This window comes from Hyla sarda, chromosome 5 (genome assembly GCF_029499605.1).
Source record: "Hyla sarda isolate aHylSar1 chromosome 5, aHylSar1.hap1, whole genome shotgun sequence".
NCBI lineage: Eukaryota > Metazoa > Chordata > Amphibia > Anura > Hylidae > Hyla > Hyla sarda.
In genome coordinates, this window is record NC_079193.1 from 239,134,015 (window position 1) to 239,206,103 (window position 72,089).

Here is a 72,089-nt window from a genome sequence, read left to right on the forward strand (position 1 = left end):
CAACTCCCAGCATGCCCACACAGCCAAAGGCTGTCTGGGCATGCTGGGAGTTGTAGTTTTGCAACATCTGGAGGGTCACAGTTTGGAGACCACTGTGTAGTGGTCTCTAAACTGTGGTCCTCCAGAAGTTGCAAAACTACAACTTTCAGCATGCACTGACTGTCTGGGCATGCTGGGAGTTGTAGTTTTGCAACATGTGAAGTGTCACAGTTTGGAGCCCTCCAGATGTTGCAAAAATATAATTCCCAGCATGGCCAGACAGTCAGGGATTCGGGACGTGTAGTTCTGCAATATCTGGCCCTTCAGATGTTGCAGAACTACAACTCCCAGCATGCCTAGACCGTCTGGGCATGCTTGGAGTTGTAGTTTTGCAACATCTGGAGGGCTACAGTTTGGAGACCACTACTTAGCGGTCTCCAAACTGTTCTTCCCCAGTTGTTGCATAACTACAACTCCTAGCATTTTCACAATAGGAAAAAGGCCACCAAAATCTGTAACCCCATTTCTTCTGAGTATATAAATACCCCATATGTGGATGTAAAGTGCTCTGCGGGCGAACTACAATGCTCAGAACAGAAGGGGGCTTTTTGAGAGAGAATTAGGCTGGAATTGAAGGCTATGTGTGTTTACAAAGCCCCCATGGTGCCAGAACAGTGGACCCCCTCCACATGTGACCCCCATTTTGGAAACTACACCCATCAGGGAATGTAACAAGAGGGGCAGTGAGCATTTACACTCCACAGGTGTCTGACAGATTTTTTGAACAGTCGTCCGTAAAAATGAAAAATGTAATTTTTCACTTGCACAGCCCACTGCTCCAAAGATCTGTCAAATGCCAATGGGGTGTAAGTGCTCACTGCACCCCTTATTAAATTCTGTGAGGGGTGTAGTTTCCAAAATGGGGTCACATGTGAGGGGGGTCCACTGTTCTGTCACCATGGGGGCTTTGTAAACACACATGGCTTCCATTCCATTCCAACCTGACTTCCATTCCAACCAAATTCTCTCACCAAAAGCCCAATGGCGCTCCTTCTCTTCTGAGCATTGTAGTTTTCCCGCAGGGCCCTTTACATCGACATATGGGGCATTTCCATACTCTTTTCTCCTATTACCCCTTGTGATAATGAAAAATTTGGGGTAACACAAGCATTTTATTGAAAATTTTTTATTTTTTATTTCTACGTCCCAATTTTACGAAAGTTCGTCAATCACCTGTGGGGTGTTAAGGTTAACTCTACCCCTTGTTACATTCCTTAAGGGGTGCACTCGTCGAGCACTTCACATACACATATGAGATATTTCCTTACTCGAGAGAAATTGGGTTACAAATTTTGGGGACTTTTTCTCCTATTACGACTTGTAAAAATGTAAAAACTGGGTCTACAAGAACATGCGTGTATAAAAAATTGGAATTCCTGTGAAACACCTAAAGGGTTAACACACTTACTGAATGTCATTTTGAATACTTTGAGGGGTGAAGTTTTTATAATGGGGTCTTTTATGGGGGATTTCTAACATGAAGGCCCTTCAAATCCACTTCAAATCTGAACTGGTCCGTGAAAAATTCCAATTTTGAAAATGTTGTGAAAAAATAGAAAATAGTTGCTGAACTTTGAATCCCTCTGATGTCTTCCAAAAGTAAAAACATGTCAACTTTATGATGCAAACATAAAGTAGACATATTGTATATGGGAATCAATATATAATTTATTTGGAATGTCTATTTTCCTTACAAGCAGAGAGTTTCAAAGTTAGAAAAATGCTAAATTTTCAATTTTTTTATCAAATTTTGGAATTTTTCACCAAGAAATTATGCAAGTATCGGCAAAAATTTACCACTAACATAAAGTAGAATATGTCACGAAAAAACAATCTTGGAATCGGAATGAAAAGTAAAAGCATCCCAGAGTTATTAATGCTTAAAGTGAAAGTGGTCAGAATTGCAAAAAATGCTCCCGTCCTTAGGGTTATGATGGGCTCTGTCCCCAAGGTTAAGATACAACTAAGTAACAGTGTTATATTACATCTGTGGATGTTGTACAGGAATTTTTGTCCAGACTATAGGAGTGCAAATAATCTGTCGAACAATGGTTGTAGATAGTTATCTGCATCTTTTCCAACTATAAATTCAAAAACAATGATCGGCTTTCTATAGCTCTATAACCTCTGGAGCTAGTACTATGATTTAGTTAATTGTTAAATTTTATCAGTGCCTTTAAGTGGACCACTGCAATTTAATAGGACCACTGGAATTTTATATTTACTATATATTTAATCTTCTGTTTATGTATTGGGGTTAAGGTATGTGTGCATAGGCATAAACCTTGCCCAAATGCAGTGCAGTGCTGTGACTTTCTCTCAGTCATAATTGTCACAGGGGGCTGCCCTAAAGCTTTCATTGATTTTAATAGGAACTTTGGTGCTGAGTAGTGTGGAAAGAAGGGACATGTTGCTTGCCGTACGGTTTACTCTCTCCTATTTCAGTCAACTTCCATTAACTTAAGTGGGAGAATTTGTAAAACTGCATAGTTTTTGATGCAGCTACATGTTGCTAATGTTGCGGGGACATAGTGCAGTGTGGTTTTGCACGGATGCAATGATCACGACTTGACAGCCATCCTGTCCGATATCAGAGGGTAAAATTCTGAGATGTGAGAAGGGTGGAAGAGGGTGGAAGTAGAGCGTTATACAATTTATGTGTTATACAATTATGCTCCCAAAGAACCCCCTTAAAATATGTTTAATTTAAAAAAGAAAGTAAAAAAAAAAAAAAAAAACGTAGAAAAAAATGCTTGACCGACCATCGGGCAAACTGGACATTTGCCTGCCTCAGCACAATGTTTTTTGTTTAGTTTTTTAAGTTTTCGGCTATGGCCAAACTCTCCCTGCTAGGCCCTGGTTTGGCCCCGTAGAATGGAACCTAACCCTGGACCGACACCAAGTCCAATTAGCAGGGACACTGCTGCTTTAACAGCAGCAATGGCTTCTGGGAGCAGACATGCCACACACAGGCATGCACGTCTGCTACAAGATAATGATATGTTCCTGTCCTGGCTGATCTGGTCAACAAGAGGAGAGCTCTGTGGATGTAGAGAGGAGCCTGGAACAGGACTTTGGGGTCTGTGGGGAGGGAAGCAGTGGAGCCTGGAGAGGACTTACGGGTCTGGGGGATCAGAGGAGTCTATAGCAGGACATAGGGGTCTGGGAGGAGACAGAGGAGACTGGAGAGGACTTAGGGGTCTGGGAGGAGACAGAGGAGACTGGAGAGGACTTAGGGGTCTGGGAGGCTGAGGAGACTAGAGAGAACTTAGGGGACTGGGGGGCAAAGGAGTCTGTAGGAGAACATAGGGGTCTTTGGAGGGGGACAGAAGAGAACTTAGAAACTTGTAAATTCTGCAGTGATGATGGGTGAAACTGTACCCCAATCTATGGCTCTCCAGCTGTTGCAAAACTACAACTACCATGGTATTCTCAAAAGAAAATCAACAATGGAATGTACAACAACAACCCAAAAAATACACATAAAAACATCAAGACAGAGGGCATAAATAAAAATATATGGTGGGGGAGTATGAAGATGATATTGAAATATGATCATATTTTGATATAATCTCCATGTCCCCCCACCATATATTTTTATTAGGTCTTCTGTCTTGATGTTTTCATGGGTATTTATGGGTTGTTGTTGTTGTACATAGCACATGCGATCAAGATATGGATTTATATATAAAATCACTGTTTCTATTGTTGGCTTTCCTTATGGAATGCAATTAATGTATCAGACCTAATTTCTATTAATTGTTGATGTTTTCATCCCTATTCTTCTTGGTTGTGTGTACAGCTCCAGGCTCTTTAGACATGATGGGAGTTGTAGCTTTGCTGCAATAGCTGGAGAGCAATTTGAACCCAGATGATTGGTGGGGGCATTTTTTGGGCAAAAATACTACAGACACATGTTAGCTGGTAGCCAATAGGAAAGTGTGAAATACCATACCCACACGTGACATTTTTAGACCTCACGGATAGTTTTCCAAAATCACAACAACATGCTGAGGGTATGGTATTTTTTCTAAAAAACATTTTTCCTCCCATAGACCCCCTCCCTCAATTTTTCAATAGACATGAGGAGTCACATGAACAACTTACAATGAAAGAAATGCAGCGGATAAAACACCAATAAATTGAATATTTGTGATAAAAATACCACAAAAACTGACAAACAGTTTTTAGGGCACCACATAAAAGTTTTCGATTCCCAAACTAAAAGCAGTTTCACTACTTTCAATACTTTCTCTATAACAAATCGCCCTAGGGCAAATATTATCCATTTTAACTTCCCTAATAAAACTTACATTTTATTTCACTGTCTAAAACTATCATGGGGTAACCTCACCAAGAAATAGTTTTTATAAATTATAGAGCCCCCCAAGGTGGGATAATCTGACCGTTATTTATGTGTAGGACTGAATTTTCTAGTCACAAGCCAGTATAATCTAGAAGATTGCTGGCAAGAAAAGCCCACTTAGGTATATCTGGTCTGCCCTTTATATTGTTTAATTTTAACTTTTTAATCTAGGGAAGATATATGTATTTCCTAGATAGGTTTACATTCCCTTATGTCCAAACCAGCAGCACAAGTTGGATATTTTTGCCCCTGTGAAACTAGTAGGACAGACGTAAATGTATTAATATAAATGACATACTAAGAAATAATAGCACATTAAAGGGGTTCTCCAGTGCTTAGACATCTTATCCCCTATACAAAAGATAGGGGATAAGATGCCTGATCACGGGAGTCCCGCCGGTGGTGACCCCCGTGATCTTGCACGCGGCACCCCTTTTGTAATCAGTCCCCGGAGCGTGTTAGCTCCGGGTCTGATTACTGTCGATCACGGGGCCGGCGGCATGTGACGTCACGCCTCCGCCCCCGTGTGACAGCTGTCATGCCCCCTCCCGTAGGCTTGCATTGAGGGGCGGAGCGTGACGTCACACGGGGGCGGAGGCGTGACGTCACACGCCGTCGGCCCTGTGGTCGCTGGTAATCAGACCCGGAGCTGATTGCAAATGGGGTGCCGTGTGCAAGATCACGGGGGTCCCCAGCAGTGGGACTCCCGTGATCAGGCATCTTATCCCCTATCCTTTGGATAGGGGATAAGATGTCTAAGCACTGGAGTACCCCTTTAAGGCCTTGATACAGGAAACCCCCATTAGAACAGTGTGTTTTTTTCTGTGCTGTCAGGCAGTGGGGAAGGCTAGCAGTTCCTTCACCTAAGAACTGCTTATATTTATTTTTTATCATCTGGGGGTTTACTTACCTGCAAAGATCCCTGCTGTGATTCTCCTCTGTGCATGCCACATCCGGGGTTGCTATCTAGCCTGTTGTTTTGCCTGCTCTCTCTGCCCCCTGCCAAGCCAGCAGCCCAAGCTGGCTGCTGCCATCTTGTGCGGAGCGGAAGTGCTTTACAGCTTACTTTGACCATTTTGTTCAGTGGGAAGAAGGGGGTGGGGATGGGGGGTTAGTTTAGCTTCCTCTTATGGTGCCAGATTCAGCTGTTTAAACCCTTTGATGCATGTATGCTGCTTCTTTGCCAGCGACCTTTGTTTGTCTTGCTTAGTTTTCATTGCAGTTTGCTTTTGCAGCTTGCTGTTTTGCTATTACCTTGTGTCTTTTGGGGCAGAGCTCATTCTACTCAAGTTGTTTTCACTTCCATTACTGAGAGCAGGCTCATTCCTTTGGAACAGATTTTTGGGATGGATTCTTGGAGCTTGCATCCTACATTTATCAGCCACTACAGGCTTGATTCTTGGGATTCTGACCTCTGCTCAGCTGGAAGACCCTGCCAAATAGGACTGCTTCTTGCTAAGTCCTCACTTGTGTTGCTGGTTAGGGCAGAAATCAAGTGTTAATTTCTAATGATAATTAGTCTTCCCTTAGTCCTAACAGCAGCACACACATTTTCCTCCCTTCTATTATTTTTGTCTCTTATTTTACTTTTGATTGCACTACTTTATAGGAGGATCTTCTGAGTTAATTGTTTAATTTAATTTTTATATGCCAGTTATCCCAATACATTTTTCACCTGTCCTAATAGTGTCAGAGAGGCAGAAATAACCCACTTGTGCAGAAATTGATACAAACTAATGCTTCACTTTCTGTGGATTTACCAAAAACATCTGATGGAAGTTTATTCCAACATCTACTACTCTTTCAGTAAAATAACATTTTCTCTAATAAACTAAGATTGTGTCCCCTTGTTCTTGTGTTTAGCTTCTTATTAGAATCACTTCCCTGTTGAACCTTATTTAACCCCTTCCCGACCTATGACATACCTGTACGTCATGAGTGGGAAGGTGTTCCCGACCCATGACGTACCAGGAACGTCATGAACATTTTTGCCGCTACTCGCGGCATCCCACAGTGCCCAGTAAGATGGTGGCTATCACTGATAGCCAGCCATCTTACCATGCGACCATGGGGGGTTTCATCCGCCACCCCCCCCCCCCCCCAGCGATCGCTGCTATCAGCTAGTCAAATCTGACTAGCTGATAGCAGCGTTTCGCTATGAGAATACTTCACGGGGATTCGGGACACACACACCGCTGCTGGTCTCCAATCTGTGCTCTTCCAGATGTTGCAAAACTACAAATCTCAGCATGCTCAGTCTGTCCAGGCATGCTGGGAGTTGTAGTTCTGTAACATCTGGAAGAGCACAGATTGGAGACCATTATACAGTGGTCTCCAAACTGTGGACCTCCAGATGTTGCAAAACTACAACTCCCAGCATACCAGACTGCCCAAGCATGCTGGAAGTTGTAGTTCGGCAACATCTGATCCTTCAGATATTGCCGAACTACAACTTCCAGCATGCCTGGGCAGTCTGGGCATACTGGGAGCTGTAGTTTTGCAACAACTGGAGGCACACTAGTTGGGAAACATTGTCCGTTTCCTACCTCAGGGCCTCCAGCTGTTGCAATTGTTGCAAAACTATAACTCCTAGTATGGACTGACAGACCATGCATGCTGGGAGTTGTAGTTTTGCAACAGCTGAAGGCACACTGGTTTGGAAACACTAAGTTTGGTTGCAAAACACTTGAAAGTTTATTACTTAACTTAGTGTTTCCAAACCAGTGTGCCTCCAGCTGTTGCAAAACGACAACTCCCAGCATGCACGGACAGCCAAAGGGCATGCTCGGAGTTTGCAACAGCTGGATTTTTGCCCCCTCCCCCCAATGTGAATGTACAGGGTACACTCACATGGGCGGAGGTTTACAGTGAGTGCTGCAAGTTTGAGATGGCGCAAATTTTGCGCTGCAGCTCAAACTCCCAGCGGCAAACTTGCTGTGAACCTCTGCCCATGTGACTGTACCCTAAAAACACTACACTACACTACACTACACTTACACTAACCTAAAATAAAAAGTAAAAAACACTACATATACACATACCCCTACACAGCCCCCCTCCCCAATAAAAATGAAAAAACAACAACTCCCAGTATTGCCGAACAGCCATTGACTGTCCAGGCATGCTGGGAGTTTTGCAACAGCTGGAGGCACCCTGTTTGGGAATCATTGGCATAGAATACCCCTATGTAACCCGTATGCAAATCCCTAATTTAAGCCTCAAATGCGCATGGTGCTCTCTCACTTTGGAGCCCTGTCGTATTTCAGGGCAACAGTTTTGGGACACATATGGGGTATCTCCGTACTCGAGAGAAATTGCCTTACAAATTTTGGGGGGCTTTTTCTTCTTTAACCCCTATGAAAAGGTGAAGTTGGGGTCTACACCAGCATGTTAGTGTATAAAAATTAAATTTTTTACACTAACATGCTGGTGTTGCCCTACACTTTTCATTTTCACAAGAGGTAAAAGGGAAAAAAGACCCTCAAAATTTGTAATGTAATTTCTCCCGAGTACGGAGATACCCCATATGTGGGCGCAAAGTGCTCTGGGAGTGCACAACAAGGCCCAGGAGGGAGAGTGCACGATGTACATTTGAGGTGATTTGCAGAGGGGTGGCTGATTGTTACAGCAGTTCTGACATAAACGCAAAAAAATATGTGACCCCATTTTGGAAACTACACCCCTCATGGAATTTAATAAGGGGTGCAAAATACTATTTTTCATTTGCACAGTCCAATGTTTCAAATATCTGTCAAACGCCAGTGGGGTGTAAATGCTCACTGCACCACCTTATTAAATTCCATGAAGGGTGTAGTTTCCAAAATGGGGTCACATGTGGGGAGGTCCACTGTTCTGGCACCATAGAGGCTTCCTAAATGGGACATGCCCCCCAAAAACCCTTTCAGAAAAACTCACTCTCCAAAATCCCATTGTCGCTCCTTCGCTTCTGAGCCCTCTACTGCGCCCGCCGAACACTTTACATACACATATGAGGTATTTCCTTACTCGAGAGAAATTGGGTTACAAATTTTAGGGTGATTTCTCTCCTTTTACCCCTTGTAAAAATTCAAAAATTGGGTCTACAAGAACATGCGAGTGTAAAAAATGAAGATTTAGAATTTTCTCCTTCACTTTGCTGCTATTCCTGTGAAACACCTAAAGGGTTAAAACACTTACTGAATGTCATTTTGAATACTTTGGGGGGTGCAGTTTTGATAATGGGGGTAATTTATGTGGTATTTCTAATATGAAGACCCTTAAAATCCACTTCCAACCTGAACTGGTCCCTGAAAAAGTCTTGAGAAAAATTGGAAAATTGTTGCTGAACTTTGAAGCCCTCTGGTGTCTTCCAAAAGTAAAAACTTGTCAATTTTTTTGATGCAAACATAAAGTAGACATATTGTATATGTGAATCAATATGTAATTTATTTGAAATATCCATTTTCCTTACAAGCAGTGAGCTTCAAAGTTAGAAAAAAGCTAAATTTTCAAAATTTTCATGAAATTTTTTGATTTCTTACCAAGAAAGGATGCAAATATCAGTGAAATTTTACCAATAACATAAAGTAGAATATGTCACGAAAAAACAATCTCGGAATCAGAATGATAAGTAAAAGCATCCCAGAGTTATTAATGTTTAAAGTAACAGTGGTCAGATGTTCAAAAAATGCCCAGGTCCTGAAGGTGAAAATGGGCTGTGTCATGAAGGGGTTGACCCATTAACCCCTTAAGGACCAAGGATATACCGGTACGTCCTTGGTCCTGCTCTTCTGATATAACGCTGGGTTACACAGTAACCCCGCGTCATATCACGGCGGGCCCGGCGTCATAGTGAAGCCGGGACCCGCCTCTAATAGCGCCCAGCGCCGATCGCGGCATCGCACGCTATTAACCCTTTAGCCGCACGCTCAGAGCTGAGCCGCACGGCTAAAAGTGAAAGTGAAAGTTCCCGGCTAGCTCAGTCGGGCTGTTCGGGATAGCCGCGGCTAATCGCGGCATCTCGAACAGCTGACAGGACAGCGGGAGGGCCCCTACCTGCCTCCTCGCTGTCCGATCGCCGAATGACTGCTCAGTGCCTGAGATCCAGGCATGAGCAGTCATGCGGCAGAATCGTTGATCACTGGTTTCTAATGAGAAACCAGTGATCAGCATAGAAGATCAGTGTGTGCAGTGCTATAGGTCCCTATGGGACCTATAACACTGCAAAAAAAAAAAGTGAAAAAAAAAGTGAATAAAGATCATTTAACTCCTCCCCTATTAAAAGTTTGAATCACCCCCCTTTTCCAATAAAAAAAAAAAAACACAGTGTAAATAAAAATATACATATATGGTATCACCGCGTGTGGAAATGTCCGAATTATAAAAATATATAATTAATTAAACCGCTCGGTCAATGGCGTGCGCGCAAAAAAATTCCAAAGTACAAAATAGTGCATTTTTGGTCACTTTTTATATCATTTAAAAATGAATAAAAAGCGATCAATAAGTCCTATCAATGCAAAAATGGTACCGTTGAAAACTTCAGATCACAGCCCAAAAAATTAGTCCTCATACCGCCCTATACACGGAAAAATAAAAAAGTTATAGGGGTCGAAGATGACAATTTTAAACGTATTAATTTTCCTGCATGTAGTTATGATTTTTTCCAGAAGTCCGACAAAATCAAACCTATATAAGTAGGGTATCATTTTAATCGTATGGACCAACAGAATAAAGATAAGGTGTCATTTTTACCGAAAAATCTACTACGTAGAAACGGAAGCCCCCAAAAGTTACAAAACAGCGTTTTTTTTTCAATTTTGTCGCACAATGATTTTTTTTACTCATAAGTACTGAAAGGATTAAGATTTTTTAATGGAAGTAATTTACAAATCTGTTTAACATTCTGGAGCCAGTTGATATATAAAAAAAAGTTTTTTTTCCTGGATAATCCCTTTAATGTATTTCAGGCATGTCCTCTATTCCCTCCATGCTACATTGTTGACAAACGCTGGTGTTAGAAAATATGCATGCCAGAAACAAACAGTGTATGAAGGAGGCCTACAACTCCAGCTGTCTCATGATAAAAGCTTTTAGTAATACTTTTAGATTGACCTTAAAGGGGTAGTCCAGTGGTGAAAAACTTATCCCCTATCCTAAGGATAGGGGATAAGTTTGAGATCGCGGGGGGTCCGACCGCTGGGGCCCCCTACGATCTCTCTGTACAGGGCCCCGACTCTCGGCCCAGATAGCGGGTGTCGACCCTCGCACGAAGTGGTGGCCAACACGCCCCCTAAATACAACTCAATGGCAGAGCCGGAGATTGCCGAAGGCAGCGCTTCGGCTCTGCCATAGAGTTGTATTGAGGGGGCGTGTCGGCCGCCGCCTCGTGCGGAGGTCAACACGCCCCTTAACGCGGGCTGTTGGGGCTCCGTACAGGAGATTGCAGGGGGCCCCAGCGGTCGGACCCCCCGCGATCTGCAACTTATGCCCTATCCTTAGGATAGGGGATAAGTTGCTCACCACTGAGTCACCACTGGACTACTCCTTTAATGGATCTGGAGATATTTTAAGTGAAATAAATACTTGCTCACTTTTAAAGAATTGCTTTATGACACAGTATTCACCAATGTGATATTTTCACAAGTAACATAGCAGAGAATATTGTTCACCAGCTTTTCCCTTTTAAGACAATCTTGAAGCATGAGTTATTGTTATTTCTAGCATACATTTATTCAGATATACATTCACACTGTGGGTGGCCACTTATGATCATGCATCTGTTACTAAAAAGCTGTTCATATTGTTACAAAATGTCTCTTTTTGACAGTGTACATGTGATAATCACACTTCCCCTTCACTAGTGAAATGTCCTAACTGTGATCATTCTATGGTAGTCAGTTTACGTGGTAATGTAACTAAAGTTCATTGAACCACAAGTTAAACTTGGCAATAATATTTATTTGAGGACAGTCTTATTTAAGTTAAAATGAAAGGAAAATGGCCATGGATGTAAACTGCAATACTAATACAAGGAAAAAAAGACATCCTCAAAGTTTAACATGTGTAACACTGACACCTTGTCCCTGTCAGTTTATAATGTCTTCCTGTAGACACCTGCTCACTTATCTCTGTCATGTTCCGACTTGGACCTCTGCATCTCTTCAGTCTTCTGCTTCTGCTGCCTTAAATGGGCAATGTCATTAAAACAAATTTTGGTATTGCCCATCTTATGGTAAATAAAAAAAATCTTTGTAATGTATTTAGAAAAAAAAATGTTTCTATGTTTTATTTGCCACTAGGTGTCTCTCTACTTCTCAAGAGCACATTTCCCCCCATCTCTTGCACTTTGGACTCCTGCTGGCCTGGCAGAAGTCCAAAATCAGGAAATGCAGTCTGGTGTGCTGAGGGGGGGGGGGGGGTGCACCCTTAGCCAATCCTAGCTCATCTCACACTGAACTGCTCTGGCCTGTGTGTAGCAGAGTGAGGGAGGAAGTTCTCCCCTGTATGGCTTCAGATGATGTCACGCCTGCTGGGGAACGCCCCTTCCTAGTCTGTGAATCTGACAGAAAACAGAGCAATATCAAGGTACAAAACTAAAACATAATAAAAATAAAGGCAGGGGGGTTCTCATGATGGGGGCAGTGAACTGGGAGGATTGTAAAATTTAACACGATTATGACAGGTACTCTTTAATAGTTGTCTGTGCTGCATGCATGCTTTTTCAAACATTTAAATGGGTACTCCAGAGGAAAAAAACAAAATTCAAATCAATTGGTGCTAGAAAGTTAAACAGATTTATAAATAACTTTTATTAAAAATATTAGGCCTTCCAGTACTTATAAGCTGCTGTATATTATAGAGGAAGTTGTGTAGTTCATTCCAGTCTGACTATAGTGCTCTCTGCTGCCACTTCTGTCCTTGTTAGGAACTGTCCAGAGCAGGAACAAATCCCCATAGTGAACCTTTTCTGCTCCAGACAGTTCCTGACATGGACAGAGGTGGCAGCAAAGAGCACTGTAGTCAGACTGGAAAGAACTACACAACCTCCTCTGGAGCATACATCAACTGATAAGAACTGTATGGATTAAGATTTTTATATAATAGTCATTTTGAAATCTATATAACTTTCTGGCACCAGTTGATTTGAAAACATTTTTTTCCTCCGGCATACCCCTTAAAGGGCCAGCATCTGTTCTCCAGCAAATTGCCACAGATCATACCCTTATAAAAGCAGCCACACCCCATCTACCTGTGCCTGAGCAATAGGATCAATACAATCCTAGTTTAGGTGTTCATGTCTGTTTGTGATACTCCATGTTAAAGCTCTGCTTGCCATCCTGAATCAGCTTTATGTATAATATTGCCATGCTACTACCCTGCCTTGACCTTGATCCTATCTGACCTTACTTCGGCCTGATCCCTCAGTACCTCACACCTTTGTGTTTACTGCTGGGTCAGTCGCCACCCACACTGAGTCCCCTTGGGGGCAACTTGATATTCCCTTCCCGAGCAGCGCCATCCATATCCACGGACAAGGTTAACATGTAAAAACCTAGGGACTACTACACCCTCAGGAGTGGCCCAAAGCCAAACTGATTGGGTGGCACAGTGGGTCCACACCTAATGCCTGTTACAGTAGGCTATTGGGCTGAAACTGTGTTTTTTAATAAAATAAAGACATAGTGTCACATTCAGGGTAAGGAGTTGTGAAACCCTGACACAAGTCCCAACCACTGTCCCTACCTACTTGGAAGATCCACCCTAAACAGCAGCCCCCAACTGTGCAATGGTCCCTTCGCTACACAAAGTACAAGAATAGTTAAGAATAGACAAACAGTCCATATAAGCAATAAGGTACCAATAGAGCAAGCAAAATGTTAACCAGTAACAAGACAAGAGCGCGAAGCCTAAAGGGCAGCAAAGGTACAGAACATCAGGCAAAGGGATAGTCGGGCCACAGGCAATGGTCAGATATAACAGATTAGATCAGTCAAAGGTATAGATATAACGCTAGTGCAAGGAAATGTTAGGCTGCCGGGACAATTAGTCAGCACAGCGCAATCACTTATCGGTCCCCTAGCCCCTTAACGATGAGCGCCGTAAATGTAAGTGTCACTCCGCGCACAGCACCGTATATTTACAGCACTGCGTTTCTTGATCACCGCGTCTCCGGACACGGTGATTGGTACGGGATGACTGCTGATATCTATCAGCAGCCATCCCGGCATATTGCCTAGGGGGGTCCTGAGACCCCCCCTTGTCGGCGATCGCTGTGATTCGCCGGTCAATTCTGACCAGCGAATCACGGCTTTTCCGGGCTGATCGGGTCTCTAATGAGTGGATAGCCCGGAAAAAAGGGATGATCAGAGCTGTCAGAGACAGAACCGATCATCCTAAAGGATAGGAGCGAGGTGGCAGGGGTGCCACCTCCTCCTATCCCCTGTGATTGGCCAATCAGGCTGATCAGCGAATGGCGGGGCAGGGGAGGGGGTCGACAAAATTGAGATCCCCGCTCTTCCCACTCTGGAAGTCCGGGCAGAGCGGGGCAAAGATGGCGGCGGCGTTACCGGCTGCAGACAGCGGGGGACCGGTGGCGGGGAGGACCGGCGGCAGACAGCAGGGGACCAGCAGCGGGGAGGACCGGCGGCAGCAGAATGCAGGAGTGAAAATCTGGTAAGTTATCTTCACTGTTGCATTGTAGTTTCACAACTACAACTCCCAGCATGCCCAGATAGGGAAAGGCTGTCTGGGCTTGCTGGGAGTTGTAGTTTTGCAACATCTGGAGGGCTACAGTTTGGAGACCACTGTATAGTGGTCTCCAAACTGTGCACTTCCAGATGTTGCAAAACTACAACTCCCAGCATGCCAAGACTGTCCAGGCATGCTGAGCATTGTAGTTTGGCAATATCTGAATATCCTTCGGCTCTCCGGGCATGCTGGGAGTTGTAGTTTTGCAACAGCTGGAGGCACACTGGTTGGGAAACACTGTCTGTTTCCTAACTCAGTGTTTCCCAACCTGTGTGCCTCCAGCTGTTGCAAAACTACAACTCCCAGCATGCATTGACAGACCATGCATGCTGGGAGTTGTAGTTTTGCAACAGTTGGAGATACACTGGTGCGGAAACACTGCGGTAGTCTGTTACCTAACTTAGTGTTTCCCAACCAGTTTGCCTCCAGCTGTTGCATAACTACAACTCCCAGCATGCGTGGTCTGTCAGTGCATGCTGGGAGTTGTAGTTTTGCAGCAGCTGGAAGTTTGCCCCCCCCATGTGAATGTACAGGGTACATTCACAAGGGCAGGCTTACAGCGAGTTTCCCGCTTTAAGTTTGAGCTGCAGCAAATTTTCTGCCACAGCTCAAACTCCCAGTGGGAAACTCACTGTGAACCCGCCAGTGCGAATGTACCCTAAAAACACTACACTACACTACACAAAATAAAGGGTAAAACACTACATATACACCCCTACACTGCCCCCCCCACCCCACCCCCCAATAAAAATTAAAAACATCTCACACGGCAGTGTTTCCAAAACGGAGCCTCCAGCTCTTGCAAAATAACTCCCAGTATTGCCGGACAGCCATTGACTGTTCAGGCTTGCTGGAAGTTTTGCAACAGCTGGAGGCACCCTGTTTGGGGAACACTGCCGTATCCGTCCCTATGCAAATCCCTAATTTAGGCCTCAAATACACATGGCGCACTCTCAATTCAGAGCCCTGTCGTATTTCAAGGCAACTGTTTAGGGCCACATATGGGGTATTTCCATACTCAGGAGAAATTGCCTAACAAATTTTGGGGGGATTTTTTTTCCTCTTATCCCATATGAAAAGGTAAAGTTGGGGTCTACACAAGCATATAAGTGTAAAAAAATCAAACATTTTACACTAATATGCTGGTGTTGCCCCATACTTTTCATTTTTACAAGAGGTAAATGAAAAAAAAAGACCCCCAAAATGTGTAATGTAATTTCTCCTGAGTACAGAAATACCCCATATGTGGATGTAAAGTGCTCTGCGGGCACACAACATGGCTCAGAAGTGAGAGCACACTAATTGAGGTCTAAATTGGTGATTTGCACAGGGGTGGCTGATAGCTTCAGCAATTCTGACATAAACGCAAAAAAAAAATTCTTTTTGGAAACTTCCCCCCTCACGGAACGTAACAAGAGATATAGTGATCCTTAACACCCCACAGGTGTTTGACAAATTTTCGGCAAAATTTGATGTGAAAATGAAAAATCTGATTTTATTTTCCCAAAAATGCTGTTGTTACCCCAAAGTTTTTATTTTCACAAGGGGTAATAGGAGAAAAATTTGTAACACCATTTTTTCTGAGTATGGAAATTACACCCCTCATGTAATGTAATAAGTAGTGTTGAGCGGCATAGGCCATATTCGAATTCGCGAATATTCGCGAATATATGGACGAATATTCGTCATATATTCGCGAATATTCGCATATTCGTTATATTCTCGTTTTATTTTCGCATATGCGAATATTCGCGTATGCGAAAATTAGCATATGTGAATATTAGCAAATACAAAATTAGCATACGCGCAAATTCGCATATGCGAAAATTAGCATATGCGAATTTTCTCATATGCGAATTTTCGCACGCCAGTCTCACACAGTAGTATTAGAGCCTTCTTTACACCACACGAGCTGGAAGCAGAGAGGGATGATCACTGTGATGTGTACTGTGAAGAAAAAAAAAAAAGAAAAAAAAAAAAAACGAATATTCGTAATTACGAATATATAGCGCTATATTCGCGAAATTCGCGAATTCGCGAATATGCGATATTCGCGAATAATATTCGAATTGCGAATATTCGCGAGCAACACTAGTAATAAGGGGTACAGTGAGCATTTATGCCTCACAGGTGTCTGACAGGTTTTTGGAACAGTGGTCCGTGAAAATGAAAATTGTAATTTTTCATTTGCACAGCCCACTGTTCCAAAGATCTGTCAATCGCCAGTTACCATGGGGGCTTTATCTGTCTGTATATTTGGCCATTATATAGCATTGGTTTATGATATTTCCTCCTGTGGACATCAAAGTAAATTATATAGCTTACATTCTTAGTTCCGCTTTATGTCATTTTTTAATCAGATAGGTTAGCTATAGTCTAAAAGGCTTTAAACAATCAGATTTAATGTACACTAGTATGGGGACATCAGGTGACATGATTGACCTTTCTTTTCCTTTCCACTTTGTTAACGGTTGCTGTAGGTAAGAAATGGCAACAAAAATGAATTTTGTCAGCACTACATGTATATGTGTATGACAGATGTAAAAAAACTTTCATTTTTTTTTAATCCCTTTCCTGTCTAATATAAATGTATAACCTTTCTTCTTCAGGCTCAGAGAGAGCTCTTTGGATTTGCTTATGATAATACCATCTATTCTAACAAGACTCGTGTAGACCAAACAAAAGAGATCTACTAAGAAAAATCCACCAGAATTCTTGAGTGTGCACTAGTGTTGAGCGGCATAGGCCATATTCGAATTCGCGAATATTCGCGAATATATGGACGAATATTCGTCATATATTCGCGAATATTCGCATATTCGTTATATTTTCGTTTTATTTTCGCATATGCGAACTTTCGCGTATGCGAAAATTATCATATGTGAAAATTAACATATAGGAAATTCGCATACTCGAAAGTTCGCATATGTGAAAATTAGCATACGCGAATTTTCGCATATGCGAATTTTCGCACGCCAGTCTCACACAGTAGTATTAGAGCCTTCTTTACACCACACAAGCTGGAAGCAGAGAGGGGTGATCACTGTGATGTGTACTGTGAAGAAAAAAAAAAAAAAAAAAATGAAAATTCGTAATTACGAATATATAGCGCTATATTCGCGAAATTCGCGAATTCGCGAATATGCGATATTCGCGAATAATATTCGAATTGCGAATATTCGCGAGCAACACTAGTGTGCACCAAAAACTGGCATCCATGACATGTGCCCCAAAAATGTGTTGTATGTGTAGCATAAAAACTGCCAGATTTATTAAGTGCTTGCACCATTATTTTAGTACAAAATGTTGGTGTAAAGTAAGACAAGCCAACTATGAGTTGGTATAAGGCTGTTTTCTGATGAGTGTGATACGGGCACATTTATGTATCCATATAATGACCTAACTGCAAACATCCCTATGATGATACTTATAATCGCAGTGTGAAGACTAAAAGTGCTAAAGTGACCAGGACTAGTGACCCAATACCTAAAAGTCATGAGAAATCTAGAGGGATCTTTAGTTATTGTCTGATCAGATTCCATGTTTTCTCTATTGTGTATTCAATACTAAGAAAGACCCTGGAAAGGGTCAAAATGTCCCTGTTACACTTTCTCTGATGGAATAAATTTGTGGTCATGTTTTTCACTATCATGGAGTGCTGAATTGGTCTTTGAATGTGTATATATATATATATATATATATATATATATATATATATATATGTGAACATACTCATTAATAGAGATGTCACGAATTGTTTCCCGGCGAACAGTTCCCGGCGAATTTCGCATGTTCGCGTTTGCATCGCCGGGCGAACATATGTTAAGTTCGATCAGCCCCCTATACTTTAACATTGCAGTAAACTTTGACCCTGTGAGTCAGAGTCAGCAGACACATTACAGCCAATCAGCATGTCTCTCCCTTCTAGACCCTCCTACCTCTTGCACGGCTGCCATTTTACCCTCATTCAGCATGCTGGAGGCTTAGGAAGTGGAGGGTTAGAGAAGCTGCTCCTGCTGTATAGGGAAAGCTATAGCTAGGTTGCTGCTAGGTGGTGTATTCAGGGTCCAGTTTACACCTAAAGCACTAGTGTAACATCTGCTTTAAGGAACGCACCCAAAAAAGCCCTTTTTAGGGCTGAAAGATATCAGTCCTGGTTGGGAGGGAACCGCTGGTTAAAAGGGGTACTCCAGAATCAAACTTAAGTTCCTTCAAGTAACTATATACTACAGTATTCAAAGGGCTGAAATATATCAGTCCGTGTGTTTTGCAACAGCTGGAGGCACCCTGGTTGGGGACCACTGCATAAAAGGGTAACTCCGCTGGCAAGCTTTTTTTCTTTAAGGCAACTTACTACTACAGTATTCAAAGGGCTGAAATATATCAGTCCGTATGTCTTGCAACAGCTGGAGGCACCCTGGTGGGGGACCACTGCATAAAAGGGGAACTCCGCTGGCAAGCTTTTTTTTCTTTAAAGCAACTAACTACTACAGTATTCAAAGGGCTGAAATATATCAGTCCGTGTGTTTTGCAACAGCTGGAGGCACCCTGGTTAGGGACCACTGCTTAAAAGGGGAACTCTGCTGGCAAGTTTTTTTGCTCATTGTCCCACTAGTGCAAATCACATTAGGTGTGACAGTTGTGCAAATTAAATTACCTTTTTTGGCTGTTAAATAAAATCAGTCGTAACTGTTAGTTCACATCACAGTTGCCCTTTTCGCGGCCTGCAGGGCAAATTGTGTCACCCTAGTGAAAATCACATTAGGTGTGACACTTGTGCAAATTTAACAAAAAAAATGACAGGCAGAGGAAGGCCACCCCGCAGGGGCCATCGTGGTGTTGGGATTTCCTTTGGCCCTAGAATGGCCAGTCTTCAGAGGCCACGTACCCTGAACCGCCAAAGTTCTGAGGACTTAGTTGACTGGCTATCACAAGACACCCAATCTTGAACCTTGACGCACCGTCCTTCTCCTCCTCTAGCTTAGCTTCGGGCACCTCTCATGCTACCACTTGCCCGCCTGCCGCCACCACCAACACTAGCACCACAGCAGCTTTACTTGATCGGTCAGAGGAGTTATTTACACATCAGTTTGAAGACATGAGTGATGCACAACCATTATTGCGAGAGGATGTAGTTAACAGAGATATGTCTCAGTCAGGCAGCATTACACACATGGACGTACAGTGTGATGATGATGTTGTACCCGCTGCTGCTTCCTTTCTTGAGGTGTCAGATAGCGGTGAAGGTGTTGATGAGGATGATGTGTCCGTGGATGCCACGTGGGTGCCCGCTAGAAGAGAAGAAGAGGGAGAAAGTTCAGATGGGGAGACAGAGAGGAGGAGAAGACGAGTTGGAAGCAGGGGGAGGTCGTTGCAAGGAGCTAGTGGCACAGTCAGATAGCATGCATCGGCACCCGGGGTCAGCCAGACGGGACGCCAAACAACGCATGCTGTTGCCACTACCAGAATGCCGTCATCGCAGAGCTCAGCAGTGTGGCATTTTTTTTGTGTGTCTGCCTCTGACAACAGCGAGGCCATTTGCAACCTGTGCCAGAAGAAACTGAGTCGTGGGAAGTCCAACACCCACCTAGGCACAACTGCTTTGCGAAGGCACACGATGTCACATCACAAACGCCTATGGGATCAACACGTCAGTACAAGCAGCACACAAAGTCAAAGCCGCCATCCTCCTCCTGGTCCAGAATCTTCTGTCAAGGAGATGTTTGAGCGCGAGAAGACAATGTCTCAAAGTCACCCCCTAGCCCGGCATCTGACAGCTGGCTTGTCGGAACTGCTAGCTCGCCAGCTTTTACCATACAAGCTGGTGGAGTCTGAGGCCTTTAAAAAATTTGTAGCCATTGGGACACCGCAGTGGAAGGTACCTGGCCAAATTTTTTTTGCACAAAAGGCAATCCCCAACCTTTACTCCATTGTGCAAAAGGAAATTATGGCATGTCTGGCACACAGTGTAGGGGCAAGGGTCCATCTAACCACTGATACCTGGTCTGCAAAGCATGGTCAGGGCAGGTATATCACGTACACTGTGCATTGGGTAAACCTGGTGACGGCTGCCAAGCATGGAATGTGTGGCTCTGCAGAGGAGTTGGTGACACCACCACGACTTGCAGGCAGGCCTGCTGCCACCTCCTCTACTCCTCCTACTCCATCCTCTTCCATAACATCCTCGGCCGAGTCCCCTTCCACTGCTGCATCTTGCTCCACATCACCGGCACCCCCCCAGCTCCCCAGGTGCTATTCACGCCATCTTGGGGTTGACTTGCCTCAAAGCGGAGAGTCACACCGCACCAGCGCTCCTGTCGGCCCTGAACGCACAGGTGGACCAGTGGCTGACTCCACACCAATTGGAGATCGGCAAGGTGGTTTGTGACAACGGAACAACACATTTGTTGGCGGCATTGAGGTTGGGCAAGTTGACACATGTGCCGTACATGGCACATGTGTGCAATCTGATTGTACAATGCTTTGTGCTCAAGTACCCAGGCTTACAGGATGTCCTGAAGCAGTCCAAGAAGGTGTGTGGCCATTTCAGGCGTTCCTACACGGCCATGGCGCACTTGTCAGATATCCAGCGGCGAAACAACATGCCAGTGAGGCGCTTGATTTGCGAAAGCCCGACACGTTTGAATTCAACATTCCTAATGTTTGACCGCCTGCTCCGACAAGAAAAAGCCGTCAACGAATATTTGTATGATCGGGGTGCTAGAACATCATCTGTGAAGCTGGAATTTTTTTTGCCACGTTACTGGAGGCTCATGCGCAATGTCTGTAGGCTCATGCGTCCTTTGAGGAGGTGACAAACCTGATCAGTCACACCGAAGGCACCATCAGCGACATCATACCGTTTGTTTTCTTCCTGGAGCGTGCCCTGCGAAGAGTGCTGGATCAAGCAGTAGATGAGCATGAAGAGGCAGAGTTGTGGACACCATCACCACCAGAAACAGCCTTATCAGCATCGCTTGCTGGACCTGCAGCAATGCTGGAAGAGGATTGTGAGGAAGAGGAGTCAGAGGAGGAATGTGGCTTTGAAGAGGAGGAGGAAGACCAACCACAGCAGGCATCCCAGGGTGCTACTTGTCACCTATCTGGTTCCCGTGGTGTTGTACATGGCTGGGGGGAAGAAGATTATACCTTCCCTGACATCACTGAGGACGAGGAATGGGACATGAGTAGCTCGCCATCTGTCCTTGTGCAAATGGGGTCTTTCATTCTGTCGTGCCTGTTGAAGGACCCTCGTATAAAAAGGATGAAGGAAATCGACCTGTACTGGGTGTCCACGCTACTAGACCCCCGGTATAAACATAAAGTGCCTGACGTGTTACCGCATTACAGCAAGGCGGAAAGGATTCAGCAGGTCTAAAATAAATTAAGAAGTATGCTGTACACAGCATATAAGGGTCATGTCACAGCACAACAGGGATCTAACAGGGAAAGAGGTGAAAGTAATCCTCCTCCTCCCACAAACAAGCCGGCAAGGACAGAAAGCTGTACAGACATGCTGTTGATGGAGGACATGCGGAGCTTTTTAAGTCCTACGCATTGCCACAGCCCTTCATGGTCCACCATCAGAGAACAACTTGACTGACAGGTAGCAGACTACCTGGCCTTAACCGCAGATATCGACACTCTGAGGAGCGATGAACCCCTTGACTACTGGGTGTGCCGGCTTGACCTGTGGCCTGAGCTATCCCAATTTGCGCTCAAACTTCTGGCCTGTCCCGCTTCAAGTGTCCTGTCAGAAAGGACCTTCAGTGCAGCAGGAGGTATTGTCACTGAGAAGAGGAGTCACCTACGTCAAAAAAGTCTGGATTACCTCACCTTTCTTAAGATGAATGAGGGATGGATCCCAAAGGGACTGACACTGGGCGATACATTTGACTGAACAAGGCCTGATCAGATGACCTGCCTTGGCCTTAAAATGGTCGACATGCTGCTGTATTTCAACTCTGAATGCTGGATGACTTGCGTGACTTATCCACCACCAACTAGGGTTCAAGCCGCAATGATTTAGGGCACTTTCTGCCTGGCAAAACAAACAGAAAATTTTCAGGCCGCTGCTACAGCAGCGGCTGCGACAATACCAAATTTTCCAGCCAGGTGTGCATGCCTAATTTTTCTGGCCTCTGCTGCTGCACTTGTTATGGGGCTGCAATTTTTATGGCCGCTGCTACAGCTGCAACAATACCACATTTTCCTGCCAGGTGTACATGCCTAATTTTTCTGGCCTCTGCTGCTGCATTTGTTATGGTGCTGCAATTTTTCTGGCTGCTGCTACAGCTGTGGCTGCGACAATACCGAATTTTTCATCCATGTGTACATGCCTAATTTTTCTGGCCTCTGCTGCTGCACTTGTTATGGTGCTGCAATTTTTATGGCCGCTGCTACAGAAGCGGCTGCAACAATACAAAATTTTTCAGGCATGTGTACATGCCTAATTTTTCTGGTACTCTCTGCTGACATCTCTGTCCATTTTTGCAACCGTGGATATTAGATGTATGCTAAGGGTAGCATGGTGTCTCAGAGGTTAGCACTGCTGCCTTGCAGCACTGGGGCCTTGTGTCCAAATCCCACTATGTGCTGCCTAATATGGGGGAATCTTATGTGCTGCCTAAAGGGGGATCTAACTATGTGCTGCCTAAAGGGAGGCTCTAACTATGTGCTGCCTAATATGGGGGAATCTATGTGCTGTCTAAAGGGGGAATCTAACTATGTGATGCCTAAAGGGGGGCTCTATGAAGGGGCTAAAGCATGTTATTCCAAACCATTTAGGAATAATAGGTGATTTATGCCCTTTATGGATTAAAACCAGACTCTGCATCAACTATGTAATTTTCCATGGGAGTTTTGCCATGGATCCCACTCCGGCACGCCACAGTCCAGGTGTTAGTCCCCTTGAAACAACTTCTAAATCACTATTGTGGCCAGAAAGAGTCCCTGTGGGTTCTAAAATTCGCCTGCCCATTGAAGTCAATGGCGGTTCGCCCGGTTCGTCCGGTTCGCGAACCGAAAATTTTATGTTCGTGACATCACTACTCATTAACAGAATATAGCTATGGATGGATTTTTACCATATGATGAACAATGTAAATTTCCATTCCCCCCTGAAAGGGGTTAAATAAAATGAATCAGTAAGATATAAGTGTCACAAAATGATGTCATTAAAAATTACAACTTGTCCTGCAAAAATCAAGCCCTCATAGGGCTATTTCCATGGAAAAAAAAGTTATGGCACTTAAAAGGCGATGATGGAAAAATTGGAAAACAAAATTGCCAGGCTAATTTTCGTTTTTTGCACTTTCATTTTTTCCACCTCCCCTTCTAAAAATCCTAACGCTTTAAATTTTGCCCCTACAGACCAAAATAAGGGCTTGTTTTGTGCGCCACTAATCGTACTTTGTAATGACACCAATCATGTACTAACTAAATCTACTGCAAAACCCCAAAAAATACATTTGTGCAGTGTAATAAAAAACAAAACAAAAAAAATTTTTTTTTGTTAATTTTGGTGGCTTCTGTTTCTACACAGTGCAATTTTTTGGTAAAAATGACACCTTATCTTTATTATGTAGGTCCATACCGTCACAAGGATACCCAATTTTTGTAGGTTTTATTTTATTTTACTACTTAAAAAAATTCTAACTACATGCACCCAAATTAGTATGTTTAAAGTTGGCATCTTCTGACCCATATAACATTTAAATTTTTCCGCATACAAGGCTATATAAGGGCTCATTTTTTGCGACATGGTCTGTAGTTTTTATCGAAACTATTTTTATTCTAATGGGACTTTTTCCATTAGTTTTTATTGTATATGAAGTGACCAAAAATGCCAAATTTTTGACTTTTTTGGGGGACATTTTGGTATTTTTTTACGTGTACACCATCTACTGTGCGGTTTAGCTAACCTTATATTTTAATAGTTCTTCAGACATGTATGCATGCGGCGGTACCACATATGATTTTTATTTTTTATTACATTATTTATTTAAAAAAATGGGAAAAGGAGGATGATTTAAACTTTTAATAGGGAAGGGGTTAATTCAATTTTATTAACTTTTTTTTTAGCCCCCATAGGGGGCTATACCATGCAATCTTCTGATTGCAAATACTGATCAATGCTATGCCATAGCATAGTACCTGTATGCCCTTGGTCCTGGTGGGGTTAAGTGCTGGAAGGCATGCCTGGCAAAGGGGTTAGGCCTCACCTCCTTTATATAAAATAATAAAAAAACAAATATATCAAAGGCACAGTACACAATCTATAAGCACTTTAGAGGAAATCAACGTAACACAGTGCAAATACAATGCAAATAAAAGTGCTTTGTATTGTTATCTCCAGGCACCTCTTTCATTTGAAAAAGATATGAAAACATATAAAATACCAAACATATCCCACTGGTAGTGTCCTAGGAGAACACTATATTTCGATTTTGATGATCAATTTAGTTTTTTGTACAGCTCACAAGTACAAGTTCACATTTAAAGGGGTACTCCAGTGCTCCAGAGGCCGTGATCGGGACGTCACATCAAGCCGGTATGCCCCCTCCCATAGACCTGAGTGGAGGGGGTGTGGTGTGACAACCACTGCCGCAGGAACCCAGCAATTGTTTAGAACACTGGGTGCTGCGGGAGATTGCGGGGACCCCCATGATCAGACATCTTATCCCCCATTCTTTAGATAGGGGATAAGATGTCTAACAGCTGAATACCCCTTAAATTTTTCGCTTTTTTACATGTCTCTGGCATACAGGCTAATCTTTGCCCTTGGTCCCTCAGCATAATATGCACACATTGGCAGACCTTTTTTCAATGTATAGGAAATCATAATCTACTATGTTTTAAGTGGGACATGGTAAAATATGTCCCACATAGGTATTGAGATCAATGGAAAGTGTATTCCACTGTATACCCTGACTGCGTCATATGTGGAAGACCTCTGTCAAATGTATACATAAGAAAGCTTATAGTACTAAGCTATCCTATGCAGGGGATTGTAAATAAAACATTCAATGTAGTATACTATTTTTTATTTTTTTACAATGGGAGTCAGTAGCTGATGTACGCCATTGGAGTACTCCATGTATCTCCAATGTTGAAAAAATAAAAAACGTAACAAACAAAAAAAAAAAGACATGTGAACAGAGCCCTAACTACAACGAGCCCCGATACCCATCATACTGCAGAATTCTTTTTCTGGCAGTATTCACATAAAAAGATGATTCCAACAATGACTGGATGCATGCAGTGAGAGAGATAATCCGGGCTAATAGATATTGTTCATTCATTTGTAGATCCATATAAATTACATGTTTTTGTTTTCCAAAGTAAATTTAACAAAGTATTTAGTGTTGGGCAATGTTATTTGATGTGTTACCAGAAGATGAGTGCTGCTATAGCGAGAAGCATCTTATTCATCTTGTCATCTTTCTACTGCATGCCAGCACTTAATAGCACAGATAGACCAACCCTGCTGTGCTTCAGGCAATTCCTTTTAGAGAAGCGTATTTGACAGCTTCACCCATTAAATAACTTGACATGGCTTATGATTATGAATGTCCTGAAGTTGTACTTACTTTCTAATGCAGACATTTGCTTATCATATTAAGATAGTATTTAGGGTGCATTATCATTATCATGTCCTTCTTTCGTTTTGAGATTACATTATGATATAGAATGTGGTTTGTTGTAAAATGCATCACATGTTCATTACTATTTAAGCCAGTAGTCCTACTGTCTGTCCTAAATTGTACTAAAACCTCAAAGATCATTTTCCTCTTTTTAAACAACATAACAAATGTCAGACATTTAACTATAAATGCTCCTATAGGGGTTATTGTCTATAATGTTGATATAAGTCTTTGTATGGTGCCAATGGATAGGATTAGAGTAGTGTTTCGGGAATAGTTGTCCCAGTTTAGTGCAATAAATGGTAATGTCACTGATGGGTAACCTGATAAATCCCCTTGTAAGCTGTGCAATATTTTTGCCAATGGATAGAATCCTTGACCCCGGGTACATGTTCTGTAGTTGAAATAAAGGAGAAGTGGAGTGGCTCTTGTTTCAACCACGCCCAATATAGACCTGAGCTGCCCAATCTGTACAAATATACCCAAGGTGCACAAGGAAAATGTATAATTAATAAAAAGAAATGTTGGGGCTCAAGGTCAAGGATTTAAGGACACAGATATACATAAAATATTCATTTATTCTATAAATACTACATATATGTACAGGGATACCAATAAATTCACAGGGCCCTTGTGCAGTTATGGTAATCACTGAATAATAAGAACAAATATAAAATGGTATATAAAAAGTATTAAAATAATATGATAGGACCACCTATAAATATTAATAATAATAGCCTATAGCTATAATAGCATAAAATCCAATGCTCAATTAGTCCTGCAATAAAACCATCAAGAGAATTGTCCCAAAATCGCTGATGTAACAAATGACAATCCGATTGCTGTATCCTATAGCAACAGTCAGAGGGTACCATATTATTTAGATGAATAATGACTGTCACTGTGTTTCCATATTCAGTCATATAACCGGCATTTAGGAAATATATCTTTAAACAGTTAGTAGATGATGCTAATTGTAGCAAGTGGCAAGAGATACTTGTATGCTCACCGCTCCGCTGGTAACAGATGGAACAGGCTCACCGCTCGGGCATCGGTCTGTGAAGAGCAGGTACCGTAGTCTGTGTGAGATGCTGCGATCTCTCCTGCAGTCTTTCGTGTGATCTGATGCCTGTGTAGTACGATGTCTCTCTCAGCAGGAGAGAACGGCGCCGGAGACTCGACCGGGCAAAAAAGGCACATTTTAAATGATTCCACGAAGGCAATTACAATAACCTCAAATATGTAGCACTTCAGAAGATACACCCAGACTGGCGAGGTGGCAAAATGTCACGAGCAGAGTCCCGAAAAATATTTGAATTCGGATCCCTGGCCCCCAGAGGTTTAAATAGTGATATTGAACTATTCGGCTTCCTAGAATAGGCTATAAAGGAAGGAGAAGATCGGAGGCTGAGATCGCGCTGTTGCAGACAAGTTCCAGGATACTAGTAGGTGTCTTAAATTATTTTATTCACACAACGCGTTTCTGGATATTAATAATCCTTTCTTCAGGCGTCTGAACATCTTGACACCTGAAGAAAGGATTATTAATATCCAGAAACGCATTGTGTGAATAAAATAATTTAAGACACCTACTAGTATCCTGGAACTTGTCTGCAACAGCGCGATCTCAGCCTCCGATCTTCTCCTTCCTTTATTGTCTCTTACTCACCGGTGGATCCAGCGTGGGAAGCCGCAGCAGTTGCTATATTAAGCGTACATCAGCGTTGTGCCTGGAATATGCACAACCCCACCAGGTGAGTGCGTTCCTCACTCACCTAAATAATCTGACCTGGTCTGGAAGATTTAACACAGAAGCGCTCTGTTGTTTTTTGCCTTATAGAATAGTCTATGGTTGGGTTCCTTTAGACGGTCCGGCGTGTGTCTGGCTGTGCTATCAGCACAACGACGAACCCTTTATCGGGCCCTTTCCTAAATTCTTCGTTTTTTATGATACACTTTTATCTATTGGTATCTGATATAAATACATGAATGAAATAGATGGAGTAGTAGCATTAATATTTTTCACACATTATATGTGTATGTATTATATGTATAGTATTTTATGAGTGATCTATTTCATTATTTTTATCAATATTTATATTTTGTATAATTCTATGTATCATATATTGTTCACATTTTTTAATATTTTTAATTTAATTATGGAGAGTATGTCTTATATGATATATCAATTTTTCTGGGGTGTCCTCTGTTCTCTCTGGTTCCTATTTCCATTCATTTACTTATACACTATTCTGACACGTACTTATACATCTTCAATAGACCACATCATATTACATTTACATATATATGTCTTTTATCATTAATTTCTACATTTATTCTCATATATGTATATTTTTGTAAGGTATTCATTATTTATTTATATAGGTTTATGTATAACTTTTATGTACAGTTTGTGTCCTTTTATTAATATTATTATCACTATTCTTAGTCACCATAGGATTATTTTACCTTCCAGTGCAGATAAGACTTTCCATATATACATTTGTCTATTTATATTTAATGCAGTACGGTATTTAGTACTTATCTATATCCAGCCATTTGTCTACTTATATAACCTTTTATAGTCTCATTCATGATTTTACTACTACAAACGTCTATTTACACTGGAAGTGACGTGAGTTATAAGAGTTATTATATATAAGAACGTTTAAGTTCCTATACCTGATTTATACTTATTGCTGCTGAGGAAAATACTGAGTAAGTATTGAAACACGTCCAGCTAGAATTATTGGCCACTGAGACCACCACCATATATATCCTGCCAACCACAGACTTTGTCATCTTACATTCCACCGCAACGCCAGTCCCATGCGCGCGCCCATTAGCCACGAGGACGTGACCGGCATCGCCAGTGGAAGCACTGGAGCACCCGAGTCTAGGCCGCCAGTAAGGAGACGGTCGAGTCTCCGGCGCCGTTCTCTCCTGCTGAGAGAGACATCGTACTACACAGGCATCAGATCACACGAAAGACTGCGGGAGAGATCGCAGCATCTCACACAGACTACGGTACCTGCCCTTCACAGACCGATGCCCGAGCGGTGAGCCTGTTCCATCTGTTACCAGCGGAGCGGTGAGCATACAAGTATCTCTTGCCACTTGCTACAATTAGCATCATCTAATAACTGTTTAAAGATACATTTCCTATATGCCGGTTATATGACTGAATATAGAAACACAGTGACAGTCATTATTCATATAAATAATATCTAAAGCATACCTATACTATACCACACAGACTATTGCTAGTGGTACCCTCTGACTGTTGCTATAGGATACAGCAATCGGATTGTCATTTGTTACATCAGTGATTTTGGGACAATTCTCTTGATGGTTTTATTGCAGGACTAATTGAGCATTGGATTTTATGCTATTATAGCTATAGGCTATTATTATTAATATTTATAGGTGGTCCTATCATATTATTTTAATACGTTTTAATATACCATTTTATATTTGTTCTTATTATTCAGTGATTACCATAACTGCACAAGGGCCCTGTGAGTTATTGGTATCCCTGTACATATATGTAGTATTTATAGAATAAATTAATATTTTATGTATATCTGTGTCCTTAAACCCTTGCCCTTGAGCCTCAACATTTCTTTTAATTAATTATACATGTTCTGTAGTGTCTAAGGTTGTACCCAGTAATAAGGCTCCAGATGCTCTTGTACCACGTAAACAGGAATGGACTTCACTAATAGTCACTGTACAGAATCCAGGTATTAAATTTACTTTGGCACAGGGTTGCAAAGTTACAACTGCTATGCAGGGGCAGATCCAGAGTTGAGTCTCGGGAGGGGCACAAGCAGAGTATTGTGCGGTGCTCGACACGCCCCCTCAATGCAAGTCTATGGGAGGAGGCATGTTGACCATGTGATGGTGTGATGTCACGTCCACACCCCTCTTGACATAACGCCACACCCACTCAATGCAAGTCTACGGGAGGGGTGTGTCGACCCCCGCAGCCCGCACCCAGCATTCGGAACAAAATGTTCCGTCCGAACGCAGGGGCAGTGGACTACCTCTTTAAGTACGCAGCATAGTTCCCCCCACATTAGGTTGGCAGCATAGTTCCCCCCACATTAGGTTGGCAACATAGTTCCCCCCACATTAGGTTGGCATCATAGTTCCCCCCACATTAGGTTGGCAACATAGTTCCCCCCACATTAGGTTGGCAGCATAGTTCCCCCACATTAGGTTGGCAGCATAGTTCCCCCCCCCCCAAATTAGGTTGGCAGCATAGTTCCCCCCACATTAGGTTGGCCACATAGTTCCCCCCACATTAGGTTGGCAGCATAATTCCCCCACATTAGGTTGGCAGCACAGTTCCCCCCACATTAGGTTGGCAGCATAGTTCCCCCCACATTAGGTTGGCGGCATAGTTTCCCCCACATACTTTCCCCCACATTAGGTTGGCAGCATAGTTCCCCCCACATACTTTCCCCCACATTAGGTTGGTAGCATAGTTCCCCCACATTAGGTTGGCATTATATTTACCCCACATTAGGTTGGTAGTATAGTTCCCCCACATTAGATTGGCAGTATAGTTCCCCACATTAGGTTGGCAGCATAGTTCCCCCAGATCAGGTTGGCAGCATAGTTCCCCCACATTAGGTTGGCAGTATAGTTCCCACACATTAGGTTGGCAGTATAGTTCCCCCACATTAGGTTGGCAGCATAGTTCCCTCACATTAGGTTGGAAGTAGAGATGAGCGAATCGAAACTGACAAATCTGAATTTAGTCCAAATTTCATGAAAAATTCTATTTGCAATTAATGCAAATATCGCCTCGATTGTATCGCTCAAATCGCTTCATTAAACTCCATTTAGTGCAGTCCAGGCTCCAGGGCATCTAAAATGGTGGATCCACATGTGAAGACATGGGGCAAGGTACTCTGGGAAGGAAGGAAGGCAAGGCAGGAAGGCGGGTAGGAGGGATGACCCTGAATCGCATGCAGGATGCAGCCTATCAGCAGCCAGTCACCCCTGTATAATCAGCAGCTATATTGCGGCCAGTCACTTCATTCATTACACTGCAGAGAGATAGGACGGACAGCCTGTGTGTGTGTGTGTGTGTGTGACACAGAAAAGCTTTTTCCAGCAGCGTTTCACTCCTAGTCACATCAGCATTCTGGTGGACAGAGACTCAAAGAGCAGTGCTTTTTTTTCACTGAAAAGGATTTTTACTGCAGCCGATAACCTCCCAGTCACTTTCTTCAGCATTGTATTACAGAAAGGGGCAGATAGCTGTGTGTTGCCTCATACATTTCAACAAGCTACCTCAACTACATAAACCTTAGCAGAGGAGGCAGGAATAATTTTCACCACAATTCTGTGTCTTTGTTCTTACAACATACACCTGTCTGGTACACATTGGCAGACCTTCCACAACAAATCATCTGCTGGTTATACTATTCTGTAGACGGTATAATACCCAGCAGTCCATTCCTAATAGTCTTTGACAGAATGCAATTTTGGGTTTAGTACACAGCGTTTGTGTGCTCCAGCACTGTTGTGTACTGCTGGTGTTGTGCAAAAATAGGTTTTTTTAACCGTACTGTGTGCATTTTTCTGCCCTTATAAGTGCATACCACATACCTACATCTAAGTAGTGTACTATTTTATAGCTGTTAATCTGTCAAGGGCCTAGATACTGTGAAAGTCCAGGCAAAAGTAATCACCGGCTGGTGTTTTACTCCAATACATTTTTTTAACCCCTTGAGGACGGAGCCCATTATAACCCTAAGGACGGGAGCATTTTTTGCAATTTTGACCACTGTCACTTTAAGCATTAAGAACTCTGGGATGCTTTTACTTTTCATTCTGATTCCGAGATTGTTTTTTTTTGCGACATATTCTACTTTATGTTAGTGGTAAATTTTCATCGATACCTGCTTCATTTCTTGGTGAAAAATTCCAAAATTTTATGAAAAGATTGAAAATTTTGCATTTTTCTAACTTTGAAGTTCTCTGCTTGGTAAGGAAAATAGCCCTTCCAAATAAATTATATATTGATTCACATATAAAATATGTCTACTTTATGTTGGTACCATAAAGTTGACATGTTTTTACTTTTAGAAGACATCAGAGGGCTTCAAAGTTCAGCAGCAATTTTCAAATTTTTCACAAAATTGTAAAAATCTGAATTTCAGTTTTGAAGTGGATTTGAAGGGCCTCTATATTAGAAATACCCCCTAAATGACCCCATTATTAAAACTGTACCACTCAAAGTATTCAAAATGACATTCAGAAAGTTTGTTAACCCTTTAGGTGTTTCACAGGAATAGCAGCAAAATGAAGGAGAAAATTCAAAATCTTCCTTTTTTACACCCGCATGTTCTTGTAGACCCAGTTTTTTTATTTTTACAAGGGGTAATTGCAGAACACCCCCCCCCCCCGCCCCAAAGTTTGTAAACCAATTTCTCTCGAGTAAGGAAATACTTCATATCTGTATGGGAATTGCTCGGTGAGCGCAGTAGAGGGCTCAGAGGGGAAGGAGCGACAATGGAATTTTGAAGAGTGAGTTTTTCTGAAATGGTTTTTGGGGACCATGTCCCATTTAGGAAGCCCCTATGGTGCCAGAACAGCAAAAAAAAAAAAAAAAAAAAACACATGGCATTCTATTTTCTAAACTACACCTCTCAAGGCATGTAACAAGGGGTCCAGTGAGCCTTAACACCCCACAGGTGTTTGATGACTTTTCGTTAAAGTCGGATGTGTAAATGGAAAGTGAAGTGAAGTTTTTTCCCCCAAATTTACCATTTTTACAAAGGGTAATTGGAGAAAATGCCCCCAAACTTTGTAACCCCATCTCTTCTGAGTATGGAAATATCCCATTTGTGGATGTAAAATGCTCTGCGGGCAAACTACAATGCTCAGAAGAGAAGGAGTCACATTTGGCTTTTGGAAAGCAAATTTTGGGGGACATGTCACATTTAGGAAGTCCCTATGGTGCCAGAAGAGAAAAAAAAACACATGGCCTACTGTTTTGGAAACGACACCCCTCAAGGAACGTATCAAGGGGTACAGTGAGCCTTAACACCCCACAGATGTTTGACGACTTTTTGTTAAAGTCAGATGTGTAAATGAAAAAAAAAGTTTTTCACTAAAATGCAGTTTTTTCCCCAAATTTTACACTTGTACAATGGGTAATAGGAGAAAATTACCCCTCAGAAGAGGACAGGCACCATTGAGCTTTTTGAGACAGAATGGAAGTCAGGGGCCATGTGCGTTTACAAAGCCCCCAGTGGTGCCAGAACAGTGAATCCCCCCACATGTGATCCCATTTTGGAAACTACACACCTCACAGAATTTAATAAGGGGTGCAGTGAGTATTTACACCCCACTGGCGTTTGACAGATCAAATTACATTTTTCATTTTCACAGACCACTGTTCCAAAAATCTGTCAGACACCTGTGGGGCATAAAGGCTCACTGCAACCCTTATGACATTCCGTGAGGGGTGTAGTTTCCAAAATGGGCTCATATGTGGGGGGGGGGGGGGGTTCCATTGTGCTGGCATTATGGGGACTTTGTAAACACACGTGGCCTTCAATTCTGGACAAATTTTCTCTCCAAAATCCCAATGACGCTCCTGCTCTTCTGAGCATTCTAGTGCACCCGCAGAGCACTTTACATCCACATATGGGCTACGTTACAAATTTGTTTTTTTTTTTTCCTATTTTCCCTTCTGAAAAAGAAAAATTTAGGGTAACACCAGCATTTTAGTGAAAAAAAAAAATCTTCATTTTCCCATCCAACTTTAATGAAAATTCGTCAAACACCTGTGGGGTGTTAAGGCTCACTCTACCCCTTGTTACGTTCCGTGTAGTTTCCAAAATGGAGTCAAATGTGGGTATTTATTTTTTTGTGTTTATGTCAGAACTGCTTTAAAATCAGCCACCCCTGTGCAAATCACCAATTTAGGCCTCAACTGTACATAGTGCGCTCTTACTCCTGAGGCTCGTTGTGCGCCCACAGAGCATTTTACGCCCATGCTGGCTGCCAACCATGCTACCACCTTGCTGGCTCAGCTGCTCCCTCAGGGGCAACCTGCAACTCTCTTTTCCTGATGATGATGAAGCCCCTTCTGCACCTGGCTCCCAATTGCGATTGGCTTCCTCATCATCAACAAGTGTCTGCACATCACTGATGTCTTCCTCAGGTTCCTCAACTGTGTCTGCTTCAGGACCCTGAACCCTGGCAACACCGCCTCTCATGTTACTCTCCTCATCACTACTTGCCCGCCTAGCGGAGGAAGCAGCGAATATCACCTCCACTTGCTGGCTGGGCAGTAGCTGCTGACTGTCCTCTATTAGATCGTCCTCAGTGAATAGTGGAGCTGAACCCACAGCATAAGATACTTATGTAGGGTAGGGAACAGCATAGGACAAAGGCAATGGGAGGACAGGGCCTGCTCCCAGGGCATGCCAACTGAGGGTTGTGTCTGAGGAACCCACTGACTGTTGACTGGGGGTATCAGATGTCACTTGTGATGAAGAGAATGACCGTGTTAACCAACTTTCACAGTATTTAGGCCCTTGACAGATTAACAGGTACAAAATAGTACACTACTTGGATGTATGTATGTAGTATGCACTTATGAGGGCAGAAAAATGAGCTACAGTGCGCTTAAAAAAATAAACATGTTTTTGCACAACACAAGCAGTACACAACAGTGCTGCAGCACAAAACAGCTGTGTACTAAACACAAAATTGCACTCTGTCAAAGACTATTAAGAATGGACTGCTGGGTATTACACCGTCTACAGACTAGTATAACCAGCAGATGATTTGTTGTGGAACAAAGACACAGAATTGCACTGAAAAATTCTTCCTGCCTCCTCTGCTAAGGTTTAGTCAGCTTGTTGAAATGTATGAGGCAACACACAGCTATCTGCCCCTCTCTGTAATACAATGCTGAAGAAAATGACTGGGAGGTTAATGGCTCTGCGTCGTCATCAAGGCAACGTCACTAGTCCGGGGCCGGGAAGAGAAGAGGGCCCCCCCGGTGAAGATGGACAGCCCGGGATGACTAACCCTCCCCACCGGACGGTCGCTGCAGCATAGATGGCCCGGATCAGCTCACCCTTCCTTCCCACCGAGGGGAGGTGAGTAGAAAACTAAGGGGGGGGGGGGCTGGATGATATCAAAGGCCGCAGTGGTTTTCAATCAGCGGACCTCCAGATGTTTCAAAACTACAACTCCCAGCATGCCCAGACAGCCGATGGCTGTCCGGGCATGCTGGCAGTTGTAGTTTTGCAACATCTGGAGGTCCGCAAGTTGAAGACCACTGAGAAGGGATTGACAGGCGGAGAGTTCACTTGAGTATAAGCTGAAAAACTTGGCTTATACTCAAGTATATACGGTATTTGTATACGGTATACTGTACCACATAAAAGGTTAGTACACAAGGATGGGGATGCTTGTGAACAGATATGGCAAACATTAATTAATTAAAATTTAATTAAAATTAAGTTTAATGTGAATAAATGTAAGGTTGGGCCGTAAAACCAAATGTACAATTATGTGGTAAATAATAAAAGACTTGTTAAAAAAAAAAACTACTGCCAAAAAGAACTTAGGGGTTCTGGTGCACAGTGAGATAAGCTGTTACGCCGAGCGCTCCGGGTCCCCGCTCCTCCCCGGAGCGCTCGCTTCTCTCTCCCCGCGGCAGCGCTCCGGTCACGTCCTCTGACCCGGGGCGCTGCGATTCCGCTGCCAGCCGGGATGCGATTCGCGATGCGGGTAGCGCCCGCTCGCGATGCGCACCCCGGCTCCCCTACCTGACTCGCTCTCCGTCTGTTCTGTCCCGGCGCGCGCGGCCCCGCTCCCTAGGGCGCGCGCGCGCTGGGTCTCTGCGATTTAAAGGGCCACTGCGCCGCTGATTGGCGCAGTGGTTCCAATTAGTGTGTTCACCTGTGCACTTCCCTATATCACCTCACTTCCCCTGCACTCCCTTGCCGGATCTTGTTGCCTTAGTGCCAGTGAAAGCGTTCCTTGTGTGTTCCTTGCCTGTGTTTCCAGACCTTCTGCCGTTGCCCCTGACTACGATCCTTGCTGCCTGCCCCGACCTTCTGCTACGTCCGACCTTGCTTTTGCCTACTCCCTTGTACCGCGCCTATCTTCAGCAGCCAGAGAGGTGAGCCGTTGCTAGTGGATACGACCTGGTCACTACCGCCGCAGCAAGACCATCCCGCTTTGCGGCGGGCTCTGGTGAAAACCAGTAGTGGCTTAGAACCGGTCCACTAGCACGGTCCACGCCAATCCCTCTCTGGCACAGAGGATCCACTACCTGCCAGCCGGCATCGTGTCAGTAGATCCGGCCATGGATCCCGCTGAAGTTCCTCTGCCAGTTGTCGCTGACCTCACCACGGTGGTCGCCCAGCAGTCACAACAGATAGCGCAACAAGGCCAACAGCTGTCTCAACTGACCGTTATGCTACAACAGTTACTACCACAGCTTCAGCAGTCATCTCCTCCGCCAGCTCCTGCACCTCCTCCGCAGCGAGTGGCCGCTCCTGGGATACGCTTATCCTTGCCGGATAAATTTGATGGGGACTCTAAGTTTTGCCGTGGCTTTCTTTCCCAATGTTCCCTGCATCTGGAGATGATGTCGGACCTGTTTCCCACTGAAAGGTCTAAGGTGGCTTTCGTAGTCAGCCTTCTGTCCGGAAAAGCCCTGTCATGGGCCACACCGCTCTGGGACCGCAATGACCCCGTCACTGCCTCTGTACACTCCTTCTTCTCGGAAATCCGAAGTGTCTTTGAGGAACCTGCCCGAGCCTCTTCTGCTGAGACTGCCCTGTTGAACCTGGTCCAGGGTAATTCTTCCGTTGGCGAGTATGCCGTACAATTCCGTACTCTTGCTTCAGAATTGTCCTGGAATAATGAGGCCCTCTGCGCGACCTTCAAAAAAGGCCTGTCCAGCAACATTAAAGATGTTCTGGCCGCACGAGAAATTCCTGCTAATCTACATGAACTTATTCACCTAGCCACTCGCATTGACATGCGTTTTTCCGAAAGGCGTCAGGAACTCCGCCAAGATATGGACTCTGTTCGCACGAGGCGTTTCTTCTCCTCGGCTCCTCTCTCCTCTGGTCCCCTGCAATCTGTTCCTGTGCCTCCCGCCGTGGAGGCTATGCAGGTCGACCGGTCTCGCCTGACACCTCAAGAGAGGACACGACGCCGTATGGAGAACCTCTGCCTGTACTGTGCTAGTACCGAACACTTCCTGAGAGATTGTCCTATCCGTCCTCCCCGCCTGGAAAGACGTACGCTGACTCCGCACAAAGGTGAGACAGTCCTTGATGTCTACTCTGCTTCTCCACGTCTTACTGTGCCTGTGCGGATGTCTGCCTCTGCCTTCTCCTTCTCTACAGTGGCCTTCTTGGACTCTGGATCTGCAGGAAATTTTATTTTGGCCTCTCTCGTCAACAAGTTCAACATCCCGGTGACCAGTCTCGCCAGACCCCTCTACATCAATTGTGTAAATAATGAAAGATTGGACTGTACCATACGTTTCCGCACGGAGCCCCTTCTTATGAGCATTGGATCTCATCATGAGAGGATTGAACTTTTGGTCCTCCCCAATTGCACCTCGGAAATTCTCCTTGGACTTCCCTGGCTTCAACTTCATTCCCCTACCCTGGATTGGTCCACTGGGGAGATCAAGAGTTGGGGGTCCTCTTGTTCCAAGAACTGTCTAAAACCGGTTCCCAGTAACCCTTGCCGTAACTCTGTGGTTCCTCCAGTAACCGGTCTCCCTAAGGCCTATATGGACTTCGCGGATGTTTTCTGCAAAAAACAAGCTGAGACTCTACCTCCTCACAGGCCTTATGATTGCCCTATCGACCTCCTCCCGGGCACTACTCCACCCCGGGGCAGAATTTATCCTCTCTCTGCCCCAGAGACTCTTGCCATGTCCGAATACGTCCAGGAGAATCTAAAAAAGGGCTTTATCCGTAAATCCTCCTCTCCTGCCGGAGCCGGATTTTTCTTTGTGTCCAAAAAAGATGGCTCCCTACGTCCTTGCATTGACTACCGCGGTCTTAATAAAATCACGGTTAAGAACCGCTACCCCTTACCCCTCATCTCTGAACTCTTTGATCGCCTCCAAGGTGCCCACATCTTCACTAAATTGGACTTAAGAGGCGCCTATAACCTCATCCGCATCAGAGAGGGGGACGAGTGGAAAACGGCATTTAACACCAGAGATGGACACTTTGAGTATCTGGTCATGCCCTTTGGACTGTGCAACGCCCCTGCCGTCTTCCAAGACTTTGTCAATGACATTTTTCGTGATCTGTTATACTCCTGTGTTGTTGTATATCTGGACGATATCCTAATTTTTTCTGCCAATCTAGAAGAACACCGCCAGCATGTCCGTATGGTTCTTCAGAGACTTCGTGACAACCAACTCTATGCCAAAATTGAGAAATGTCTGTTTGAATGCCAATCTCTTCCTTTTCTAGGATATTTGGTCTCTGGCCAGGGACTACAGATGGATCCAGACAAACTCTCTGCCGTCTTAGATTGGCCACGCCCCTCCGGACTCCGTGCTATCCAACGCTTTTTGGGGTTCGCCAATTATTACAGGCAATTTATTCCACATTTTTCTACCATTGTGGCTCCTATCGTGGCTTTAACCAAAAAAAATGCTGATCCCAAGTCCTGGCCTCCTCAAGCAGAAGACGCCTTTAAACGACTCAAGTCTGCCTTTTCTTCGGCTCCCGTCCTCTCCAGACCTGACCCTTCCAAACCCTTCCTATTGGAGGTTGATGCCTCCTCAGTGGGAGCTGGAGCTGTTCTTCTACAAAAAATCTCTTCCGGGCATGCTGTCACTTGTGGTTTTTTCTCTAGGACCTTCTCTCCAGCGGAGAGGAACTACTCCATCGGGGATCGAGAGCTTCTAGCCATTAAATTAGCACTTGAGGAATGGAGGCATCTGCTGGAGGGATCAAGTTCTCCTGTTATTATCTACACCGACCACAAGAACCTCTCCTACCTCCAGTCTGCCCAACGGCTGAATCCTCGCCAGGCCCGGTGGTCTCTGTTCTTTGCCCGATTTAATTTTGAGATTCACTTTCGTCCTGCCGATAAGAACATTAGGGCCGATGCTCTCTCTCGTTCCTCGGATGCCTCAGAAGTTGAACTCTCTCCGCAACACATCATTCCACCTGACTGCCTGATCTCCACTTCTCCTGCCTCCATCAGGCAGACTCCTCCAGGAAAGACCTTTGTTTCTCCTCGCCAACGCCTCGGAATCCTCAAATGGGGTCACTCCTCCCATCTCGCAGGTCATGCGGGTATCAAGAAATCTGTGCAACTCATCTCCCGCTTCTATTGGTGGCCGACTCTGGAGACGGATGTTGTGGACTTTGTGCGAGCCTGCACTATCTGTGCCCGGGATAAGACTCCTCGCCAGAAGCCCGCTGGTTTTCTTCATCCTCTGCCTGTCCCCGAACAGCCTTGGTCTCTGATTGGTATGGATTTTATTACTGATTTACCCCCTTCCCGTGGCAACACTGTTATTTGGGTGGTCGTTGATCGATTCTCCAAAATGGCACATTTCATCCCTCTTCCTGGTCTTCCTTCAGCGCCTCAGTTGGCTAAACAATTTTTTGTACACATTTTTCGTCTTCACGGGTTGCCTACGCAGATTGTCTCGGATAGAGGCGTCCAATTCGTGTCTAAATTCTGGAGGGCTCTCTGTAAACAACTCAAGATTAAATTAAATTTTTCTTCTGCATATCATCCCCAGTCCAATGGACAAGTAGAAAGGATTAACCAGATCTTGGGTGATTATTTGCGACATTTTGTTTCCTCCCGCCAGGATGACTGGGCAGATCTCCTCCCATGGGCCGAATTCTCGTATAACTTCAGGGTCTCTGAGTCTTCCTCCAAATCCCCATTTTTCGTGGTGTACGGCCGTCACCCTCTTCCCCCCCTCCCTACTCCCTTGCCCTCTGGTCTGCCCGCTGTGGATGAAATTTCTCGTGACCTTTCCATCATATGGAGAGAGACCCAAAATTCTCTCTTACAGGCTTCATCACGCATGAAGAAGTTCGCGGATAAGAAAAGAAGAGCTCCCCCCGTTTTTTCCCCTGGAGACAAGGTATGGCTCTCCGCTAAATATGTCCGCTTCCGTGTCCCTAGCTACAAGTTGGGACCACGCTATCTTGGTCCTTTCAAAATTTTGTGTCAAATTAATCCTGTCTCTTATAAACTTCTTCTTCCTCCCTCTCTTCGTATCCCTAATGCCTTTCACGTCTCTCTTCTCAAACCACTCATCCTCAACCGTTTTTCTCCCAAATCTGTTCCTCCCACTCCTGTTTCCGGCTCCTCGGACATCTTCTCGGTCAAAGAAATTTTAGCTGCCAAAAAGGTCAGAGGGAAAAATTTTTTTTTAGTGGACTGGGAGGGTTGTGGTCCTGAAGAGAGATCCTGGGAACCTGAGGACAACATCCTAGACAAAAGTCTGCTCCTCAGGTTCTCAGGCTCTAAGAAGAGGGGGAGACCCAAGGGGGGGGGTACTGTTACGCCGAGCGCTCCGGGTCCCCGCTCCTCCCCGGAGCGCTCGCTTCTCTCTCCCCGCGGCAGCGCTCCGGTCACGTCCTCTGACCCGGGGCGCTGCGATTCCGCTGCCAGCCGGGATGCGATTCGCGATGCGGGTAGCGCCCGCTCGCGATGCGCACCCCGGCTCCCCTACCTGACTCGCTCTCCGTCTGTTCTGTCCCGGCGCGCGCGGCCCCGCTCCCTAGGGCGCGCGCGCGCTGGGTCTCTGCGATTTAAAGGGCCACTGCGCCGCTGATTGGCGCAGTGGTTCCAATTAGTGTGTTCACCTGTGCACTTCCCTATATCACCTCACTTCCCCTGCACTCCCTTGCCGGATCTTGTTGCCTTAGTGCCAGTGAAAGCGTTCCTTGTGTGTTCCTTGCCTGTGTTTCCAGACCTTCTGCCGTTGCCCCTGACTACGATCCTTGCTGCCTGCCCCGACCTTCTGCTACGTCCGACCTTGCTTTTGCCTACTCCCTTGTACCGCGCCTATCTTCAGCAGCCAGAGAGGTGAGCCGTTGCTAGTGGATACGACCTGGTCACTACCGCCGCAGCAAGACCATCCCGCTTTGCGGCGGGCTCTGGTGAAAACCAGTAGTGGCTTAGAACCGGTCCACTAGCACGGTCCACGCCAATCCCTCTCTGGCACAGAGGATCCACTACCTGCCAGCCGGCATCGTGACATAAGCTTTAGTGACCAGTGCCAGGCAGTGGCTGCCAAGGCTAACAAAGTCATGGGATGTATCAAGAAAGGGATAGAGGTTTGTGATAAGAACATAGTTTTACCTCTTTATAAATCACTAGTCAGACCAAATATGTACATAAAAAGGCATGGCTGAACTGGAGAGGGAGCAGAGTAGGGCGACCACGGCTATTATGGGAATGGGAGGATTACAGGATCAAGCTTGTAGTTATTAGTTTAAAAAAACAATGTCTTAGGAGCAATTTTAACACAATGAACAAATATATGAGTGGATCATCTTTTTATACCAATAACCATAACAAGAGGCCTCATCACAGACAGAGATTCTTAACTGTAAGAGCAGTGGAACTATGGAACTCTTTAGCACATGATGTTGTGACGTCTGACTCAAAAAAACAAGTTCAAGAGAGGGGTCTGGATGTTTTTTCTGGAAAAATATAATATTACAGGTTATGGACACAAGATTTATAGGGACAGAACGTTGATCCAGGGATTTATTCTGATTGCCATATTGGAGTCAGGAATTTTTTTCCCCCCTAGTATGTGGCAATTGTCAGCTGCCTTATAAGGTTTTTTTTGGCCTTCCACTAGATCAACACAGTAGGGCTATAGGTTGAACTTTATGGACTCTTGCCTTTTTTTTTTACTCCTTAAAGGGGTACTCCCGTGGAAAAAAGTTTTTTTTAAATCAACTGGTGCCAGAAAGTTAAACAGATATGTAAATCACTTTTATTAAAAAATCTTAATCCTTCCAGTACTTTTTAGGGGCTGTATACTAAAGAGAAATCAAAAAAATAAATGCATTTCCTCTGATGTCATGACCACAGTGCTCTCTGCTGACCTCTGCTGTTCATTTTAGGAACTGTCCAGTTTGCTATGGGGATTTTCTTCTGCTCTGGACAGTTCCTGAAATGAACAGCAGAGGTCAGCAGAGAGCACTGTGGTCATGACATCAGAGGAAATGCATTTCTTTTTTGGATTTCTCTTTAGTATACAGCCCCTAAAAAGTAATAGAAGGATTAAGATTTTTTTAATAGAAGGGATTTACAAATCTGTTTATCTTTCTGGCAGCAGTTGATTTTAAAAAAAAGTTTTCCATTGGAGTACCCCTTTAAGGACTTAGGGCGTACCTGTACGCCCTGAGTACGGTACCATTCTCTAACAACAGCTGTGACCCATAGCTAATAGCGCTTGGCACTGATCGCGGTGCCATGCGCTATTAACCCTTTAGACGCGGTATTCAAAGTTGATCACTGCTTCTAAAGTGAAAGTAAAACACTGCCACTTAGCTCAGGGGGCTGTTCGGGACTGCCGTGCGGCATCCCGAACAGCTGTAGGACAGCAGGAGGGTCCCCTACCTTCCTCCTCGTTGTCCGATCGCCGAATGACTGCTCAGTGCCTGAGATCCTGGCATGAGCAGTCAAGCGGCAGAATCATTGATCAATGGTTTCCTATGAGAAACCATTGATCAATATAAAAGATCAGTGTGTGCAGTGTTATAGTCCCCTATGGGAGCTATAACATTGCAAAAAAAGTGGGGAAAAAAAGTGAATAAAGAACATTTACCCCCTCCCCTAATAAAAGTTTGAATCACCCCCTTTTTCCCATTTGAAAATAAAAACAGTGTAAATAAAAATAAACATATGTGGTATCGCTGCATGTGGAAATGTCTGAACTATAAAAATATATCATTAATTAAACCGCACGGTCAATGGCGTACGCGCAAAAAAATTCCAAAGTTCAAAATAGCATATTATTGGTCACTTTTTATATCATGAAAAAATGAATAAAAAGCAATCAAAAGGTCCGATCAATACAAAATGGTACCGTTAAAGGGGTACTCCGGTGAAAACCATTTTTCTTTTAAATCAACTGGTGGCAGAAAGTTAAGCATATTTGTAAATTATAACTTCAGGATGAGAAAGAATGTCACAGGGCACTCACCAATGCTGCAAAATGTGTCCTTTATTTCACGGTTCCATACATCAGTGCGGAGATGCTCATACAGGTGTGCTTCTACAAACTTGTAGAAGCACACCTGTATGAGCGTCTCCGCACTGATGTATGGAACCGTGAAATAAAGGACACATTTTGCAGCATTGGTGAGTGCCCTGTGACAGTCTTTCTCATCCTGAAGTTATAAGTGAACTGTCTTTTGCCTGTGCAGTGAGCACCACCTGTATGCTGAATAGTTATCACGGGACATGTGGGAAGGTGTTAGCGTGCACTGAACTGTTGCTTGAGCCGGGCAGTGCCTGGTGCCTCTTTTTGATTACGATATTTGTAAATTACTTCTATTAAAAATATTTAATCCTTCCTGTACTTATTAGCTGCTGAATACTACAGAGGAAATTCTTTTCTTTTTGGAATGCTCTCTGATGACATCACGAGCACAGTTCTCTCTGATGACGTTATAATAATGCTTTATTTATTGTTGTCCTTGGTTGGATTTGAACCAAAGTCCCAAGCACTGCAAGGCAGCAGTTCTAACCACTGAGCCACCATGCAGCCCTTAGCATACATCTACTATGCATTGTTGCTAAAATGGATAGAGATGTCAGCAGAGAGCACTGTGCTCATGATGTCATCAGTGTTCCAAAAAGAAAGGAACTTCCTCTGTAGCATTCAGCAGCTAATAAGTACTGGAAGGATTAAGATTTTTTTTATAGAAGTAATTTACAAATATGCCACCAGTTGATTTAAAAGAAAAAAGGTTTTCACCGGAGTACCCCCTTTAAAAACTTCATATCACGGCACAAAAAATTTGCCCTCACACTGGCCCGCACACAGAAAAATAAAAAAGTTATGATTTTTTCCAGAAGTACGACAAAATAAAACCTATATAAGTAGGGTATAATTTTAATTGTATGGACCTAAATAATAAAGATAAGGTGTCATTTTTACCGAAAAATGTACTGCGTATAAACAGAAGCCCCCAAAAGTTACAAAATTGTGTTTTTTCTTAAATTTTGTCCCACTAATATTTTTTATTCAGTTTCATTGTAGATTTTTTGGGTCAAATGACTGATGTCATTACAAGTAGAATTGGTGGTGCAAAAAATAAGCCATCATATGGATTTTTAGGCGCAAAATTGAAAGGGTTATGATTTTTAAAAGGTAAGGAGGAAAAAACAAAAGTGCAAAAATGGAAAAACGCTCAGTCCTTAAGGGGTGAAATATTATGACCTATGTAACATATTACCACCACATAGTGAATAAAACCAGTATACCTAGGCCAATTTTATAAATAATAACATTATATAATGTATGAATGGCCACTAACTAAGTAGTGGTGGCTAGTGAAACCCTTTCAGGGCCTGCATAATTTGCAACTGGAGGTAATAGACTCCTCTCACCTCATGGTAGTTGCAGCCCTAATCAGCAATGTTTGGCGACCCAATAGAGAATGAGAGAAGAACTGGCTGTGCGTGTACAGTGCACTTTTTTTATTCTAGAGACAATATTGTCCTTATTCTTAACCACTGTAAGAAACAGTGGACAAACGGCTCCTGAGATCATCAAGCAAAAAATCTGCTAACTATGTTGATGGTTGCTATATCTACAGAAAAGATGTTAAAAAGTGTATCTCCTTTATAATAGTAGCATACGTTTAAAACATATCTGTCACTTAAATGTTATCCAAGAATAACTCAAAGATACACTAAAAAAAATAAACATATCGTTTACCTCTATATCCACAAGGTAATATGTATTGTGGAAATTTACAGATACACTTTAAAGTGGAAAAAAACAAAACAACATAGTCTCAAGGTGATAACAGGTGCTCAACCCCAAGTGCAATTGTGCACACATACAATGGGGTAGAGGACCCGCACCTATGGACCAGAGTGGGGTTTCAATCCTGTGGTAAATATATACAATGATATTAGCTAATCCTCAAAACTGATGTAAAAATGAGACATTAGCCAGTATATCCTTATATGAAGGACATACCTGAGCCCGCACACCATGCCAAGGTTTCTCATGTGATGCGGGACCTATCCACTAACCTATTTTACCTGGCCAGATACATAGAACCAGGAACCAGATATACAGCAGCCTAAGGTCCAACTTGCAGACTGCTCCCCAGTTGCCTCCAGTGTGAACTAAGCACACATACAATGGGAGGGGGGGGAGACAGGTTCCAAGCCCCACCCTTGCTGGTTTATATATAGCAGGCCTCACAGGTGAAAACCCCCAACGCTACCCAATAAGATAAAAGGGCGCATTGGTATAAGCCTTAAAAGACGCTTGCCGGCTTATATTTGCATGGACATGGCTATAGCAGGAAACTCAACCCCAAGTGCAATTGTGCACCTTCGCTGGGGTGGAGGTCCTGCACTTGTCAACCGTTGCTAAGGGCGATACCCAGCAAATATTGCATATAATGGACAATGCCTGCAGACGGTCACAAGTACCACAATCACATCCTGACACCTGATAAATGTGTATGTGGATGCATACAACATGACTAACTTTAAACAAAAAACAAAACAACATAGTCTCAAGGTGATAACAGGTGCTCAATCCCAAGTGCAATTGTGCACACATACAATGGGGTAGTGGACCTCTCAGCAGGTTTTTAGGGTATAAAGCAAGGGTGTGGCTGTATAGGGATTTTGACCCTAAATCCATACATAATTCTCGGTTAAACAACCCCCCTGTACCAAGATATCAGATTTCAAAAGCCCACTGGGTGTTCCCCTTGGCTGCTAGAACCCAGCAAAGTTTGATTCCTTTACTAGCAACTTCCCTTTGTAGGATGGTCAACTTCTCTACCCTCCTGATTGACAGCGACCAGGCTGTACTTTTATCCCTGACCATCCCCTCTAATCTAGCTGCCAAGGGAAACACCCAGTGGGCTTCGGAGTCAAATTGCTGACAGGTCTACTTTAAAAAAAATTATAAAACTGGAGATTTGGTTTGGTTTGATTTTTGCCAGTCTTCTTGGACAGTTCTTCTAAATATCACTTTGATATTATCCATAGTGGATGATAATGACTCTAATCACACTGTAGAACAGCGGTCCTCAAGTACCCCCAACAGGTGATGTTTTCTGGATTTTTTTAGTCTTTCACAGGAGATATAATTATGGTCAGGGAATAAGGCATCACCACAGTTATATCCCCAGTGAAAGACTAAGGAAATCCAGAAAACATGACCTGTTGTGGGGTCTTGAGGACCGCACTTGAGAAACACTTCTGTAGAATAACGTACATGGTACAATTACCAATCTATCAATCACTTATAAGGCTGTTGATATTATGTGTCTGGTATCAGAACATATACTGGTCTCCCCATGTTTTAGTGATTTTACCCTATAGTCAGTTGGGGATCAATTGCCAAAACTACATGGTGCGGACCAGGCCACTTGTCTTCTTCAGCTAGAAGGAACAAAACTATACAAGCTCAATGATGTTCTGTTCTATTGCCTGAAAAGAAAAAGACATAAAACCCCGGCATCTATTCTCCTATGAAGGGGAAATGGCGTTTCCTCATTGATGCCCGGCATTGTGACTCAGATAGCGGTGGGAGGGACAAAATTATCTTATAACAAGTGGATTAAAAAAAAAGTGAATAGATTTTGTGCTTAATCGCCCTTTAACAATAATGAGATGATCTATTATCTAGATATAATGCAATATCTGTTCAGCATAAGCAGTAATCTTTTCAGTTAAATCATTACTCTGTCAAGTACATTACCTTTTTCAACAAGATACAGAGACCAATATAAATGTAAATGTGTATGTCAGCATTCCAATGGTAAATAAAATTGTACTCAGGTAGAATTAATGAAGCAGTGCATTGCAAGCCATGTGCTTTTTGACAACAAGTACTGAGCACCTGTTTGACTACATGTTAAATCTCTTTATTCAGTAAACATCAAGCTACGGCTTAGGTTACTCAGAAAGAAAACATAAATGGACAGCTATACTGGAAGGGCAAGCAAATGCAACGAAATGGATAAAAAACTATTATTTCATCATTTTTAATGTATGGAGATTTATGGTTTTACATTAATTTCTGTTACACGCTGAGAATTTTTTCATTCTTGTGACAAATTTGATTTTGGGAGCAATTTAAAATCATTACACACATTGCTTCTGAAATACCTCTATTATTGTATTATTACCCACACTATTCCATTCTTATGACCTTTACCAGAGCAAAGCCATTTACTGCTTTACATAACATATGCTTTCCTGCAATGTATTATATGTTTTTGAGAGTAGTAACATGAAAAATAATGGTTGGTAGACATTTGTAGTATTTCCGTGCATTTTGTCAGCTGGCTCCACTTCAGGAATTGAGCAGAACAGTATAGTTGATCAAGTAACATAAAGGGGTTCTCCAAAGGATAGGGGATAAGATGTCTAAACGCGGGGGTTACGCCGCTGGGGACCCCCGCGATCTCTGCTGCGGCACCCCGGACATCCGGTGCATGGAGCGAACTTCGCTCCGTGCCAGATGACTGGCGATGCAGGGCGGAGGCTCGTGATGTCATGATCATGCCCCCTCCCATAGACTTGCATTGACGGGGCATGGCCGTGATGTCAGAAGCGGGGCACAGCCGTGAAATCACGAGCTTCCGACGAAGCACCCGATGCTCTAAACGAATGCCGAGTGCAGCAGGGAGATCGCGGGGGTCCCCGGTGGCGAGACCCCGTGATCAGACATCTTATCTCCTATCTTTTGATAGGGGATAAGATGTCTAGGGGAGGAGTACCCCTTTAATAACAACAGTGCCACAACACATTTGGTTGCAGGACACACTTGGTGATAAAATACGATTGGTGGCTGCAGAACTCACATTGTGGTACAATATTCTTGGTGGCTGCAGTACAAGTCTAGAAAGTAAACAATTTACAAGTAGTCCTTGACTTGGCCAGACTCCATTGACACCTCATGCTCCACACATTCTTCCTATCTGCTGCCAAACTCCTTCTTTATCTCCTCTTACCAAGGTTCAGCATCACAGCAAAGCAATGGAGATCTGCAGTGAATTTTTTTTATTTACTCTCAAATCTGATATGTTTCCCGGTAGTATCGATTCCTGATATCCTTAACTCAATTATAAGAAGCCCTGCCATCTTGTTTTGCATTGTAAAAAGCAATCCTTAACATAATATGGCCATGCATTTTTACATTTACAAAAATGTAAAAAAAAAAAAAGTACAAAAAATTGAATAATACCCTCCCCCAATAAAAATGTAAATAATCCTTTTTCCATTTTTACCCCCTAAAAAAAAATGTATAAACATATTAGGTATCACCGCGTGCATAAAAGTTTGAACTATCAAAATATATTGTTAATTATCCCGTACGATGAATGGAGTAAACGTAAAAAAAAATTTAAATTGTCCAAAATTGCTGCTTTTTTATCACATTTTATAATTTTATTTTATTTTTTTATAAAAAATGAATAAATGAAAACCTAAGCAAAAGTAGTAACAATAAAAACTACAGATCACGGCGCAAAAAATGAGCCCTTATACCACCCCATATACAGAAAAATGAGAAAGTTATAGATGGTCAAAATATGGCAATTTCAAACATACTACTTTTGTTAAAATAGTTTGAGATTTTTCTAAAGCGGTAAAATTATAGAAAAGCTCATAACATGGGTATCATTTTAATTGAATTCACCCACAGAATAAAGAAAACATAAAATTTTTACTGTAAAGTGTACAGTGTGAAAACAAAACTTTCCAAAATTAGCTAAATTGTGGTTTTCTTTTCAATTTTCCCATATGAATAATATTTTTTTGGTTGTGCCGTAAACAAGCCCTCATATGGATTTGTGGATGGAAATATAAAAGAGTTATGATTTTTAGAAGGCGAGGAAGATAAAACAAAAATGCAAAAATAAAGTTGGCCTGGTCCTTAAGGCCAAAATAGTCCTTTTAGTGGTTAAAGGGGTATTCTGGCCAAAGACATCTTATACCCTATCCAAAGGATATCCGATCTCTGTGCAGCACCTGCATTCTATGCAAGGCTGCTTCTCCAGTTTCGGAAACCTCTGATCGTGGGGGGTCCCAGCAGCAGGCCCTCAACGATCAGACATCTTATCCCCTATCCTTTTGATAAGGGAAAAGAGGTCTTTGGCCGGCATCCCCTTCATTGCTTGGCCATATTATGTACAAGTCCAAAAGACCAAAGAAAAAGTACACCATATAGCGCACACCCAATCAAATACAAGAAGTCTCTATTAGAATGTACAAAACCACATACAATAAATTTAATCAGACCATAGAAACCCCCCATAAAAACACTTGGGTTCAGGAGGACACCTGTTAGGGGTCTATCTTTTCCACTGCTTCTGGCACTTGCATTTCCCAGCTCCTTGTCTGAGTTACTGTGGGAATACTGACAGTAAGGTCGTATATTGCCAAACCTATGTATACTTGACAGTGAGTCTGGGGCTATGACTATGCATATTTAGACATCATTAGATTGCATAGAACTTGTATATTTGAGGTGGATGTATAGAGGCAGTATTAACATTAAGGTATACACAGGTGTCCTGGGTGGTCTCCGAGGGGCTCCCCCTGTTGTGGGAGGGCATGCTATTGCCTTTTTAAGTGTTTTTATGGGGGGTTTCTATGGTCTGATTAAATTTATTGTATGGGGTTTTGTACATTCTAATAAAGACTTCTTGTATTTGATTGGGTGTGCGCTATATGGTGTACTTTTTCTTTGGTCTTTTGGATTTGCTATGTGGTACACGCAGTAGCACCCCCTGGCTATTTATATATATCTAAGCTGAGCCTGCTAGTATTTATAGTGGCTATATTATGTACAAGATCACAGTTCACAGTGCCGAACAGGATGGCACAGCAAGTGAGTTGGGCCTTTTATTTCTGAACTACGGGCACAAGTGACTAAGTGAAATGATATAATTTTGTAACTGATTTGTATAAAAAATAAAAAGTGTATCTCATAGAACTGGGCTCCTTCTGTCGGCAACCTGGGCCAAATGAAATACATAAAGGGGTCCACTGTGTCCTTTTTTCAGGTTTTTGTCATTGGTGGGGGGGGGGGGGGCAGCATGGGTCCTCAAAATTCCTGATGGTGGTCCTGCATTTATGCCTCCATGCTAGGTACAGCAGGCAGATGACCTTGTTAGAAAATTACAAATCAATAACAATGTTATTGAATTTTTTATAAAATGTCCACATAATCCCAGACAGCCCCTTTGACAAATTTGTATGGGTGTTTAATCTGAATCAGAGGTGTATCTTGTAGCTTTAGGGCTCCAATGCAAAATCTGTAACAGGGCCCCTTGTCTACTTTGCGCCATTTATAAAACTGGTGTTTTCTTATGGGGCATAGGTGCCTTTGGGCCCTCTTGGCATCAGGGCCCGGTTTGACTGCTACCTCTGCATGCCCCTGATCTGATCTACTCGACAACTACATTCCATTACCGTATGTATGCTTTGGAGAAATCTCACACACATACTATGAGTATGAATCATATTTATAAACCTTATCAGTAGCAAAAGTGATACACTAAATTGGGCTGAACCTGAACTTTTAACCTCGTACAATATTTATTTCTACATAAAAGAGCCATTGTCATTGAAGCAAATGTTTTGTAAACTGGAGCCTATAATGGTAACATTTTGTTTTACGATAATCACCTTTTATTGTAGGTCACTTTCAGGATCACAGTACGAAAGTAAATTCTACTTTAGGACTGTATGGTCCATGAACAAAAAACATGCAAATATAAATATAAAAGAAATATCTCTGTTATCAAATATCCTATTTGATTTCATTTATCACATAAAAAAATCATAAAACTTTTACACACGTAGACAGAGAGCTGGTGTGTTTAAGGGCATTTGTGTGCAATAGGAGTTGAGTTCACAATAAAAAGTAGATTTGTAAACAAGAAAACTGTGCACTTATTCATTGTGGCAGAGATGAGTGACTCACTGAGCCGATTCAACTCATCACAGAGATTCTATAAAGATATAGTTGTGAAGAATGATGGAACTAAAGTTTCAATGAAAGCCTAACCTCTCTGTTCTTTCTATAAACTCTGTCAGTAACATAAATCAGTATCAATTACACTCACTAAAACAAAAAGCCTGGTCTGGGAACATGATGCCCAACTTCTACGACTTGGCTATACACAGAAAGTACACTGGCATGTTTACATTTTGCCATGTTAGAAAAGAGGGAGGCACTGAACAGTTCATTGTTATTATATAAAGGCTCATAAAGTCTGTGGTTTGATATCTATTTGTATTACTTTTTATATTGTGAAATCCATAAAAAAAAAATATATATATATATATATATATAATTTCTTTATATTATTCTTTTTATATTTTTTGTCTATATTTCCATTAAATTAGGAACAGGTAACTTTAATCCACCTAAAAATAAGGCAACAAAACGAAAACGGAGTACAGTGTACAGGTAGGAAGAAGTGAAGAATTGTTTATTTGGAGCAGCAACGTGACAAAATAGACCGTGTGAGTAATCAGATATTATCAAGCTAGCTTTAGTAAAAGTATACTAACACAGGCATCATCTGGCTTCCAATCAGGGCCCATCAAGGCCTAAGAAGGCCCCTAGGCAAACTTGTCTTGTGCCTAAGACCAATAGCTCACCCCTATAATATTACCTAATGTGCGGATAATTGAGATATAAAAAACATCATTGCATGACATTACTATGTAGTCCTGAAATAATAATGCTAGATGTCCACCTTTAATATTAGACCTGGCACTTAGGGACACTTAAATGGAGGAGCAGCCAAGGCAGGTGCCCCATTTATCCACTCTACTTGCTACCAATGGAGATGAACCATAGACAATTATGTTATTTATAGTTATTACAAATAATAATAATAAAAAATTTAAGAATTGGGCGAAACCAAAAATTAAAGTGACACATGTTTGCAATTGCTGATGCCAGTGATTCTTCATTCATCATATATAGAGAAGTCACCCCAATGCATTTATGTTAATATCTATTTAGTTACACTGGTGGCATATAAGTAGCATGTGGACGGACAGTAGTATGTGTCTTTTAACCCCTTAAAGACTCAGCCCATTTTGGCCTTGAGGACTCAGACAATTAAATTTTTACGTTTTCATTTTTTCCTCCTCGCCTTCTAAAAATCATAACTCTTTTATGTTTTCATCCAGAGACTAGTATGAGGGCTTGTTTTTTGCGCGACCAGTTGTCCTTTGTAATGACATCACTCATTATATCATAAAATGTATGGCGCAACCAAAAAACACTATTTTTGTGGGGAAATTAAAACGAAAAACGCAATTTTGCTAATTTTGGAAGGTTTCGTTTTCACGCCGTACAATTTATGGTAAATATGACATGTGTTCTTTATTCTGAGGGTCCATACGATAAAAATGATACCCATTATTATATACTTTTATATTATTGTTGCGCTTAAAAAAAATCACAAACTTTTTAACCAAATTAGTACGTTTATAATCCCTTTATTTTGATGACCTCTAACTTTTTTATTTTTCCGTATAAGCGGCGGTATAGGGGCTCATTTTTTGCACCATGATCTGTACTTTTTTGTGATACCACATTTGCATATAAAAAAATTTTAATACATTTTTTATAATTTTTTTTAATAAAATGTATTAAAAAAGTAGGAATTTAGGACTTTTTTTTTTTTCGTTCACGCCGTTCACCGTACGGGATCATTAACATTTTATTTTAATAGTTCGGACATTTACGCACGCGGCGATACCAAATATGTCTATAAAAAATGTTTTTTACGCTTTTTGGGGGTAAAATAGGAAAAAACGGACGTTTTACTTTTTTATTAGGGAAGGGGATTTTTCACTTTTTTTTACTTTTACTTTTACATTTTTTTACATTTTTTTTTATACTTGAATAGTCCCCATAGGGGACTATTCATAGCAATACCATGATTGCTAATACTGATCTGTTCTATGTATAGGACATAGAACAGATCAGTGTTATCGGCTATCTTCTGCTCTGGTCTGCTCGATCTCAGACCAGAGCAGGAGACGCCAGGAGCCGGATGGAGGCAGGAGAGGGGACCTCCGTGCGGCGTTCTGAATGATCGGATCCCCGCAGCAGCGCTGCGGGCGATCCGATCATTCATTCAAATCGCGCACTGCCACAGATGCCGGGATCTGTATTGATCCCGGCACCTGAGGGGTTAATGGCGGACGCCCGCGAGATCGCGGGCGTCGGCCATTGCCGGTGGGTCCCTGGCTGCGATCAGCAGCCGGGATCAGCCGCGTATGACACGGGCATCGCTCCGATGCTTGTGGTTATGCACAGGACGTAAATGTACGTCCTGGTGCGTTAAGTACCACCTCACCAGGACGTACATTTACGTCCTGCGTCCTTAAGGGGTTAAAAGTCAGGGAGCATTGTAACCAACAGAATATATGTTGTGACTCTGTGCATGAAAAAAACACTCTGTTCTTGTTACAAACCGGTTCAATGTTTTTGCCAAATGAGCCATTTGGAAATTTTCTGGTTCAAGACATTGCAATGCAGGAAATATATGCAGGCATCTGGTGATGTTCAAATGACAAGCTAGGTAAAGGGGTAACATGTAATATGGAAACAGTCTTTAACATTTAGATAGGATTTGCTTAGGATGAAACAGGGTTTCCCAGTAAATGCAACACTGTTTCTTGCTCTTTAGAGCTTTCTCTAGCCATTCATTAGTTAGTTTTTGGATATAGTTTCTTTGTTTCTCTTCCAGTGACATGACACTCATGAGTGTGTAAAATTATAAAGAAGACTACTGGCCTAGTTCTGAGCTGTGAGGCCCTTGCACAACTTTTCTTCACAGTCTACTTTTCTCCATACTACTTTCTTTACCACACTCATCTTATGACTTATTTTGACTTTTTCCTGAATAGAGGCTGGGCTAGGATTAAGCTCCCCCTTCCTTTCTAGAAGGATCCTTTAGTTCACAGGGTAACTCTTTCACAGCCACAGTGCTGCCTGGATACAAATGAAATGCAAAATATATAACATACTGCAGTATAAAACATTACAAAATATTGTCAGTAACAAAGGCACAAAAAGACTGGATCAGAAAAATGTACTGGGACCATAGACAATACTTGTATGCAATATAGATATATTTAACTGCAACTTGGCCATAACATCATAGGTTACACAACTGAAATCAACAGGTTAGCATAATGTCCTGTTAAGTCACGGTCAGTAGTGATGTTGCAAACAAATGAAGTAGCACAGGCCTTAGAGCTGACATTGACACAAAATAACAATAGCATACCAATTGTGTTCTTATTCCCTGTATCTTTCCAGTACTTTCAAATTCAAGTTATAACTTACTAAGTGTTATGTTGCCAGTTCAACTGCATCTTTTCTAGGTAGTGTGAAGGCAGTTTATGATAGAAATGAATAGACACACAATCTGTGGATAATATATGAAGAAATATTAGCCTCTCTATCAGGTATTGATTCTTTCACTCCAGTCTTGATTAGCAATTCACGGAGACAAACATGATTCATCAATAGCAAACTTCTCAAATATGGTTTCTCTTGGCAAGTTCACCACTACCACCCCGGTGGGAAGACATATTGGTATAATATAAAGTTCCTTCTCTCTTAACAATTAAGACAGCTCAGCATGGCTATTTGTAGTATAAGATAATTGATTGGCACAGTTGTTGTCCATCAGGGTTTACAACATGTGTAGTCTTTCAAATATTACATAGCAAATTACTATACTAAAACTGCTAAACTGCCTGAGTTTCGATCAGTTTTCCAGCACAGTCTAATTAACATACTAGAAAGTTTTGCACACCCATATAGGAAAATGTGACCAGATGTTCCCATTTTATTAGATCTGCTGGTGTCCCCATGTGTTCTGCTGGGACACTGAATTGTCCCAGATTTTCCTGCTGCGTTCACTAACTGCACAGACGTTGCATGGAAGGTAAAGGCCTCTTAGCCATAAGGGATTTGCAAAAGAGGGATTAAAGAAGTCCCACCCTCTGAGTTCTGAAGATTCCTACAATATGGTTGAGATTATTAATTTAATATTTGCGCTCTGATTCTTTTCTATGTCTCTTTTTTCTATACAAGGACTTGATGCTGCTCTGTAGAGAGCAAGCTACTGAAACCCATGAAAAATGTTTTATTGCTTTTTTATTGTACTCAGAGGAATTATAGCTATGCCTTGTGCCTGCTTTAATGAACATGTGTGAGAGAAAAAAAAAAGCTGAGAGACAAAATTGCAGAATTGACAGTCTACAACAAAAATAAGAAAGATCAAATAAGAATCGTAAGGGAGATGTACAGAAGACTTCCAAATACACACAGAATAGTAAGCACTATGGGGGGAGATTTATCAAAACCTGTCCAGAGGAAAAGTTGCTGAGTTGCCCATAACAACCAATCAGATCACTTATTTCATTTTTGAAAAGGCCTCTGAAAAAGGAAAGAAGTGATCTGATTGGTTGCTATGGGCAACTCAACAACTTTTCCTCTGGACAGGTTTTAATAAATCTCCCCCATAGTATATTTCTAAGGGTTATCTCTTGTAAAGCGCTGGCATGTCACTAGGATATGGAATTACTTTATGACCTCTGGTTATGGAGGAGTCACAATGCTGATATAGTCCTTTGTATTTTGCCACCTGCTGTCTGAATAAAATGTTGATGAAGTAAAAGAATATCCTAACAATATAATATCACTTTACAAGATGGTAATAATGTTTTTGAATGCCAAATAAAAACTATATGCTAGTAGGCCTATTGCTACACATACTAGTATACAAAACCAAAATATGGGGTCACATAGCGCTCTACTGGGCAGGCAGCTGCTTCCAAGGCAAAGTGCTTAAAACTGAGAATAACTTATAAGGGCTCTACAGACACAAGTATCAGAAGGCTCTGTAGTAAGACTGATAATTGAATTTCAACTAGTACATTTTTTTTTGTGTGTGTGTGTGCAATAGGGTGCAAATTTCTACACAAAAAGTAGACATGATTTTGTGTGGAAATGGGCCATAGTTCAGCTCACTCGCTAGATACTCATTCAGCTTGGCCATACAGACATATCGTATCATTTCTGTGGTTGGATGAGGATATAGGCCTGTGCAATAGCCTCAGTCCTTCTCTTATTTATGCTCTTTTGTCTAATGGGAGACATCAGGTGACTCTTAGACAGATACCATAGATATTAGGTTGTTAATAGAACTTATTAAATTAGGGATTTGGACAGTAAAAATCTAAAAAGTAAAAATGTATTAAATAAATCACATAAATATTTAATATCTTTTGTACAGGATGACTTGTGAACAGGGTGTTAACATCATATATTTCCCTTTTAGTTATGTATGAAAGTACATATTTTTAGCAACACTGCAGCACTAAGGGTAATTCCATGCAGAAAATCTGCCGTGTGAACATAGCCTTAAAATGAGTTGCATTGCAGAGTGTACATTGTTGCATCAAGTCTATAAATCAAGTATTGTTTCTTATTTAGCGGGGCAGATTTACCAATCCTGTATAATACTCAGCGTAAGTCTATTTTTGCACACAGATTTTTGTCTTGTCTTATGCCCACGAAAAATGCATTTTTGTAGCCTTCTTTAGCTCAAAAGAGCTTTTAACAGCCATTGACTAATGTGCATTACCAACAGTTTTTCCATTGAGTTCCACTGAATTCAATAACTGGAAAAGTCGGCTAATTTTTGGACATCTGTGTGTGTACTGTAAAACAGCCAAATAAAGGCTATTTCTGGTACAAAAGATGGCTTATAATACCCAACGTATTAACATATCGATAGCTATAATCCAAAACAGTTAATATCCAGCTCTCAAAAAATTTAAAATTTTTTAAAACTCCATGCTTTAATAATCCATCTTAAAATTCCCCCCAAAAAAACAACACCTATAGTAAATGTATATATTCTTTGCGTATATCCAAAACTAAGCAGGCTAGGCAGGATAAGGATGCCACAAATATTTTTACAGTGGCTTATGCTCTATGGTAATTTTGGCACGATTTGGCACCAATATCCTAAACATACATTTTGGTGCACCTATGGCGATTCCTGTTGCATTTCAAGTCACCCCCCCGCCCTTTTACAATAAGCCATACCCACTATCAAGGTGAGAAACTGACACTGGCAAGCTAGGTACAGAGGATTTAAGTGCATTTGCTGTTTAAATTAATCTTAAATTGAATGTGACATTTTGCACCTGATTTTAGTGCATTTTATGACAAGGTCTAGGTGTAAACATATTAGTAAATCTGCACCAATGGGTGAAAAATATCTAGCTCAAAAGTTAATAGACTAGAAAACATTTTAAATACAACATCAAAAAAGCTATTAGAAAAACGATGCATGCATCTAATAAGTCTACATTGTATACCTGTGTATAAATTCCTACTGTAAAATAGCTTAAAGCAAGGAAGGGATGACTGTGTTCATCTAATGTATTGTAAAAACATTATCTTATAATACGCAATGTAATATGACATTGTTATTGGAGCGGTGATGAAGGAGACACTCCACATCCGTCATACCGCTAGCCACCTGTGCAATAGTCTGCTATGCGTACCTTCAGAGCTGCTCTAATGTTTTCCTCTGTGAAATTATTTAGGAACCACCTGTCTTACCGCTGGCATTTCTCGCACAACAAAGCACTTAAGGCTGAAGTACTAGAGCTCATTGTTCTGCTCCACAGCATGGAAAAGAAGATGAATCAAGAAGCGCAGGGTCCAACAGAAATTATTATTGATTTAATCACATAATCAGCAGCAAACACTTCAGGCTAAGATAGTAAATCCATAACAGCCTGCCCACATAATAACCACCCTTACAAATATACCAGCAAACCACTGTGCGCATTTAACAAACAAGAGGAGCAAGGGTCACCTTCACTTGGCGGCAAAATATTGACATTCCCGAAGCTTAAATATGTTTTGAGTTAAGTGTTATCAATCAGCGATAAGAGTTGAATGTCTGTTAAACATAACTGCATTGGCAGGAGGATTATAAAATGCTTTCTTGTCATAATCTTGAAGCATCTATCAGACAAAACTCTGCTTGAAATCAATTGTGTGAAAGCAAGTGCCTGCTGTGACCATTCAGTGTCATACAAATGAAGAAAGAGTATCCATGTGATCTTTCACCAGGATTGGTTATCTAATGAGACCAGAGCTTTAATTTCTTTTCACATCAAAAATAGAATCATTGAGCTGGATTTCACAGTGTATTTTAAAGAGATATGTCTCTATTTTTAAAGTCCGGGATACGATAATAAAAGTCGATGGATCAAATAGGATAAATAAATGAAAATATATGGCAAAAATACATAGCAATGTAATTTTATTATTGTCATACAGTTAGTAAAGTGATAAAAAGTTCAATGTTTGAATGTTGTAAGATGATGAACATGTTAAAAAGCCTTTACCATATCAGTCATTTTAAAGAAACACTCCCAGAAAATGTTTGGACACCCATTTCTATTTTTTTGTATATCAAATTGTGCACTCACAATGTTTTGGTTTATACTTATAGACAAGGCTGTCAGGACTAGGGCCTGCCCGCTATCTTCCCCATCGTCTATGACATTTTTTCCCCTAAGTAGGTAATGCCCTAAGTAGATAAGTAGTGAATGCTCCCTATAAGGGAAAAGCCCCCAGTAGTTACTTAATGCCCTTAGTAGAAAGGTAGATAATGCCCCCAGTAGTTAATTAATGCCCTTAGTAGAAAGGGAGATAATGTCCCCAGTAGGCAATTAGTAGTTAATGCCCCCATTAGGTAGTATGTAATGCCTCCAGACAAGTAGTAAGTCATGCCCACAGTAGGTAGGTAGTAGGTAATGCCCCTAGTAGGTAGGTGTTAGGTAATGTCCCCCCCCAGGTAAGAAGTATGTAATACATTCAGGTAGGTAGTGCCCCAGTATGTAGTGCCCCTAGGTAGGTAATGTCCCCAGTAAAAAACACAGAAAAAAGGGACATAAATCACACAAAAAAAAAAAAAAAAAGGCTAGGCACCTATTCCCATTATGATGGAGATCAGCCACAATGCTATATAAGGGGAGGTCACACAGGTGCAAAATACTGATGAATGACCACTCACTAGCCTCCAACTTATGAGGGAGTAGTTGCTTAGTATTCTAGTTGCACACAGATAAGGCATGTACAGGGTGCCAGTAACATGATAACGTGTAGTGCACCATGCTGGCTTACAACCTATTAGTGACAGCCATACTATTCGATCAGGCGGGCTGCCCAGCATCTTTTCTGTGCACCCTACGAACGCACTGACACCCCAGGTTCCGCCAGCATCACAAGGCCAGACCACATAAAATTATATATATATATATATATATATATATATATATATATATATATATATATTGTGAGAAGGTGAAAGGCATCATGGTGGGTGGGCAATGTGTGTAGTTAGAGTAAGAGCCGGAATTCATTTAGTGTCTGTGCTGCGATGCAGACTGACACTATGGCCGTAGTATGGCTGGAAGGCCAATCCGGGACGGCTCTTAGGCTAAGTTCACACTACATTTTGTAACTACGGTTCCCGTAGACGGCTGGGAGGAAGGGGGTGGGGCTTAATCAAGGTGCCCGCACTCAGCCGTATAGGGGAACCTTATTTAATGCATGTCTATGAGCCGACCGGAGTGAACCGCAGCCTCCGGTCAGCTGCTTTTTCGGCCGTAGGCAAAAACGCGGTCGACCACGTTTTTTGCTTGCGGTCGGGAAACCGCATACGGACGAAAACGCAGCTGCGGTTCACCCCGGTCAGCTAATAGACATGCATTAAATACGGTTCCCCTATACGGCTGAGTGCGGGTGCCACGATTAAGCCCCGCCCCCCTCCTCCCAGCCGCAACCTGCCCACAAATGGCAGGTATAATAATGGAATGTCCACAGCAGATTTTACGGGATAACACAAAAGTTTTACTTGAACTTTTATGCAAACAGTCTTTACAATTGTACAGTTTCTCTTGAGGTAACCAGGATGCAGATTCCTCACAGGCTTTGCTGGGACAAATAGTCTTTATCTTTAAGAAGGCCACTGTGCTACTAGTTATAAGATTTGAGTGGAATAGTAGGCACACAGGATTTGTAGGTTGAGCTTTATAACTCACGGTTTTAGTGGCAGCTGGTTATTTAGGCTTTGGCCCAGTTGAGAAGAATGAAGATACGCAGATTGTGCTTGCTTGATAGTCCGGTACTGAGAACAGGAACAAGAGAGTAGAGCAAGAGAGAGAGAATTTAGTGACCAGGGGGGCTGGACTAATCCCATTGGTTGCAAAGCCTGTAAGTCCTAAACACAGAGAACTCTGGGTACATCACATGACATCATCACATAACCCCGGATGTTCCTAAATATCTATACAACCATTATATGGACCTGGATAGGACCTATACATTTGTACGCTATACAAAGATACATTTCTATGAGGCAACCAAGGGGCTAGCCCTGCAGGAGAGCCCTGTAGAATGGAGGGACTCTAGTTGAGGGGGCTTTGGACAGGGACAAGATATTCTTATATGATAAACATGAGGTATTAGTTGATATTTTGGCCAAAATTCGTAAGCTCGCAACCGACCTCAAGGGTCTTCAGTCTCTTACGAGTCCCTATACTAACATTATGGAATAGAAAAAAACACAGAAAAAAGGAACATAAATCACTAATAAAAAAATCACAGAAAAAAGGCCACTTACTGGTTACTGATACAAGGGCAGGCTAGGCACCTATTCCCATTATGATGCAGATCAGCCACATTCATAAGGGAGGTAGTTGTGTAGTAATATAGTTGCAGCCCAGGGTGTCAATGAATTTGTAGGGTGCATAGAAAAAATGCTGGGCAGCCCGCCTGATCGAATAGAATCTGCGTCACTAATAGGTTGTAAGCCAGCATGGTGCACTACACATTATTATGTTACTGGCACCCTGTATATTGCCTTATCTGTGTGCAACTATAATACTAAGCAACTACCCCTTTCATGAGTAAGAGGCTTGTGAGTGGCTGCTCATCAGTTTTTTCCACCTGTGCGACCTCCCCTATAGCATTGTGGCTAGTAGGTAGTTCCCCCCAGGTAGGTAGTAGGTAATTCCCCCAATAGGTCCTCTAAAAAATCACACTTACCTTTCTGCAGCTCCTGCGCTGAGATCGGGCTCTCTGCATTCTCTGAAGCAGCACCAGACTTCTCTGGCCGACTGCATGTTAAAATTACATCATCCTGCAGACTGCATGTTGAAATGACATCATCACACTTTTTCCGTAGTGTACTTACAGGAGTAGGAGACCAATGTTTAAACTGGCATTGTTCTAAAGATGGCAGAGGGGACCACTGGCATGCAGCAAGCAACATTGGTCGCTGGGCTCGGGTCACTCTGGGTGCCTCTTACTGGGGTACTGGCTGTACCCCCATAATGGTGGCCCTGCTTATAGCTCAGCCTTCATTCCATCCTTTAATTTCAGTGGACTGTAATTGTTTTACTTTTAATCCCACTAGACTAACATTAACCCCTTGATGACGCAGGATGTAAATGTACGTCCTGGTGAGCTGGTACTTAACGCACCAGGACATACATTTATGTCCTATGCATAACCGCGAGCATTGGAGCGATGCTGGCGTCATGCGCAGCAGGTCCCGGCTGCTGATAGCAGCTAGGGACCCCCCACTAATGGCGGACATCTGCAGCATTGTGATACTTTGAATGGACGATCAGATGGCCCGCAGCACTGCCACGGTGATCCGATCATCCAGCTGTCTCCCAGGGTGTTCTGCTCTGGTCTGTGATCGAGCAGACCAGAGCAGAAGATGACTGATAATACTGATCAGTGCTATGTCCTATGCATAGCACTGAACAGTATTAGCAATAAAATGATTGCTATAAATAGTCCCCTATGGGGACTATTAAAGTGTAAAAATAAAAGTTTAAAAAGTAAAAAATAAAAGTAAAAAAAAATGTGAAAAACCCCCTCCCCCAATAAAAACGTAAATAGTCCCTTTTTCCCTATTTCACCCCCAAATGTAAAAATAAAATTGTCTGAGTCCTTAGGGCCCAAATGGGGTTAAGCATCTCATAGGAATGAATAGAAAAAGTAACATCAGATCCACACAGAAGACACTGTGGTATTCAGAGAGTCTCAAATTAAAATATATATAAATATATAATTAAAGGGTACCTCTCATCAAAAAAACTTTTGATATATTATATATTAATGTATGCAGAATAACTTTACAATTACATGTTATTAAAAAATATGCTTCTTTCTATTTAATTTTCCACTTTGAAGAAATGACCACTAGGGGTCTCCCTACCAGTCCTGGTAGCAAGCATTTCAGACTCATGCTGGAGTCCTAAACACTACGAGCTGCCAGTCTGCTTTGTTCACAAAGGAGAACACTCAGAGCTGCCAGCCTGCTTTGTTCACAGCCTGTTTGGCTGTGAACAAAGCAGGCTGGCAGCTCTGAGTGTTTAGGGCTCCAGCATGAGTCAGAAATGCTTGCTGACAGGACTGATCGGGAAAAATACAATAGAAAGAAGCATATTTTTCATTAACATGCTATTGGAAAGTTATTCAACATTCATTAATCTAAAATATATCAAAAGTTTATTTGATGAGAGGTACCCTTTAAAGCATGCAGCAGTTCTTTTTAACCACACATTTACTCTGAACAAATTATAAATTGGGGTGGGGATGTGGGGCTTTTTGCGGATAATTATTTAAAGGGATACTCCACTGTCTCAGCGTTCGGAACATTTTTGTTCTGGGGCTTGTGATGTCAAGACCACGCCCCCTCATGATGTCACACCACACCTCCTCAATGCAAGTCTATGGGAGGGGTCGTACTACTTACTCTTGATTTTGTATACAGTCAAGCATTCAACTTGCTTTCTACTACCTGATGACTCCTAATCCCTACCCAGAAATCTTTTTCTTCCGAAGTCTTTGCAAACACTGAACTGCCAATACTGCACTCAGACCAAGGATTTCTTCTCCCCAAGACCTTCTCCAATCCTCAAGGAAAATTCCTGTTAGGCTGTGATCACATGACATTGCCCTGACAGAGGAGTGCTGGCCGAACATGCCAATGTTACGACCACTCGGAAATGCGCTGTCTCATAGACATGTCTATTATTTCTGCAAACTCTGGAATTGGGATTTCTGCCAAATGCACAATTGGAATTTGCTGCTGCGGAATTCTGCATGGATATTCCATCATGTGAACATACCCTCAGAAGGGATTGGTATACAGGTTAGAAAGGGGTGTAGTAATCACAGATTGGAGTTTTGCATTTATTACCTACTAGCTGCGTACCCCGTGTTGACCAGTTTTTCCTACCTAATACTTGTGGGAGATGAAAAGCAAGAAAGGAGGAAGCTTTTGTCCTTACATCCAGTCCTCCTGACCCCACATCCCGATCCCATATCCCCTTCTCTTATACCTCATATCCCATCCTCATATCCTATCCTTATATCCAGTTCTCATATCCCATCCTCATACCCCGACCCCATATCCCCATCTCATATCCCCAACCTCATATACCAGCCTCATATACCATCCTCATGTCCTGTTCTCATGTACCGACCTCATATCCCATCCTCACATCCAGTCCTCATATCCTGTCCTGATATCCCAACCTCATATCCCGTCCTCATATCCCAAACTTTTATCCCGTCCTCATATCCTGTCCTCATACCCCATCCTCATATCCTGTCCTCATATCTCGACCTCATATTTGATCTTTTATCACATCCTTATATACTGACCTCATATCCCGTCCCCATATCCTGTCGTCATATCGTGCCCTCATTTCTCATCCTCATATCCTGTCCTCAGGTGGGGCTGAGTTGTGTAGATCTCATAAACCGAAAATAGAAGGGGGCGTGGCTTTGTGGGAGTGGGCATGATTTTCAATTCCAACCAATGCACAAGAAGGCATGTGGCTTTGCAAGATGGGGCATGGCATGTGGGGATGGTGTGGCTTGCAATCAGGAATGACGCACTCACCAGGAGATGCAGAGCGGAACTTGTGGAGTGAGGTACCAGAGTCTCATATACTTGCATAGGACTTGAAATAAAAAACCCATCCTTTACGTAAGGCGGTAGGTTAGGGTTAGTGTAACTATCTTATATTTTTATTTGACATATAAGTAACACGTGACCAAGTATTGTCTAAACATATCCAGTCTATGCAGTAAAATATATTTCCCATTGACTTGTATGGAACTTTATACAAAAACCCTGACCCTTGAAAATGGGGTATGCTAGGGTTAATTTGCCTATCCTATATTTTTAGTTAACATATAATTAACATGTGTACCAAGTTTCATGGCAATAATTAGCGCAGTTTGGAAATGGAGCATACACACACATACACACACTTTGAATGTTATGTATATATATATATATATATATATATATATATATATATATTTGTAAATTACTTCTATTTAAAAATCTTAACCCTTCCAGTACTTATCAGCTGCTCTATGCTACAGGAAAATTTGTGAAGTTCTTTCCAGTCTGACAACAGTGCTCTCTGCTGACACCTCTGTCCATGTCAGGAACTGTCCAAAGCAGGAGAGGTTTTCTATGGGGCAGTTCCTGACATGGACAGAGGTGTCAGCAGAGAGCACTGTGGTCAGAAAGAATAGAAATTCAAAAAGAAAAGAACAGCAGCTGATAACTACCGGTAGGATTGGGATTTTGAAATAGAAGTAATTACAAATCTGTTTAACTTCCTGGCACCGGTTGATTTGAAAATATTTGTTTACCACTTGTTTCCACTGAAGTTCCCCTTTAAGATGTTACCAATATGTATATTGTATGTATTACCACTTACTTTACATTCTTAGGAGCACACAACATTATGCTCAAAGAATTTTACTTCCAGCTAAAATACAGTGGTCCTCTTTTTGTGCCATACAAAAGGTCTATATATTCCACAAAGAAAAGTCAGTAGACAAAAATATTCACTTTTTTTTCTGGCATTTCTGAAAGGGTTAAAGAATTGAAGTCTTAAAATGTGACTTTTATATTTTATTTGGACATGATGATGAAGATGTGAAGAGTTGTGCAGTTGCTTTACCGTTTACAAAATTACATTTTACTTCTAAGAATCTTTTCCCACTTCACAAGGGCTTTTCTATGAAAGGATTCTATTCCCCTAATGAGATCGTAGCCTGAACAGCCATTCATTTCATTTACATGTTCATGTCTTACTCCTTTGAAATCTAGTCCATTGTCCATTGCTATAAAGACATAAATAAACACTATTTATTAAATCAAGATTTTCTTTGCCTCAACTCTCATTTTATAAGTTTCTTTGAAGTATGATAAGATCTTAAAAAAAAAAAAAAAAGTTAATAAATCTGTATTTAAGTTGCTGCTTTTCTGGATAAGTGGTTACTTATGATGCACAAGATGAGCCGAGAAGATTTATGAAGGCTGGAAAGTGTACGAGTCATTAGTGCTTAAGGACCACTTTACAAATGAAAAAGGTAGTCACGTAAGTAAAACAAGAGGATCTCAGGCAGTAAATTATATGTTAAAATAAATTAATATAATTCTATTTGGCTTTGTTTTTAATAAAACATGTAAAATTACATAAACCCTTATTTTAAGATGTTTTCTCTTTAGAAAAACATAATTCTAGCAAAATGTGAGTGTTTGTTCTTCATATTTCAAGTCATTTTTTGTTTAGCCCAGCTGCCATGTTTTTTCTTTCTGTCTATACTTAAGGGAAGTGAACAAATGAGAAAGAATGCAGCATGAAAAAAAATGGATCAGTGGACCTCAGTGATAAGTTGCCCCCCATTCACAACTGCCATCATGGCAGTATTAGTGATATCGTTATATGGAGCCCAATTGCAAGTGCATGGTTCTGCTACTTCCTGCCTCAGCTACTGGTTAGAAAAAAACAGTCTGCAGTTATATATGGTGGTGGATGTGTCCTTCCTAGGCAGACTGTTCCATCATCTCTGTCTTTGCTTCCCCTGGCGCTAAGCAGCAGGATAGCTTTAGCCACAAGGAGGAGTTATGTGAGGACAGTCAGCCTTTGGTGTGGTGGGGAAACTGTAAAGTATCGTGGTGGATATGCTGAGGGGGAACATGGAGCACATGATCAGACAGATGATCCTACTAGGAGGAGTAGTGGGGACAATGAGGAGCAGTTTGGTGTACCTGTCTCTTTAGGGTATTCTGCCGTGTGGAAATTCTTTACCAAATGCAGAAAACCAGGCTCAGTGCCATCTATACAAAAAGAAAGTAAGGTATAGCCAGAGTACAAGCATGTCTACCACTGTCTGCTGGCTACAACTAACACTGCTGGTAAGTGCCTCCAGTCAACTGGCTGCTACACTTACCACTAGTCCACCACCCTTGCTCCTGTTACTACCAGCTTGACCTACATATACACAACCCATTATCCCCCAAAAAGTGATAATCTTTTTCAACTTTTCATACAAAATTATTTGTTCTTCACCATTTCAGGACACCAATCCTAGAATTTTGGATCGTGTAGAAAAAGTCATTGCATCTTCTTCACTAGCCTGAAACAAAACCTGTGACAACTACCAAAAGAAAGAACTTTTGAAAAGCTTGAGAAAAAAACATTGTGTCTTCCCATACCTCTACGTCTGCTAACAAAAATGGATACTTTATACCAATTTATTTTAAGATTAAGAAACATACAAAATATGTATTTTTAAACAAGCTGTTAGTTACTATGGGTTACTGCATGTCACCATAACTTAGACATAAACTTAGCTTTAAAAACAATCTGAAACTTCTTGAATACATTCCTAGGTAATCTAGCAGTGTTGTACAGAACTTCACAGCTATAATTTAGTGTTATACATATGTTGTGAGGTTTATTGCATTGCTGTTTGGTGTAGAACTTGTTTTGCCTATTTGGAAAAGTTTTGCGAGCCTGGATATCCAAACTTTTCAAAAGCTTGCTCAACTCTAATGTTCAGTAGTGTGACATTTGATATGTAATATATTTTGCAGTATTCACCAACAAAAAAACTAGTTAAAAACTAAAATGTAAAAATATGTAAGTCATATACCGGCATTTGACATTTCTCCTTTCATCAAAAGTATACCAAATAGTGAGATCTATTAAACAAAAGGATTCCAGAATTCTTGGGATTGGACTGTTTCACTGTTGTTGAATATACACATTATATACAGTTTAGTAAAATGTATGATTCATATGTACATATAGAAAAGGATGATATAAAATGCATGAAATTGAACAGTGCTTAGTTGAAAATGCAAATCAATACTATTAATCTTATTTCATTATACAGGTTATGCAAGACACTGTATCAATATATAATTTAAGGGTCAGAACAGTGTCACATTTTCCTAAGATGAAAAATTAGAAACTATAATAGCTTAGGAACAAAGGTTATACTTTGAACTTGATCTAATAAGGAGCTCATAGATTTTAGTTTGGTATATTTAAATGTATTAGACAACACCAGAAAACCATTGCTTCACAAAGTAGAGGCCTCTGGGATTCATGGATCTCTGCATTATATCAATTTTATCAGCAAGGGTCAGATAGTCTTTCCACTGCTGGCAATGACATTACATAAATAAAGAGAAATGAATACAATTAGAGAGTAAAAATAATGATACTTTAAGTGCTACTTCTGCAAAACCTGTTGGCAAGATGATAATTTAAAATCGTTCAACAAAACTGAATCCGTTTTAGCATAATGTGGCCTTGTAAAATGCTTTGTCTTAGTTTAAAGGCTTTTGTAGAGTAAACGCGTCTTTAATAAAAAAGTTAAATTAAAGAATGATTGATTATAAGGACATAAAGGTTACCTAGGAGAATCAATATTCATATAAAATACTTGTGCTTTTCAATTCAGGTTACATCTTTAAAACGCAACTAACAAGTTATAAATGATCCATTTTTTTTTTAAAGAAAACAATATTTCAAAATTGTAACTTTTTAGGGGTAACTTCTATGTTGAATGATGCAGTATACTTGAAGGTTTCTCTGTTCTCCCAAATTAATTTACCCTTCTGTCACACTGTATTTTCATGTTAAAAACTGTACAGAGATGTAGTTACAGGGGATGCAGAGGTGATAGTAACATTGAGCCCTGGTGCCTGAGAAGACCTAAAGGCCCCCCACCCCCCCCACTCACATGAGACTTCAGCATTGTAAATTTATAAGTTGACTATGTAAATAAACAATGATAAATATTCAGGCGCTTTCAAATTGTTATATATCCAAAATGGCTTTGACCATGAGATAGCAGCTTACTATATGAATTAAGCTTTCTTCTTCTGTAAGGCTTCTTTAACACTGCCATTAGTATACGGCAGTGTGACGGCGTCGGGAGAGTCGGGCAGAATAGCTAGAGAAAAATTACTGCTTTTGCTGTCTTTTTCTCCCGCTATTCAGGAGCTGCCGGGACCCATTCTTCTTTGTTGCTTGCCATCATGAGAACGGCCGTTAAAGTCAGAAAAAAAAAAAAGACTTTGACCATCCTTCTTGATGGGGAGCAACAACAGTGTGAAAGTTTGGAGTTTGGCAGCTGCCAGCATGCAGCATGTCCTGCTGCTTACCATAACAGATCTGTTGTGCCTGACCGGGACTTTCAATGACACCTGTGCTTTCATCAAGCCTACATCACCAGACTGCCTTCTTGTGACATCACACCATGCCCCCTTCATTCATGTCTATAGGAAAGGGGCGTGACATTGGGGAAGAATTGTCAACACCTGTGTGAAGGAAAAGTGAAACAGTTGCCCATAGTAACCAATCAGATCTCTTCTTTAGTTTTTAGAAAGGTCTCTGAAAAATAAAAGAGGCAATCTGATTGGCTGCTTTGGGCAACTGGTCAACTTTGATAAATCTCCCCCATTGTCAATGAACATATAACTAGAACATTGGCAAAACATAATCTGTCTGAATGTTTATTTATCCAATGCATGGATGAGTAACCCCTTAACGACCACGGATGTAAATGTACGTCTTGGTGGGTTGGTACTTAGCGCACCAGGACATACATTTACGTCCTGTGTATGAGCGCGAGCATCGCATCAGTACAGATCACAGCATCTGCGGCAGTGCACATGTTAAAATAGATGATCGGATCACCTGCAGAGCTGCCGCGGGGATCCGATCATCTGTAATGGCGGACGGAGGTCCCCTCACCTGCCTCTGTCCGTCTCCTGGGGTCTCCTGCTCGGGTCTGAGATCGAGCAGACCACAGCAGAAGATCGTCGATAACACTGATCAGTGCTATGCATAGCACTGAACAGTATTAGCAATCAAATTGGGACATAAAAAGTGTAAAAAAAAGTTGAAAAATGTAATATATAAAAAGTAAAAAAAAGTGAAAAATCACCTCCCCCAATAAAAATGAAAATTGTCAGTTTTTCCCATTTTACTCCCAAAAAGAGTAATTTTTTTCATAAACACATTTGGTACCGCCACATGTGTAAATGTCCGAACTATAAAAATATAATGTTAATGATACCGTATGGTGAACAGCGTAAACGTAAAAAATAAAAAAAAGTCCAAAAATGCTGCTTTTTAGTCACATTTTATTCCCAAAAAAATTTATAAAAAATGATCTAAAAGTTTTATATATGCAAATGGGATATCATTAAAAAGTAGAGATGACGGTGCAAAAAATGAGCCCTCACACTGCCCTATATATATGGAATAATGAAAAAGTGGTCAAAATAGGGCGATTTTAGATTACTGATTTTGTACAAAAAGTTTTAGATTTTTTTTAAGCGGTACAAAAAATATAAAAGTATCTAGCCATGGGTATCATTTTAATCAAATTGACCCACAAAATAAAGTACACATGTAATTTTTACCGTAAAGTGTACAGCGTGAAAACAAAACCCTCCAAAATTTGCAAAATTATGGATTTTTATTTAACTTTCCTCCCTAAAAAAAATTCTTATTTGGGTTCGCCATACATTTTATGGTAAAATGAGAGTATTCATTACAAAGTACAATTGGTCACGCAAAAAACAAGCCTTTATATGGGTCTGTAGATGGAAAAATAAAAGAGTTCTGTATAAATGCTAAAATAAAATTGGCCTGGCCCTTAAAGGGGTACTCTGGTGGAAAACTTTTTTTTTTTTTAAATGAACTGGTGCCAGAAAGTTAAACAGATTTGTAAATTACTTCTATTAAAAAAATCTTAATCCTTTTAGTACTTTTTGCAGCTGTATGCTACAGAGGAAATTCTTTACTTTTTGAATTTCTATTTTGTGTTGTCCACAGTGTTCTCTGCTGACACTTCTGTCTGTGTCAGGAACTGTCCAGAGCAGCATAGGTTTGCTATGGGGATTTTCTCATGCTCTGGACAGTTCCTGATACAGGCATCAGGTGTCAGCAGAGAGCACTGTGGACAATACAAAAAAAATAAAAAATAAAAATAAAGATTTTCCTCTGTAGCAAACAGCTGCTAAAGAGTACTGAAAGGATTAAAATATTTTTTTTATATATTCAACAATATACTTTATTGAGCACAAAGCATAATACAAAGTGTCACATCATAACATTCAAAATCAGTCCACAGAACAAAGTGAACAAGACTGTAACGAGGTCCCACATAAGAGGATTAACAGTAACTAAAAGTATGGAGAAACATAGAAGTCTCAAGAACCACAATGGGCTTAACATTTTGGCTGGTTCAACATATGAAGAACCAAAGGTGTAGGGGAGGAAGAGAAATGGGGGGGGGTGCAGGGGCAAAGAGGGAAGATCCAGAGGAAGGAGAATTGAGGAGGCGAGAGAAGAGGGGAAAGAGCAACAGGAGGATGAGGTAGGGAAAGGAGTAAGCGGTCAGGCAAGGCCATATTGCAGAAACCGAGGGGAAGCCGCAAAATCTAGCCAATGGCTCCAGCGCAAGAGGTATTGGTCTGAGGAAGCATTGAGGTTCGCTATACATTCCTCCAAACCTTGGATAAGCAAAACTTCCCGTAGCCAATCCGTAACTGTAAAGGCGAGGCAGACTTCCAGCGTCTAGGTACAACTCTTCTAGCCGCTGCAAGGAGGACACCAGCAAGGCCTTTCTGTAGGGACACCGGGGAGCCGGGGAGCATAGATAGAAGGAGCACTTGGGGGGTATCATCTAGTTGGGTACCCGTGATATCCAAGATAAGGCCACGTACCGAGGACCAGTAGGGGGCTATGAGAGGACAGGAATACCAGATGTGAGAGAGAATCCCAACATCTTGTCCACACCTCCAGCAATCATCAGGGACCAAGGGGTAAGGCTGGATTCACACTACGTTTTGTTAAATACGGTTCCCGTATACGGCTGGGAGGAGGGTGGGCGGGGCTTAATCGCGGCGCCCGCACTCAGCCGTATTCGAGAACCGTATTTAATGCATGTCTATGAGCCGACCGGAGTGAACCGCAGCCTCCGGTCGGCTTCGTTTTCGGCCGTATGCGGTTTCCCGACCTTAGGCAAAAACGCGGTCGACCACGTTTTGCCTGCGGTCGGGAAACCGCATATGGCCGAAAACGAAGCTGACCGGAGGCTGCGGTTCACTCCGGTCGGCTCATAGACATGCATTAAATATGGTTCCCGAATACGGCTGAGTGCGGGCGCCGCGATTAAGCCCCACCCCCCCTCCTCCCAGCCGTATACGGGAACCGTATTTAACAAAACGTGGTGTGAACCCAGCCTAATAGTGGTGAAGTAGGGACGGCACTCTGTACCAGCGAGAGAGTAATTTATAGTTAGTCTCTGGAATAGCAACAGCTCTGGAGGCCTCATGGCATAATAAATAGGAGGTTTCCCATTCAGCTATGCTGGGGGTGTAGCCAAGTTCCTCACCCAACCCTGTTGGAAGGACAATAGAGAGCGGGAGTCGCAGCTGCATAGCATAGAATACAGTAAGGAAACCGTGTGAGTAGGGCCAGATTTGGCTAGATACAATTTCTCAAATGGAGTAGGTTCTCTATGTAGGTCCCCAGGGACTCGCCAAGTGTTGTAAAAGTGTCTCAGTTGGAGATAA